We start from the raw sequence: 60,948 nt of genomic DNA on the forward strand, positions 1-60,948 counted from the left end.
GTACTTACCACCAACACCAACCTAATTAAAAGCATATCTGTTGAAGACGGTATGAGTGACCATCAGGCAGTAGTAGTAGATATAGACATCCAGACAAGACCAAATAAAAAACCACCGAGTAAAGTGTATGTATATAAGAGAGGAGAACTGGATAGCATATATCACAATTTCAGTAATGATAATATCAATACACCAGTAGATGAATGTTGGAGTTCTTTTAAAAACATCCTGACATCATTAATGGATAAGTACATCCCATCCAAAATGCTAACTACCAGATGAAATATTCCCTGGATTAACCATCAAGCAATTAATCAGGCGGAAACAAAGATGCTACAATAAAGCTAGAAAAACCAAAAAGGAAGACGACTGGGAACACTTGAGAGAACTACACAGGCAGGTGGAAGCAGAATTGGAGAAAGGACATCAAGAATATATCGGGAACCTGATGAATACATCACCAGACACGATCAACTGTGACAATAACCCGTGTGAAAGCCGGAGTCAGCAAGAGATTCTGGTCATACATCAAAAATGCAAAGAGGGATAATAGTGGAGTGTCCACACTTAAGGTAAACAACACAAGCATAGAAGGCAGCAAACAGAAAGCTGAGGCCCTGAACAACCAATTCGAATCAGTTTTCACTGTGGAAGACCTCCAATCAACACCAGACCTTGGAACATCGGTAGCACCTGTCATTGGAGATTTACACATCAGCATAGAGGGAGTGGCAAAGTTATTGCAGAGTGTCAACGTAGCAAAGGCTAGTGGACCTGACCAAATATCCTGTCGGATCCTAAAGGAAGCTGCAAAAGAGATTGCACCTTACCTGACTTTTATATTTAAGAAAACACTCCAAACAAAGAATGTACCTGATGATTGGAAGACAGCGAAGATCATAGCTTTATTTAAAAAGGGAGAAGAAAGTAAACCGGAAAACTATCGGCCCGTTTCACTGACATCGGTCCCCTGTAAAATAATGGAGCATATCATGTTTAAGCACATTATGGAACACCTTGAGAAACGTTTTATTAGGCTAAGATCCACCGGAGAACAATATAAGAACAGCTTCTTTTCCAGAACTATCAAAGATTGGAATGATCAACCACCAGATTTATTGAACATCGATAACTACGAGTCATTCAAGACCAGACTCGTAGTAAATCTGAATTAAACACCAGAGCCAAGATTGTTTTTATCCTACAAACTGTATATAGATGATTTTAAAATGCACCTCTTGTTTGACGTCAAACTTGTGTAATGGGTCGGTGACCTCTTACAAGTAAAGAAGTAGAAGAAGAACGCTGAATGACGACACCATTTTCAATAACTAACTTCCGTCGTTGAAAACAAATGTCCAGATTAGTTTGTCACCTCCGTGTTTTCCTTTCCGAGTTTCGCTATGTGTGAGACGTCCAAATGTTTCAAAATAATCCTGCAATAGGTTTGTTTAGTATTTTTACTGCTCATATACGTAGCTCGCTGCGGCCGTTGCAACCATTGTTTACAACGTTGTTTTAGATGTTGATTGTGACGTCACAATGCCGCTGCACACGCAATGACCCTCCAGTGAATACGGTCTCAAATCCAGTGAATATGTAGTGTTATGAACTGTTTGCGCTTGTATAGATTTTATAGGGAATATAAATAGACTATATAATAAAAATTAATTAAGAACCAAATAATGAACATACACATGTGTCGTAAACAGGATGCTGCTCGTAAGCTCTTTTTTCAATATTATACAAATAATCTCAAGATAATCCCAATTCCAAATCATCTACAGAAGATTCAATTTGTATATTGTCCATTTTTTACACAAAATATTCTTAATACACAGTATACCTTACTACCTAACAACTTGATTTTCAAAAATAATCCCAATTCCAAATCATCTACAGAAGATTCAATTTGTATATTGTCCATTTTTTACACAAAATATTCTTAATACACAGTATACCTTACTACCTAACAACTTGATTTTCAAAGAACCGAGCGAGCTTCGATAAACGCCCGACCTTGCGAACTGCTATTTGTACCAACAAATTACGTGGACCTAATTTCGAACACGTGACAACTACGGCCGAACATAATTATAACTTGTACATGTTGTATGTTCACATTCAATTTATATATTTTTATATCCATATCAAAATAAGTTTTTTAAGTAATAATTACCCTAAAACTTGTTAAAAATCCCAAAGAAATATTCACTGAAATATGTGGAAGCTTGAAATTCGAGTATGAAATCACCGCCATTCGAGCCGAGGCCCTTACCAAACTGATATGTTTGCTGCAGGCCTGCAGCAAGTCTGCTGCAAGCTTGCAGCAAACAAAATTGTTCGCAGGAAGAAAATTTTCTTGTTCGCAGATGATTGCCGCTATCTGCGATCTTGCCGCAAACATTGCAGCAATTGCTGCAAGCTTGCAGCAAATTCGCAGGAACCCAACATGTTTGCAGGAACGTTGCAAGAAACATACACGCCAATTTAATGTTCGCATCAAGTTCGCAGGAAACTTTTCACTATTCAAATGTTTGCAGGAAGTTCGCAAGAACAGTAAACAAATCAAATCAGCCAATGAAACGCAGATTATACTGGGTCAACACAAAACTGGCCATTTTGAAATGTTGGAATTGAAGTTGTACATGTTTCAGTATTTTGGTAGGAATATACATCGATTTGAATGATTAAAAGTGCCAAACTCTGGATGTAGGTGTTCATTCTATCAATGATATCTAATTGGTAAGAAATGATTTTGATTTATTTTGATATTTGAAAGAATATTTCTTAAAAGCATGTTTGAGTAACTAGTGTAAATGCTAGGTCAAATCTAAATCTGTTTCTTATGAATTTTAGTCCTCTTTTTGATATCACATATGTATACTTCTTAAAAGTATTAATGGACCCAAATCAGTTAAATGTTATCAAATTAATTAGTAAATGTGTAATCACAGAAATGTTCATTAAAAATTATATGTAAAGTTCTTAAAGTTCTGTTAATATAAAAAGCTATCATGCACTTTGATTTTAAAAAGGTATGAAAACTTTGTCTAGGAACGTACAGAGGGCCTATCATAACTTCATAAAACTGCATTTTTTCAGAAACATGTGGTGGATTTTCTCTAGACTTAACAGATTTAGGTCAAGACAAATGCTTTCTGTGAACTTGCTGCGTGTACAAAGGAATGTGCCAAAACCATAAGGAAATTGTTTGCTGGAAGTTAGCAGCAATGTTTGCTAAAAGCTAGCTGCAATGTTTGCGGCAGGTTTGCTGCAATGTTTGCCGCAAGCTTGCAGCAATGTTTGCGGCAGGCTTGCAGCAATGTTTGCCGCAAGCTTGCAGCAATGTTTGCGGCAGGCTTGCAGCAATGTTTGCCGCAAGCTTGCAGCAAGGTTTCCTTATTTGGAAAATCCAACGTTTGCTGCAGACTTGCAGCAAACCTCATTTGCATGGTAAAATGTTTGCAGCAAGCTTGCTACAGACTTGCCGCTAACTTGCTGCAAACACCAAGGCTTTGTATAGACTGTCATGCTTTCTTTAGCTACATTTCTGCAAATGTCTACATTTTACTGTTTACAATGTCTGCTGCAAGCTTGCAGCAATCGCCTGTGATTGGTTGATGATGCGATGTTTCTGATTGGTTATCGTATTTTACGTCATTTCGTAGTATTTCATGACGTATATATAGTAAGAACGAGAGTTGCAGACAAGCAGTAGACTAGAGACAGCAGATTACACCACTGTTTTAAGGTGTGTGTTTAATTTAGTTCTTTGGGTTAAATTATTTGATAGTATTAAGTGGTGTGGGGGAAAACTTTATTCAGAGATTGAATCATACCGGTATTTATTTACCAGTTTCTTACTGGTGTAGATTTTCATGATTACTGGTTCATTACCAGTTTAGGATTAAACTTAGGATTTTAATAGGTCTAAGAGAGTTAGACTTGCACATGAAATATTAAATTACTGGATATTAGTGGATAAGACCCCAGTTATATAGGTTTTTAAGAGTTTGTGAAACACCAGAGATTTTGTGAAATGTTGAACAGTATTGTTTTGTTTCTATGTCATGTTAAATAAATTTATAAACTTTCAATGGAGTTCTTGACTTGTTGAAGACAGTTCAGTTAGCGCATCCGCACGTTACAATTTGGGCATCCACGGCGGGATCTGTAAAATTTACAGATCCAGTGATCGAATTCTTTACCTCTAAAAAAAAAAGGGTTTTTCATGTACCTGTAAGTTAGAGGTTATTTCAAAGAGAAAAAAAACATTGTTATACAATACTGTTTACTTGCATTATCTTGGTGTTTTATGTACAGTTTACAAAGTAACTTTCTGTCATTGGTTCTAAGAGAATAGCTCGTAGTCGCGCGGCAAGAAGAAGTCGAGATATGGATTCTCCTGTAAGCAGACACGTAGAAGAGGATGTGCTGGTGGGTAGAGACTACAGTCTGACGCATCTCAATCTGTCCAGTCTGAAAAAGAAGAAAGAAAACTGATTGAAACATCTGCTAATAACACAAACATAAGCACAAGACTGACAAGTTCTACTCTACAAACAAATGTAGAGTCTGAAATGTTTGCAACTAATGCAGGTAAATTACCTGCTGCAGATCATACATGTTTAGTACATGTTACAAACAATACCCTTTTGCAACACAATTCAGGTGATATACCTGTAACATCCAAAAGCTCATTTACACCAGTAAGTTTTACTGATGTTATCCAGGTACCCAGCACACCTACTAGAGCTCCTAGCTCTTTGACAAATGTATATAAGGGTAACAACTCAGTGCAATCACTATTTTCACATGAAGTGCGAGGCCACCATTATTTTTGTCAGGTACTCAAGGTCCAGTAGCTTCACCTTTAGTGGGCTTTTGCAACACATTGCCAGATCATTTACAAAATTGCAACACTGGCTACTTGACCACACTTTTAACTGCACATTCTGTACCTCACAATCATAGTCATTCAATGACCAGCAGTACTTCCATGCATTGTCAAGAGCCACTGCACACAATGCAGTCAGGGCTTGTACCAATTAGTTCAAAACCTTATTGTAATGTTGGTACGTTTAGACAAGACAGTACAATGTCCAGTACACACAATACTGGTTATGTACCTATCATTTCTAATACTGGTCAGTTTTTACCAGTTTCCTCATCAGCAAGTACTTTACCTGCTGCTTGTACAGGTCATATTCCTGTTCCTACATCTCTAGGTAATATACCTATTATTTCAAGTATGGGTTTCCCATCTAGTTACCCATCATCTTACATGGTTCAGAACACCTCCACCACAAGCCCAACTAATTCAGGCGAAGGTGGAGAAGCAGTACAGAAACTGTCAGCCAAAATGCAGCATGCTAGGCCAGCGGCCAACAAATTTCAGTATGAAGACAATTCTGCCTCAGACCTGGAAGATGCAGAGTCCAGTGACACTAGATCTTCAGTAGTCTTTTATGAAACCAAATCCAGAGATTCCAGAGTAAAGTTAACTCCCTTTAATGGCAAAGAAGATTGGAAAATTTGGTACGCAAGATTTTAGGAGATCTCAGACAGGAAGAGATGGAATGAAAAACGAAAACTTGACGAGTTATTGCAACGTTTCCATGGGGTAGCAGCAGAATTTGTTTATGGCCAACTAATCAAATCTACTCGTAGAAGCTATAGGAAACTGACGGAGGAATTAAACAACAGATTTCGGGTTGTTGAAACTAGAAAGTCCTTTATATCCAAGTTTAGTAACCGGCAACAAAACCTAGAGGAAGAGTGGAGGATTATGCTGCTGAATTAAAACAGTTGTATGACAAAGCACACCCCAAGAGAAACTGGTCGAGCACAGAAAAACAAGCAGAAAGCTGTGAGACAAATCAAAGAACAGAAAACTGAAGCCAGAAGTGAGGCCTTTAAGAAGTTTCCAAAGGGAAATCAGACTAAAAGTACAGCAAAACAGACAGAGGAACAACAAAGAAACAATGACCTAGAAGTACAGTTGTAAAAGTTAAGCAAGAGTTAGAGTTTTACAAGCAGAAATATGGCACAAAAGAGGAGACTGAAATTTTAGCCGATAACAGGACCAACGAACTACAGCAAGTGACAAACCACATGAAAATCGAAAATGGTGACAAAAGAATACTTACTATTGTCTGTTACTGCCGTGAACAAAATGGACACTATGCACGGGAATGTCCCCTGAAAATAACGCACAACCAGACTCAACAGCCTGTTGTTAGACCCCATCCTTTAAATGGCCATTAGCCATTTCTGAGGGTTGAGGGATGGCTACAAAGATTACTACTGAGGACCGACAAACGGACAGTAGAGACTCTACAAAAGAAGAAAAACTAGATTCAACTCCAAAATTAAACAGATTACCAAATACAACAGGAATTTATCTAGAGGGAACGGTGAATGGGTATTTTGTTCATTTTACTACAGATACTGGAGCTTCCACCAGTATTCTGTCTCACAGAGTATACCAGAAATTAAAGGATGATAAAAAAAACCTTTGTTGATAGGAAATTCTCAACTCCGAGGTACAGGTGGAGCAAATATACCTGATTGCGGGTATGGATCCTTTGAAATTCAAATTGGAGAAGTAAGAATAGAGAAACAACTTCTGATAGCAGACGTAGAAGACGATGCTCTTCTGGGAATGGACATTTTAATGGACAAAGAAAGTAAAGCTAAAATTCATCTGGACAGAAAAATTATAAAATTTTATGGACATAAAATTCCATGCATTTCAAATGATGATGAATCAAAATTGACTCTTAGATCAGCTGACCAATACACTATACCACCTATGAGCGAAAGGCTGATTCAGGCATTTGTTAAACGCAATCATGAAGAAGATCAAGAAAATTTGTTCCTATTTGAATCTTCACCAGAATTTACAGCTAAATCTTCATTGCTTGTGGCACCAGCGGCGATTGATATTGTAAGGAAAGTTACAATACCCTTGAGAATCATGAATCCTCTGAAAGAAACAAAAACATTGTGCCAAGATACAGTTCTGGGAACTGCTGAGGTCTGTTTGGAAGTATCAAGATTTGGTTTACCTGTAGCTGATGAAAACAATGTCAGAGGAGTAGCTGAAAATGGAGAGGGGTTGGAAGGTCAAACTGAAGAGGAATCTTTAGCACACTATACAGATCTGTATGAGAGGTCTGTAAGCAACTTGTCCAAGGAGGAGGCAAAAACCTTGAAAACCCTGCTAAAGAATTATACAGATGTTGTTTGGCTCTTAAATGAAAAACTTGGAGAAAATGAATTTTCAAAATTTAAACAAGTTTATGTAGGACCTTGCATTGTTACAGAGGTCTACTCTGACTTGGTTTTCAAGCTCCAAATTGACGCAAGAGGAGAGAGTCAAATTGTCAACCACAACAAGTTGTTGCCTTATCGAGGCGATGAACCGCCCAAATGGATCCAGAAAATTGCTATGGAGATGAGAAGAAATCAAAATTAGACTTACCATTTTTGTTATTCTCTGTCATGCCTTTGCAGCCTACAAATAACAAATAAAATAAACTATTATGAATACAACAAGAGAGTTGTTGTTTATCATGTTCATATTTACATGATGCAAGTCTAACTATTGTTTTAAATAAATGGGGTATTCTTCTGATTAGAATTTTATAGCTATTAAGGAAGTATAGCTATTTTTGTATATATGATATTGTCATATCATTGTTAATATAAACTACATGGTAATTTCCATGTTTCTATTGCAGATAATTACCCTTGCAAGATGTCTTTGATGACTACGGCCGGCAGGAGAGGCAGAGTTTGGGGTTGCGTTGTGTGCCCGTACAGAGGAGAGAGACACACTGTAATGAAGCACGTGTACTCAAAACACTTGACCATAGACGAGTGGCCCTATCATTGTACCCTGTGCCAATACAGCCATTACAACTACACAAACTTCAGCAGTCACATTAAATGGTATGAAATTCATCGTTCCATGGCCATATCAGTAGCTTACACACTTATGGGTCCAAAGGAGATTCGGCCGGAGAGCAAAGTTGTATTCTCCATGATGCGGCAGTGGTCAACAGAGGAGTCCAGGAGATACTGGGAGAGCAAAAGAAGACCCATGGTTCCTCCACTTCCCCAGCTTCCCTGTTCATCGGTCAGCTATCCTATCATTGCACCACGTCCATCTCCGCCATTATCTGTGCCATCAGCTTCTGTCACTGTAGTAGGTCCATCTGCTGCTCCTTCATCTGCTGCTGTGCCTGTCTTATCTTCTACTGTTCCTCCTCCTTCAGTCTCCACGATCACTCTACTAAACAATGAAGAAGCATCCGTCCTTGAAGAGTTTTTATCCTGGAAGATACTAGCAAATTCGATGTGGAAAATGTGCCTCCCAAAACCACCAGGGATATTGGAGTTAATACCTCTCCATTTAAGGATGATGTAGCAGAGCTAAAAGCAATCATTGAGAGACAGGCAAGAGCCCTGAGGAACAACACCCTTGCCACCAAGAGGCTTGAAGAACTCCTAAAGAAGTCCCAGACACAGCAGGAGATGAGATCTATGCATCACGGACCAGGAGAAAGAGAACGTCCTAATATTTCATATCGGAAGTAGTCTCCGCCACCTCCCAGAATGAAATCAGTTGTTTATCAAATGCCCAGACGACCATCAGCAAGGAAATCAGAGCCATACAGAAGACCATCTCCCCTTGAGAACCTTTTCAAGCCTGAAAGAAACAGTAAAAATGGACATTAACTTTGTGCTAGGTATATTTCTCCTCAGATAAGATAACTTGTTATAATATTATTTTATTGTTAATTGGGAAGTAAGATTAGGATTGGGATGGGTGGTGGACTTTCTGTGTATTTTTCATTGTAACTTCGAGCATCTGTGGTTTATTTTGCTTGAACTTGTATTTTATCATGTTACCATATTTCATAATTGTAATGATAGTTTGATGTATGTACATTGTATATACTTGAGATTGTCTATAGTAATAAGTTGGAGTACCTTAATGTATTTTGAGCAATGACTGTAAAATCATTTTGAATGATCGAGAATTTATATTTTATTTGGTGTCTTCGTGGAATGAGTTTCATTGGAATTGGTAATTTATTTATGAATCTAATTATCTTTGAAGACAGTAAAATGAGAGATTGATCCGTGTACTTACTTTAATCATGCCCCCGTAAACGAAGTTTCGGGGGCATATAGTTTTTTTCATGTCCGTCTGTCTCTCTGTCTGTCTGTCTCTCTGTTTGTCCGCAAAAACTTTAACCTTGCCCATAACTTTTGATTTAGTGGAGCTATGACTTTCATATTTCATATGTGTATTCCTTGTGACAAGACCTTTCTTTGTGTACCACCAAATTTGAACTATTGACCTTGACCTTGGAGTATGACCCACTTTTACATGAAAATTTTTAAAATTTTACTTTGGTCATATCTTTTGAACAGTAAATACCAGGGCATTTATACTTCACAAATGTAATGTTTGTTAAAAGACCTTTTACTTAATACCAACAACCTTGACCTTTTGACCTTGACCTTGGAGATTTTTGTACCTATGAAAAAACTTTAACCTTGGCTATAACTTTTGAACAATAACTACTACGGTTTCATACTTCACATATATAATTCTGATAAAAGAACTTTTATTGGATACCAAGAACCTTGACTCTTTGACCTTGACCTTGGAGTCTGACATACTTTAAAAATACAACATTGACTATATTTTTGAAGAGTTCGGGCTAGGGCATTCATACGTCACAAATTTAATCCCTGTGACAAGACCTTTCATTTGATATCAAGAACTTTGACTCTTTGACCTTGACTTTGGAGTTTGACTCGCTTTTTACAAACTTTAACCTTGACCATAACTTTTGAACAGTAGGGGCTAGAGCTTTCATATTTCACATGTGTAATCCTTATGACAAGACCTTTCATTTGATATCAAGAATCTTGACCCTTTGACTTTGACCTTAGAGTTTGACCTACTTTTTACAAACTTTAACCTTGGTCATAACTTTTGAACGGTAAGGGCCAGCGCTTTCATACTTCCCATAATTTTTGAGACAAAACCTTTCTTTAGAACCCAACAACCTTGACCCTTTCACCTTGAAATTCAGTTTGTCCTGTATTATTAAATGTTAACCTTGGTCATAACCCTGGAACAGATGTAGCAAGCGTTTCATATTTCGCATTTCTTGTAAAAAGGCCTTAATTGGTACCAACATATTTGATCTGCATTTGAGAAAGCTTAACCTTCGCTATGTTGCCATACGGGGGCATCAGTGTTTCACAAACACATCTTGTTATTTTCATGAGAGCTTAAGATTAGTAACATGAACTGTGTCCATCGGTATCCTCTGTTCTGATTTACTCTGTGAACGAAAACAAGGAAGATTAGGATATGTTACTTGAGTTACTACTTATAGTTACGCTTATGTACATTTGTTTTAAATTATTAGCATGAGCAAAGTACATTGTTATCAATATTTTGCATTTATGTGCAGGTACAGATTCACATAATCACATGGTATATTTCCATACTTACCGTGTCATCTTTTCATGCATTGTTGTCATATTTTCATATTTGCATTGTTGTCATAGAATCATCCTTCCATATATTGTTACATCACACTTTCATCTTGATTTGAGATCATTTTTTCATTCTTGCATTGTTGACATTTGTTTTTATTGTTGTAAAATAAGTCCAAAGGGACTTGGACCATTTTAACAGGGGGCAAAATGTGACAAATGTAGTGACAGCGATATTATAATCAAGAAGTTTTAACCGTATTACTTGAATACATTTTTTTGTGCATTGTGTTTTGATACGACCCCCGATTTCTGTCAGACGATGTGTATTGCCGCATACGTTATTTTCTTTGATTTTTGAGATTTTAATGCTGTTATGATGTTAAAGGTACTTGGACACAGATTTGAAGTTAATATTTTCTCATTTTTTCTGTATAATATCACGAATTATATATTTTAATAGCATTTCACACAAAAATTAATTAAAAATCTTATTTCATTTAAAAGTTATTAAAACTTTAAATTTTTTGGCGGGTTTGATTGACACATCCTTGCACTTTCACAAATTTTAACTTTATTCTTAATCCTTAGGGAAAGTGGCAATTTTGATGTGTTTTAATGAGAAATATTAAAACTTTTATCAAGAAAAATAATTTTATTCAGAGTAGAAATGTTAGAAAGCAAAACACCTTCACAAGTATCGTCATTCCGAACTAAGAGATGCGTACAGAGTTTAGCAAATCGAGCACACTCGTGTTATGTACACAGTTTTTGTAAACAGGGCTCGAGTTCTGTTATTGTTTATATTTAGAATTCGCCGGGTGCGTTCATTTGTCACAGTCTGCTTACCACAACTGCACGGACTGACAATATATTGTGTGTTTGTTTTGCTTTCGAACGTGTCTACTCTGAATTTTTTGGATTATAGTATTAATATTTTTCATTTATACAAAACGAGATTGACACTTTTCCTAAGAATTAAGAATAAAATTTTTGTGAGAGTGCAAGGATATGTCAATCGAACCCGCCAAAAAATTTAAAATTTCAATATCTTTTAAACGAAATAAGATTTTTAATTAATTTTTGTGTGAAATGCTATTAAAATATATAAGTTGTAATATTATAGAGAAAATAATAACTTCAAATCTGTGTCCAAGTACCTTTAAATTAATTGTTATCTATAGCTTCCTATATTGTATACATGATCACACAATGAAATCGGTGTTTGTTTAGCGATTATTCGGTAAATTGTTACCTGTTATGTTTTCTCTTTCGCCGCATGGTTTGTTATTCCGGAAGTGCGGTTTCCCAGAATGCATTTTTCTTAAAATGATAAAAGTTGTAAGCGGCGATTTATATAATTTATTGTATGTCAATCTTCTTTAATTATTACGAAAGTTATTTTGTTTATAAGGTAGTCATAATATTTTACTTGTTTCTATTTATCGTGAAACATGTGTACAACTTTTTGTTATCGTGGGGATAAGGTTATCGCGTATCGCCTGTGATTGGTTGATGATCAGGTGCGCGATATTTCTGATTGGTTATCGTATTTTACGTCATTTCGTAGTATTTCATGACGTATATATAGTAAGAACGAGAGTTGCAGACAACCAGTAGATAAGAGACAGCAGATTACACCACTGTTTCATGGTGTGTGTTTGATTTAGTTCTTTGGGTTAAATTATTTGATAGTATTAAGTGGTGTGGGGGAAAACTTTATTCAGAGATTGAATAATATTTATTTACCAGTTTATTACTGGTGTAGATTTTCATGATTACTGGTTCATTACCAGTTTAGGATTAAACTTAGGATTTTAATAGGTCTAAGAGAGTTAGACTTGCACATGAAATATTAAATTACTGGATATTAGTGGATAAGACTCCAGTTATATAGGTTTTTCAGAGTTTGTGAAACACCAGAGATTTTGTGAAATGTTGAACAGTATTGTTTTGTTTCTATGTCATGTTAAATAAATTTATAAACTTTCAATGGAGTTCTTGACTTGTTGAAGACAGTCCAGTTAGCGCATCCGCACGTTACAATATATTTAATTCTATAAATAAATGTTTCTGAAATTGACTTTAAATTCAATTCATGGTTGTGATGTTTGATGTGTTGCTAGGCAACCAAATTTTAGGGATAACATCAAAAAAATATCATTTCCTGTTAGGCTTGGGTATACTCTTGGATTATTTATACAGAGAAAAATGACGCAAAACTCAATATAGAATTTATATTTATTTATTGTGGCGAGTATTGGCCGTGGCACAGTACAAAATTGTGGGACGCCATTTCAATTGGGCGAACCCACCAAATTCAAACATCAACAATGTGTGTTTCTTTTTTCTAACCGTCCCGGGTTAACCGCGGAGGGTCAGCACACATACAAATTGTTCAGATCAAATCAAATCAATCATTCAATCAATCAATAAGTCATATCTCAAATTCCAAATATCAAGCATATCAACTTATTTTATCAAATAGTGTATATCATATATCAAATATCTCAAACTTCATAGATCAAACATCTCAAACATCAAATATCAACAGTTTTCATATTTCAAACCTGTACGATGTAGTACAGCTCTGAAGTATATATCACTGTCACCAAGAGTAAGCATATTAACTTAGTTTACAGTAGCATTATCATATAAACAATTTAACAAGGTGACAGTTTAGTACAAGTTTCATAGAAACATTCATTTGATTTATCAGTTGACTTGGTGTGCGCAGACGCTTCACACTAATGACTTCTCCTTGAAAAAGTGCCACGACAGTTTCTTTTAGTTTTAAGAGTCAAAATCAGCAAGCATCGAGCATTGAATGGAAAGTCAAAATTTTATTTTTTCAAAAGCTTTTAGTATATGAAAGATTTTGTCCTACCTAATGCTAAAACACAATTAAAATTTTTTTCGAACGTATGAAGGGACTGGTATCCAAGGAAATTCATTTCCTTAGCAACGGGTTCATAAATCCTCATGAAAATCAATGATTTTTAGACATTTTTCTATGAATATGTTTTCTGAACGTGATAAGATAAGGTATTTTGGTTACTTTATTTGTTAAAAGATGGAATTACTTTATTCTCCAAAAATAGGAAAAACAAAATTTCTGTAGTCATATTGTTGCCATGACAACGGGAAAAGAACATGGCGTCAATGCTTATTATTTTTGAAAAAAAATTACATATGTTTATCACTATATACACAAAATCTACAACCACTGCTGGAAAAATTAATGATGTGATCTTGTTAGGGGTTATCTATATGTAATATCTATACAATAAAATTTGCAGGCAACTTTAATAGAAAAAAGTTACAAATGGTTAAAATGTGTGACAATCTGGCATTAAAAGCTTTTTTGAAGGGACGGGGGTAATTTGAATACATGTACAGTGTCCATTATATTGGTCATATTTGTTCTGATCAAAGCATACTCATAATTTTACTATTGTTGATAAATAAATGCATATTTAATTTCAAAAGGAATTTTACATTCCTCATAAACGAAACTTGGAAAAGGGGGGGGGGGTAGCAATCACCTTGTTCACCAATCCATATGTATGTAAAATTTTGCCTTGTCCATAACATTTTAATGAAGTTCCACTGAAAGTTCATACTTGATATTAAGATTGCTTGTGATCTAGAGATGTGTCAAAAACTTTACCCAAGGTCATTTGAACAAGTTCAAGGTCATTGGTAGAAGAATAGTGCAATCTTTGCCCATTCTGTAACATTCTAATGAAAAGACTTGAAGTTTCATCTCGGATATTATTTTTTAGCTGTAGGTTTGTCATGACCTTGAAGTTCATTTGAACATGTTTGACCTCGACTCAAGGACATAGCTTTTTCAAGGTCATTGCAGTAAAAGTGTACTATATGAGTTTGGCACATTTACATATTTATTGGAAGTTTGTGCTCAACACAACGGTTTTACTACCTACATGTATGACTTGAGTATACATGTATGTCATAGTCATTTTTAATATGTATATCTGCACTAGCAAAATTTTAAAAAGGTTTTTAATTAATATTTGGACCTTTTTTGAAATAAAAACATTTAATGCAATAGCATTTTTTTATGAGCTTGCTCACAATAATTATAGTTTATGAAAGAGAGTCACTATGACAGCTCACATAATTTTAAAGTAAAACCATATCAATCAGGCATGTAGCATCAGGTTTGGGTTGGGTAGGGGGGATGACATCCCCACCCAATTTTTTTCTCAACATAACCTGATGTTTAACCCCCCCTCTGCGAGTTTGGAGAATCCCCCCTTTTTTTCTTGCAGTTTTTTATGCCTATCCCAGACCATGCACTTTCAAAAATGATACCATGTCTGTCAAGAATGAATGACTGAAACCTTTGGTATTGAACCGATGATATATTCTCCTGCTGTCCTTATTAAGAAACAATATTGCAAGACAGTTAAGACCTCAGTATCTATACTGGTGCCTAAAACAAAAATCTTGAAGAGCTATATATATATATGAATGTCTAAACTTGAACTGACCCTAAAAGATATTCATTAATAACCCTAATGGGCATTCCTATATCTAAAAAACATTTCGAAAACAATGTAGAAATCAGAAAAGAATGACAAATATGAATATTTTACATATATATAATACCTAGAGATACAAAACATAAATTTGAGGAACGTGTCGTCTGACTTTAAACTAGTTCATCATCATTTTTATTTTACTCACACCGACATCAGTCCAACATGAGGTACCATATATAAATTAGCTCTCTTTCTTTTTTCTCACAAAAAGATTTTGTCAGTTTTAACATTAATTGATCGATCATTTAATATCGACCTTATTTTAATTATGATACTTCAAAATGCAGAATATAAAGATATGTTTAAGATTCTTCGACTATCTAATAATTATGAATCTGCATGCTAAAAATTGATACGTAGTTATCAGATTTATATCAATAAAAAATGCTAACAGACAAACAAACAATGTCACTTTTAGATTGAACATTTTATTTTATCCACTTTCGTGAATACACTGTACAATTTATGGATCTTTTTTCTGGATCCCTGAGTCTCATGTAACACTATCCACTCACTTCCAGCATCAATGGTCTGTACTGTAATAATGTATTCTCATAATCTGAAAAAAGTGATAAAACTAAAATGTAATATTAAATATTATACAGTTTTGCCGTCATACAGTATACTTAGAACCATTTCTATTTGAGCTTGAGGAATGATGATGAATGCAAAGCATGTTTATTGGAATCAATTAAATTCCAAGAAATCTCAATGGTTTATCATTTCATTTTAAAAAGTTAATGTTTTTACTAAATGTATTATTTACATGTTTTTCCTGTCCTATTCTATATCAGCTCATCCAATTCTGTTTCTGCTTCTTTCCGAGTTTGGCTTCAAAGTGCCGAATTTCATTCTAAAAACAGAAGTACTTAGTATACAACACAAAGTTGAGACCGCATTGATTTTAAATATTCTTTAAATTTAAAAACTTGCAATAAAGGTCAATTGGTTCTAGGTTTTGTCAAAACTCTAAATCTTTCCAATACCCCCCCCCCTCCCCCCGAAAAAATGAAGTATAGATATTCATTTCATAAATTTACGTGCTTTAAATCTCATGATGCTTATTATTTGAACCTAGTTCAGTGGTACCGGAGAAAATGTTAGCTGAATATGAATTTTCTTTTATAAGTAAACACTGGATGACATGAGCTAAAAAAGTTTTTTTTTAATTAATTATTTTACTTGGTATATATACAATTCAGTTACCACTAGTCCACAACAGTACATAATACACTTGTCTGTATCACAATACTTCCAAGGTAATCCCCTTTCCTAAACTAAAATATATTAAGTACAGAGTTAACCCCCTGCCCCTTTTTCTTTTTTACGGACGCCATAACAAAGGTCATTCCATTTTACAAACATTTCATAATAGTGTTGGCTTTCATAAATTCATAATTTTTCATGTGAAAAGCATGCATTATCTAAAATGGTAAATAAAGATATCTACTATTATAAACAGAATTTTTATTTACTCGACCATCAATCAAGTTATAATCATTATATAGCTGGTGAGCGACTAGTTTAATATCAGCAATATTTTTTTTGGGGGGGGGGGGGGCATACTCCCTCCTCCTGGTTCCGCAGGCCATGCATAATCTTTAATTTTTGTTTTTAGTTATAAAATAAGTAATGCTAACATATATAATCACTCAGAATAAAATTGAAATGTGCAAAAACACTTGCCAAGTGTTACATATTTTACTGCATGGATAATTTATGCTATACATTCCTCAGTAACTGTTGTAATGGTAAATTGTAAAAATTTCAATCACTCACCGTAATTAAGACTCATGAAAACGTCAAAACTGAGGCTCAGACTGCTCCAAGTTTGTAATTTTCTGCTAGTCTTTTTTACATTGTTATTGAAAACAATGTAAGCAAACTACCGTTTATTCCTCCTATGTTAGAGAGCTATACCAAAGGGAGGTAATTTGAAGCAAAATTGATAGAAGATTATGGATTTAAATCAGTTGTCATATATAAATGCTTTAGTTGCCTGCAGATTTTTTTCTTGATTCTTCTAGAACAAATACTGTTTAATAAATATTTTATGTTGATAAGCTTTAATGTGGTTGTAGATTTCTTATAGAGTACTTCAAATTTGCTGTTTTTTAAAGCAAAATAAACCTCCAAAAACTAGTTTTATTCATCAAAAGGTGAAGAGAATTTTAATAATCAACAGTTGTTAAAATAGAGTATATTCATATAAATAAAATAATAATTTAAAAAGCTTTTTTACATGACTAGTAATAAAAAAGTATTTGTTTGACCATAAATTCAAGTGTCATGATAAAGTACAAAACACGCTATTTGAAAGGCGCGTGGTTTCCATAGCAACAATGCAAAAAATTATTTTTGGCTTGCCTTTTTCTATCATACCCTTTGTTCTGAAAATTTATATATGAGTTTTAACCAAATCTGTTTCTATGCCACTTTCCACATTTTTTAACTAAATGCTCGATGCTTGCTGATTTTGACTCTTAAATATCAATCCTATGACCAACTATATGCTACCGATTTGATTTTATAAACGATAGAAAGTTTCACAATTTTGCAACACTATTCGGTACGGATAATGCACAGAGACACTAGCGCATGTTTAGCACAATCCTTGAGGCTGGCAATGGACTTGATGTGGGCATCATGTGGTAGATTCTTCACTAACTTCTCCTTGGACATCACCAGGATATTTTTTCTATGGGTATAAGGTATTCATCTCGGCAAGCAGATCAAAGCTGTTTCACTGCAAAATAAAGCAAAGAACCAAGCAGCAGAATATCATTCTTTACTTAGAGAAAATGGAACATTCTAAAAATAAGGTAGTGGGAGGGCGGGTTTTTAAAGTTACAAAACAAAATTTCATGTATTTTATTGCAAGCAATTGTTATGCGTCTTTACCTTCGAAAGGTTCAGGAGAAAGGAATGTGAAGATCAAACCCGACCTTTTATATACTACACTTGATGTGTCAACTGAACCCGACCCTTAAAAGCCAACGTTCAAATAACAAATACTTGGGACCTATAAACTAGTTTATAGGTCCCTTCAAATATACTTTTCTCGTAAAATAAAGGCATCTATTTTGTATACACAAATAGATGCTATTATTTATACAGAGAAAAATGACGCAAAACTCAATATAGAATTTATATTTATTTATTGTGGCGAGTATTGGCCGTGGCACAGTACAAAATTGTGGGACGCCATTTCAATTGGGCGAACCCACCAAATTCAAACATCAACAATGTGTGTTTCTTTTTTCTAACCGTCCCGGGTTAACCGCGGAGGGTCAGCACACATACAAATTGTTCAGATCAAATCAAATCAATCATTCAATCAATCAATAAGTCATATCTCAAATTCCAAATATCAAGCATATCAACTTATTTTATCAAATCTTGTTAGCATATATCATTAATATCTCAAACTTCATAGATCAAACATCTCAAACTTCAAATATCAACATTTTTCATATTTCAAACCTGTACGATGTAGTACAGTTCTAAAGTATATATTACTGTCACCAAGAGTAAGCTTATTAGCTTAGTTTACACTAGCATTAGCATTTCAACAAGGTGACAGTTTATTACAAGTTTCACACAAACATTCAGTTATCAGTTGACTTGGTGTGCGCAGACGCCACATGGCTGCAAGTTGGCACAGCTTGCAGTCACCCCACACATTGGGGGGAAGCAAAGCAAGTCAACTGGACCACGACCAATACTGCCAAGACCCCCCTTCCCAGCTAGATCCTTGCATACATCTTGATTCCTAGATGTGCATATCCTTCAGCAGACTTAGAGTAAAGTATTTTGAATTTCCCTCAATTTAGAAAAGGTTTTACAACACATAAGGCAATCAAATCTAACCAAATGTGATGTATCTCCCCTAGTTCCTCAATGCCTAATAAAGCTTTGTCTTGTAGAAACTTACCTGTCTATTAATTCCTTCTAAATATCTGAGCAACTTTGCAATGCTCTTTACCACCATAATTTTTTGTTTCTCCATTATTCAAGGCAAGTTAGATGTAAATGGTTGTAGTTAATCAAAATTAAAGATCTTTTTTTTTTTTTTTTTTTTTTTTTTTAAAAACCAAATAGGGGGAGTTTCACTCAAGAGAACTACCTATATCATAATTCCTGTTTAAAAATTGCTAGGAAAGCCATGTCCTGCTGTTTGAAAAAACCAAATTTTATATCTCCGAAGGCGACTCATTCACTCTCTAATTAGCCAATTGAAGCAGAGCAATTTGAAATTCTTAATCATATTCAATTACAAGAAGGTACAACACTATTTAGTGATGGTTACAAATGCCTGTAAAAGACAATACTATCATTTTGGAAGCATACTGGTCTTGTTTAATGATATTCCTACAAAAGATACATTAGCTGAAACATGTAACAAATTTACTAGTATTCCAATTTGTATATCATACTTACCAGTTAAGCTGCCAGGAAGATATTTGGCACCTTATAGATGCCATTTTCAAACTAGGATTTTTTGGCCTGCAATTTCATTACCCATGCTTGCAATACTTGTGTACTTGACTAATCTTATTTATGTGCTAATTGACTAAGTCCCTTCCCTCTTACATAGATTCTTTCAATAAATATTATTAATGCCTGTGATACATGTATGTGCATCTGAGCTCTACCGCTCTATATGACCACATTCTTCCACTGTGTAGCCCAAAATGCAAAGCAAAGTCTAAAATTCTTAAAGGTATAGATGTTTGATTATGAATTACATCAAATGGAAATATTTTATTTTATTTATTTATAATATGCAATGAGCCTGAATACACGTATTACATGTACTGCTATCAATATGTGCTTGATCCTTCTTAATAGTATTTTGATTAAAAAACATACACCAAGTGAAATTCGTTTTAAATGCAAGCCCAAGGGACAATGCACAGTCCCAAGTTTTAAAGTCCACATCATAAGAACAGTTACAAAATAAAAGCACCCTGTGAGGAACTTCAATAGCCCAAACATCTTAAAAATGAAGTCAAATGCACATTCAAGGTTGAGCAATCTGTATAAAAATCCAAAAATATATAAACTTTCTGTGAGAACTCTTTTGAAAATTAATTGATACATTGTTAGGGATTTAAGGAACTTGCTTAATTGTGTCACTTCTTGTGTGTAAATATAACCAAATAGTTTAAATAAGTTTATTTGCAACATACATTCTGTTGCATTTATTATAAGTTAACTTGGATTCTAGAAGTAATTGTAATTTAACTTGGTATTTCTAACACTGTTATCTTAAGTAACCTAAACTGATCTGGAAGGTCATGTCTACCTACATCTCAAATATCCAATATCTCTACTGAAAGCTTTTCCTAATCCCAAAGTTTAAGAAAATGAGATTTGACTATTCCTTTTTTGCTTTAATTATTAAAAACCAAAATATATTCATTTATAAATGATTACAAAACATTCTTGACATTTCTTGGATTACATATTGCAATTTCCAACCTTTCATTTTCACTTTATTGGATCAAAACAAAACTATCCTAGTAATTCCAGTCTTAGGCAATGGATGGTTTATGGTTATATATAAGTAATTTGTATTTTCCTTTTCATTCAAGAATTAATATGAATTGATACATTATGTTGTTTAACAATGAAGATGCCCCCCTTTCTCATTTTCACCTTTGTATTACTCTATTTCAATGATCATTTTGTTTCCAATTGAACAACTAGAAAATACTATCAATGACCAGAAAGCTCCAACAAATACAGACTTGAGAAAGGCATTTTCCAGAGGATCATTGCTCCCCGACCCCAAATTTAGATCTCTTTTCTTCTTGAAGTCAACTATAATGAGTAGGATGCCCAATTTCAGTGTAAATCTATAAAATTTATGAAATGCAATTGATCTTATCACTTGCCTTATAAATATCAGGGGCTTTAACAACATTAGATAGTAATATTTCATGAATACAAAGAGCTAAACTCTAGGAAAATTGGATGCATCTAAATAACTATCACAAAACTACTCTGGAAAAAGATATGTACTTCATTCTCCTTTTTATTTACATTCATCACAAACTTGAGATATATACTATGTCAGCCTGAAAAGTGAAAAATGTAGGCATTAATGCCTAATAGTTTTGAGCCATGTTGAAATGCTTAACAGTTCTGAGTCATGCTGTAAGTAATGCCTAATAATTCTGAGCCATGTTGTAAGTAATGCCTAATAATAGTTCTGAGCCAGGTTGAGCCATGTTGTACGTCATGCCTGGTAGTTTTCAGCCATATTATCATAATGCCCCATGGGGATCCGGGTTAGAATAGGTCCTCAGTACCCCCTTGCTTGTCGTAAAAGGCGACTAAATGGGGTGGTCCTTCGGATGAGACCGTATAAACCAAGGCCCCATGTCGCAGCAGGTGTGGCACGATAAAGATCCCTCCCTGCTCAATGGCCATGAGTGCCGAGCATAGGCCTAAGTTTGCAGCCCTTCACCAGCAATGGTGACGTCTCCATATCAGTGAAATCAACCACAATGCCTAATTTTTTTGAGCCATATTTTAGATAATGCCTTAAGCCAATTAGTTCTTAGCCATGCTTTATGTAATGCCTAATATTCCTTGGATTTAAAAGACTCACCAAATTCTATTCCTACAATCAAACAAAACCTTGCAACTGTTTACATTACATACCTGAATATCTATAAAAGAAAAATTGAATATAATCTCACAAACAGAAATTTAATGAAAATGTGCAATGGTTCTGAAACATTCTTCTTATGTTACATATGAAAAAATTAAGCTGCTGTATTATCTGCACCTAACATTACAAGAGCATATCAAAACAATCTATTGGGTTATTTTGACCGTAGTTTTAAACAAATTTCAGGCAACTGCCAAGTCCTATTTTGAGAGATATCAATGTAAAATTTTATGATTTGAATGTAGATCTGCAGCTATTTTTGGGAGATTATTTTATTGCAACCTAATTTTTGATTTACTGGTTGTTATATTTAATTTCATTTTGTTTGCCGCTTGATTTCTGGTACTTAGTTTTTTTCCAGTTAGCCCCCCTCTTCTCTTTTAAAATTCTTTTTCAAAGTCTTTTTTTTTTCCCTCTAATCTTGAAAGTTAACATTTCTTAAACAAATAGTTATAGAAGCAACATCAAAAGCTATGCTGGCAGACATTGCTTATAATTTGGTTTCAATCTACAGTGGAAAAGACAATTCAAGTATACATGTATACACACTCAACTAATTAATGCAATACAAAGGTGATTGATGTACCTGATATACTGGACTGTTAATCTGTGATTATACTTATTTCAATGTCTGGTTTTCCAAACGATTTGAAGATAATTTTCAATGCCTTTCTTTGACTTGTAGTCTTGTATTTGGGTCCATGTCCACGAGAAGTTCCGACCGAGTTTCCTTATTGTTGTTCACATGCATAGGGCCTATTCTATTTTGCTTTTGCCGGGTTTCGAAGCAGTATGAAACAAAAAGAGAGTTATTAATGTTAATAACCAACATTACATCACTGTAAAACAATACAAAGGTATAAGTAAACGATTTTTTAGTATAACCGCGTGCGCGTCGTCTGCTTTGTAGAGTGTTTGAATCCAATCTCATCCGTCATAATTAATGCACATCAATAGTAATAATAGCGTTAAAATGGTTGAGAACAATGTATAAATGAAAAATCAAAAAAATTTTAAAGTTACAAAACAAAATTTCATGTATTTCATTGCAAGCAATTGTTATGCGTCTTTACCTTCGAAAGGTTCAGGAGAAAGGAATGTGAAGATCAAACCCGACCTTTTATATACTACACTTGATGTGTCAACCGAACCCGACCCTTAAAAGCCAACGTTCAAATAACAAATACTTGGGACCTATAAACTAGTTTATAGGTCCCTTCAAATATACTTTTCTCGTAAAATAAAGGCATCTATTTTGTATACACAAATAGATGCTATTACATATTATATTATATTTTTTTTAAGAGATGGCCTAGATTGGCTCTTGTCCTATCTTATTCTTTAATTCTACACTATCCGAAAATTCTTCAAAATAAATACTGGTATTACTAATCATGGCTTTGCTATTCTTGAGAAGATTCTTTTTTAAAAATAATTTAATGTAAAATTTGGATCCCCCATCGTGGTCCACCCTACCCCGGGGGTTATGATTTGAACATACTAGAATCTACACTACCTTAGGATGATTCCACATACATGTAAATGTCACTAATCATGGCTTTGAAGTACTTGAGAAGACGGTTTTAAAAGATTTCCCTATCTTACGTAGAACTTTGATCAGCAATTCTACCCCCCCCTTTCCCTACCCCCAGGGATCATGATTTGAACAAACTTGAATCTACACTACCTGAAGATGATTTTACAAAAGTTTCATCTTTCCTGGCCCAGTGGTTCTTAATAAGAAGATTTTTAAAGATTTTCCCTATATATTCCTATATAAAACTTTGATCGGCCATTGTGGTCCCACCCTACCCCCAGGGGTCATGATTTGAACAAACTTTAATCTACACTATCTGAGGATGATTTCACATGAGTTTCATCTTTCCCGAACCAGTGGTTTTTTAGAAGATTTTTAAAGATTTTCCCTATATACTCCTATGTTAAACTTTGATCGGCCAATGTGGCCCCACCCTACCCCCGGGGATCATGATTTGTACAAAACTTAAATTACACTACCTGAAGATGCTTCCATCCTGGTCCAGTGGTTCTTGAGAAGAAGATTTTTAAAGAATTTTCCTATATATTTCTATGTAAAACTTTGGATGTCATTCTGGCCCCGCCCTACCCCCCGGGGGATATGATTTGAACAAACTTGAATCTACACTATCTGAAGATGCTTCCATATAAGTTTCATCTTTCCTGGCCCAGTGGTTCTTGAGAAGAAGATTTTTAACGATTTTCCCTATATTTTCCTATGTAAAACTTTGATCGGCCATTGTGGCCCCACTCTACTCCCAAGGGTCATTATTTGAACAAACTTGAATCTACACTACCTGAGGATGATTTCTTATAAGTTTCATCTTTCCTGGCACAGTGGTTCTTGAGAAGAAGATTTCTGAAAAATGCCATTAATTTTTCACTAATTCATAATTGTCTCCCCTTGGAAAAGGGCTTGGCCTTTCATTTGAACAAATTTAAATTCCTTTTACCTAAGGATACTTTGTGCCAAGTTTGCTGAAATTGGCCCAGTGGTTCTTGAGAAGAAGATGAAAATGTGAAAAGTTTACGACAATAACGACGACAGACAACGGACAAATTTTGATAAGAAAAGCTCACTTGAGCCTTCGGCTCAGGTGAGCTAAAAATAATAGGAATCGCACAATGGCAATGTGTAATAAAGATTCTGTGAAAGTATATATCATCAAATTTCATTCAGTGGTACGAGAGGAGTTGCAGATAAGAGATGGGTATCCCAAAGCGTAATAGACAGACGGACGAAGATACTGATTACTATATACCCTCACGCTTTTCTAGCGGGGGGGGGGGGTTGTGTGTGTGTGTGGGGGGGGGGTTGTTGTAAATATACATGTATGTTGAATTAAACAAAACTTTATTATACACCATAAACAACATCGTCGGAAACCCACGGGTGATCTCGTCTTTAATTACTTATCTGATAATTAAAGACGAGATCACCGGTTGGTTTCCGACGATGCATAAGCAAAAGACATTCGACAGTAAACGTTGAACTAAAACAAATAATTTTGAATAATCATTCGAATTCCGTCCTTTTTAAAAATTTCTGATTAGAACGCCAGAAAACAAGTTGTACGATCCGTGGTCGTGAAGTCTTGCTGCCACATTATTTGCATTCTGTATCCACACTCTATCTCCTTTATTGAGTAAAAGATGTAGAGTCTGTCCAGATTGAGGATGTGTCTTTGAACTTGATAACAATAAAGACATTTTTATCCCATTTCTAACAATCTTCAAATGCACAGAATTCATTGGATGACTCAGAAGGGTGCCGGATATAGTGTAGAGACCGTTATATGGGGCCGTGAATATCCCTGTAGTGGGGTTATACGCTCCGCCCCAGTTGGTCAACACTTGGTCATACTTGACAATCCCGTGGGCGGTTACTATGATATCCTTGGAAAGCTTTGCAGTAAATGCAACCACTGGCCTTTGGTGTGCTGAAAAAAGTAATACATACAATTGTATATCTTTTGAAAGTGGGGGGTGGGGGTTGAAATTCATAATAATTTTTTTTAAAAAGATGTATCCACACTAAACATCCTATTTGATGCGGGGGGGGGGGGGGCTTCCGTTCACATCCATATTTTATTTATCTACTAGTATATTTTAATAACCATATCATGTTTTAACAGGATTCAACAAAAACTTATCCGATTACAACCAAGTCTTATTCATCCATTTTTTTTAGCTCACTTGAGCCGAAGGCTCAAGTGAGCTTTTCTGATCAAAATTTGTCCGTTGTCTGTCGTTGTTGTTGTCGTCGTAGTCGTTGTCGTTGTAAACTTTTCACATTTTCATCTTCTTCTCAAGAACCACTGGGCCAATTTCAACCAAACTTGGCACAAATTATCCTTGGGTAAAGGGGATTCAAGTTTGTTCAAATAAAGGGTCACGCCTTTTTCCAAGGGGAGATAATCATGAAATTGTTAAAAATTCATGGAATTTTTAAAAAATCTTCTTCTCCAGAACCGCTGGGCATGGAAAGATGAAACTCATGTGGAAGCATCCTCAAGTAGTGTAGATTCAAGTTTGTTCAAATCATGACCCCCGTGGCAAGGGTTGGGCCAAAATGGCCGACCCAAGTTTTACATAGGAATATATAGGAAAAATCTTTAAAAATCTTCTTCTCCAGAACTACTGGGCCAGGAGAGATGAAACTCATGTGGAATCATCCTTAGGTAGTGTAGATTCAAGTTTGTTCAAATCATGACCCACGGGGCAAGGGTGGGGCCAAAATGGCAAACCCAAGTTTTACATAGGAAAATATAGGAAAAATCTTTAAAAATTTTCTTCTCCAGAACCACCAGGGCCAGGAGAGATGAAACTCATGTGGAATCATCCTTAGGTAGTGTAGATTCAAGTTTGTTCATATCATGACCCACGGGGCAAGGGTGGGGCCAAAATGGCCAACCCAGGTTTTACATAGGAATATATAGGAAAAATCTTTAAAAATCTTTTTCTCCAGAACCACAGGGCCAGGAAAGATGAAACTCATGTGGAATCATCCTTATGTAGTGTAGATTCAAGTTTGTTCAAATCATGACCCCAGGGGCAAGGATGGGGCCAAAATGGCCGACCCAAGTTTTACATAGGAATATATAAGAAAAATCTTTAAAAATCTTCTACTCCAGAACCACTGGGCCAGGAAAGATGAAACTCATGTGGAATCATCCTCAGGTAGTGTAGATTCAAGTTTGTTCAAATCATGACCCCCGCGGCAAGGATGGGGCCAAAATGGCCGACGCAAATACATCGGAATATATAGGAAAAATCTTTAAAAATCTTCTTCTCCAGAACTACTGGGCCAGGAAAGATGAAACTCATGTGGAATCATCCTTAGGTAGTGTAGATTCAAGTTTGTTCAAATCATGACCCCCCGGAGCAAGGATGGGGCCAAAATGGCCGACCCAAGTTTTACATAGGAATATATAGGAAAAATCTTTAAAAATCTTCTTCTCAAGAACCACAAGGACAGGTAAGATGAAACTCATGTGGAATTATTCTCAGGTAGTGTTGAATCAAGTTTGTTCAAATCATGACCCCTTGGGCGAGAGTGGGGCCAAAAATAATCGACCCAAGTTTTACATAGGAATATATAGGAAAAATCTTTAAAAATCTTCTACTCCAGAACCACAGGGCCAGGAAAAATTAAACTCATGTGGAATCATCCTCAGGTAGTGTAGATTCAAGTTTGTTCGAATCATGACCCCAGGGGCTAGGATGGATCCAAAATGGCCGACCGAAGTTTTACATAGGAATATATAGGAAATATCTTTAAAAATCCTTCTCAATTACCACTGGGCCAAGAAAGATGAAATTCATGTGGAATCATCCTCAGATAGTGTAGATTCAAGTTTTTTCAAATCATGACCCCCTGCCCTTGGGATATGGTGGGGCCAAAATGGCCGACCCAAGTTTTACATAGGGAAATATTGGGAAACCTTTTAAAATCTTCTTTTCAAGTACTTCAAAGCTATGATTAGTGATACCCGGGGTATTTATATGGAATCATCCTCAGGTAGTGTAGATTCTAGTTTGTTCAAATGATGAACGCCTGGAAAGGGGGAGGGGATAAAATTCAAGCCTGATGTACTTCAACTAAAAGTAGGGATGGGATTCTTAAGCAAGATGCATGGAGTTTTAAAAAACAAAATTGTTTGCCCTCTCCCTGTCTCCCGACTGACTGCCTAAAAATTACCCGCCTCAAAACTTTGTTAACCTTCATAAAACGATAATTTTCAAAATTTCTTTTTTTACGTCATTACGCCTTTTTCCTTCCTACGAAAGCCCATTCAGCTCATTTTGGTAGGTAAAAAAAAATAAATTTTTCGCGTTACAACGCGAAACTTTCACGAATATACGCGTATCTTTCGCGTTATAACGCGAAACTTTCGCGTTATTTCGCGAAATAATATGCATATATAACAATGTTACTCAGTAACCTTGATCTTGATTGACAGATTAGAACAAGAAAACAGACCGGGCCTGGGGGCCATTAAACTTAGACGAGCTCACTTTTGATCTAAGTCTCACTTTTTCTAAAGGAATATATAGTGGAAAAGTGAGATTGAGATCAAAAGTGAGCTCGTTTAAGTTTAATGGCCCCCAGGCTATAACTCTCAGCAACTTATTTATAAAATATAATTTCTTCAGAAGATGTACTGGAGAAATGATGCGAGAATAGAATAGATTAGTCATCAGAATACTTTCTTCTATTTTTAAACCTTACCAATTGATAAAATGATTTTCTTTGACATGTTTTTCAAATTTTAAATTCAAGAAATTCTTTAGACTGATTATTTTTTAAGAAAAATCTCCACTTGAAACTTTTTTCAGGCTGTTTTTAAATCAGTAACACCTTCTACATGCACAACTGTACCACTAGTAAATTAAGCAATCAATCATTTTGGACTAAAATTTCTACCCAATAGAAACATAACTTAAAAGTTAATGAACAGTGTATCACTTCATGAGCATGACGGGCCATATGATGCTATTTAAATAACACTTATAATTGTATGTTGTTAATTACAAATTTATCCGGAGGGGTTATAGAGAAATTCGTGGACTAGGGCCAAAAATTAAAACTCTTAAGATATATAGTAGAGCAGTTTGTACACTGTGAACTAATTGTCAATATTTTTTCGATATCGTATTTCTATAGTGAATCTAACGGAGACAAATGAAAATCTACTATCCAATTTTAACAATTCTGTGATCTTGTTCTTTATAAAGAATTTTATTTTGTTTTTATTCTTGCCTCTCATTGGTTGATTTCCAAAAAGGAACGCATAACATTTTGTATAATCTGGTTTGATATGGGGACACACCCCCTTGACAACCAGCTGAATCATCTGTATCCATCAATCCCCTCATTTCCAGTCCTTGGGATTCATGGAAAATTCCAGATTTAATGATTGTACCTTTAATTTCAAACAGTTGCTCGATCTTACCTCATGTAAACAAGCATCATGGCTGCTAGATCTATGTATCAGTTTTTACCTCCCCTCGCTTCCCATCACTTCTGTTACTATGGTTGTATTATTGCGCGGTAAATTTGAACTCATAAAAACAACACAATTTTACATCCCCAGTTGTTTAATTATTTTAAAATTAAATTATAAGGAATGACTCTAATTCTTGGCCAAATTATCGAGTATAATATGGTTTGGGTCAGTTACGCATTTTTATAATCCGCTTCGCGGATTATAAAGCGTAAACTGACCCAAACCATATTATACTCGATAATTTTGCCAAGAATTAGAGTCATTCCTTAAATAAAATTATTTCAAATTTTCTAGAGAGTGCATAAATAAAGACACCGGAAAGGGTGATTTTCCCCGAAATTCATTATCTTTATATTTATAATAATAGGGATTGAAGTTTAACTTTTGGAAAACTCGCATAATCTTTGAATTCTTTGAACAGCTCTGACAAAGACCATCCATGACGGTAATGATGGATTCAATAGGAAGAAAACTTAAACTTGTAGCCTGAAATAGTCCAAGTTTAAAATAGCTTTTATTTGCTTATCATTGTCATAAAAAATGATCACAAAATCAAAAGAAAGTTGAGACTTAAGCAAATGGCTTGCTTAAACTGCAAAAGTTTCGCGTTATATCGCAAAAGTTTCGCGTTATAACGCGAAAGTTACGCGTTTATTCACGTAAGATTCGCGTTATAACGCGAAAGTTACGCGTTTATTCGCGAAAGTTTTGCGTTATAACGCGAAAGGTACGCGTTATTTTGCGAAAGTTTCCCATTATAACGCGAAAGTTACTCGTTTATTCGCGAAAGTTTTGCGTTATAACGCCAAAATTTTTTTTTTATTTCTTAACCTACGAAAAGATGGCTTCAATAAAAAAATACCCCTGTGTTGCTGGAAACATCGTTGGTAATTCAAAATCAATGTTTCAGTATTTAACATTTCCGAAATCTAATTCTAAACAAGAGGCCCATGGGCCACATCGCTCACCTGAGCACTAAAGGTAGGAAAAGTAGAAAATGGCTTTTTATTGTAAAGTTTAAATCCAAAAGTAGTCCCATGACCAATCATGGATTTGCTTTTTTTTAGAAAATGATTGTTAAGAATTTTCCTATGTATATCTTTAGAAACTTTGCTCGGCCATTTTGGCACCGCCCTACCCCTGGGGGTCATGATTTGAACAAATTTGAATATACACTACTTGAACATGCTTCCATATATAAATATGATGAATTATGGCTTTGTCATTCTTGAGAAGAAGATTTTTAAAGAATTTTCCTATATATTTCTATGTAAAACTTTGGTCGGCCATTTTGGCCCCGCCCTACCCCCGGGGGTCATGATTTGAACAAACTTCAATCTACACTACCTGAGCATGCTTCCATATAAATATGATGAATTATGACTTTGTCATTCTTGAGAAGAAGATTTTTAAAGAATTTTCCTATATATTTCTATGTAAAACTTTGGTCGGCCATTTTGGCCCCGCCCTACCCCCGGGGGTCATGATTTGAACAAACTTTAATCTACACTACCTGAGCATGCTTCCATATAAATATGATGAATTATGACTTTGTCATTGTTGAGAAGAAGATTTTTAAAGACTTTTCTTATATATTTCTATGTAAAACTTTGGTCGGCCATTTTGGCCCCGTCCTTTTCCCTGGGGGTCATGATTTGAACAAACTTGAAACTACACTCCTGAGCATGCTTCTATATATATATATGATGAATTATGGCTTTGTCATTCTTGAGAAGAAGATTTTTAAAGAATTTTCCTATACATTTCTATGTAAAAGTTTGGTCGGCCATTTTGGCTACGACCTACCCCTCGGGGGTCATGATTTGAACAAATTTAAATCTAGACTACCTGAGTATGCTTCCATATAAATATGATGAATTATGGCTTTGTCATTCTTGAGAAGAATTAAGATTTTTAAAGAATTTTCCTATATATTTCTAGGTATAACTTTGATCATCCATTTTGGCCCCGCCCTACCCCCGGGGGTCATGATTTGAACAAACTTGAATCAACACTACTTGAGCATGATTCCATATAAATAAGATGAATTATGGCTTTGTTATTCTTGAGAATAAGATTTTTAAAAAAATTTCCTATATATTTCTATGTAAAACTTTGGTCGGCCATTTTGCCCCCCTCCCCCTACCCCCGGGGGGTCATTATTTGAACAAACTTGAATCTACACTACCTGAGCATGCTTCCATATAAATATGATGAATTATGACTTTGTTATTCTTGAGAAGAAGATTTTTTAAGACTTTTCTTATATATTTCTATGTTAAACTTTGGTCGGCCATTTTGGCCCCTTCCTTCCCCCGGGGGGTAATGATTTGAACAAACTTGAAACTACACTCCTGAGCATGCTTTCATATATATATATATGATGAATTATGGCTTTGTCATTCTTGAAAAGAAGATTTTTAAAGAATTTTCCTATACATTTCTATGTAAAAGTTTGGTCGGCCATTTTGGCTACGACCTACCCCCTGGGGGTCAAGATTTGAACAAATTAGAATCTAGACTACCTGAGTATGCTTCCATATAAATATGATGAATTATGGCTTTGTCATTCTTGAGAAGAATTAAGATTTTTAAAGAATTTTTCTATATATTTCTAGGTATAACTTTGATCATCCATTTTGGCCCCGCCCTACCCCCGGGGGTCATGATTTGAACAAACTTGAATCAACACTACTTGAGCATGATTCCATATAAATAAGATGAATTATGGCTTTGTTATTCTTGAGAAGAAGATTTTTTTAAAAAAATTCCTATATATTTCTAGGTAAAACTTTGGTCGGCCATTTTGCCCCCCCCCTACCCCCGGGGGGTCATTATTTGAACAAACTTGAATCTACACTACTTGAGCATGCTTCCATATAAATATGATGAATTATGACTTTGTTATTCTTAAGAAGAAGATTTTTAAAGACTTTTCTTATATATTTCTATGTAAAACTTTGGTCGGCCATTTTGGCCCCTTCCTTCCCCCGGGGGGTAATGATTTGAACAAACTTGAATCTACACTACCTGAGCATGCTTTCATATATATATATGATGAATTATGGCTTTGTCATTCTTGAAAAGAAGATTTTTAAAGAATTCTCCTATACATTTCTATGTAAAAGTTTGGTCGGCCATTTTGGCTACGACCTACCCCCCGGGGGTCATGATTTGAACAAATTAGAATCTAGACTACCTGAGTATGCTTCCATATAAATATGATGAATTATGGCTTTGTCATTCTTGAGGAGAATTAAGATTTTTAAAGAATTTTTCTATATATTTCTAGGTATAACTTTGATCATCCATTTTGGCCCCGCCCTACCCCCGGGGGTCATGATTTGAACAAACTTGAATCAACACTACTTGAGCATGATTCCATATAAATAAGATTAATTATGGCTTTGTTATTCTTGAGAAGAAGATTTTTTTTTTAAAAATTCCTATATATTTCTAGGTAAAACTTTGGTCGGCCATTTTGCCCCCCCCTACCCCCGGGGGTCATGATTTGAACAAACTTTAATCTACACTACCTGAGCATGCTTCCATATTAATATGATGCATTATGACTTTGTCATTCTGCAGAGGAATACTTTTAAAGAATTTTCCTATATATTTCTATGTAAAACTTTGGTCGGCCATTTTGGCCCCACCCTACCCCCGGGGGTCATGATTTGAACAAACTTGAATCAACGCTACTTGAACATGCTTCCATATAAATATGATGAATTATGGCTTTGTAATTCTTGAGAAGAAGAACTTTAAAGAATGTTTCTATATATTTCTATGTAAAACTTTAATAGGCTATTGTGGTCCCGCTCTACCCCGGGGGTAATGATATGAACAAACTTTAATCTACACTACCTGAGCATGCTTCCAAATAAATATGATGAATTATGGCTTTGTCATTCTTAAGAAGAAGATTTTTAAAGAATTTTCCTATATATTTCTATGTAAAACTTTGGTCGGCCATTTTGGCCCCGCCCTACCCCCGGGGGTCATGATTTGAACAAACTTTAATCTACACTCCTGAGCATGCTTTCATATATATATATATGATGAATTATGGCTTTGTCATTCTTGAAAAGAAGATTTTTAAAGAATTCTCCTATACATTTCTATGTAAAAGTTTGGTCGGCCATTTTGGCTACGACCTACCCCCCGGGGGTCATGATTTGAACAAATTAGAATCTAGACTACCTGAGTATGCTTCCATATAAATATGATGAATTATGGCTTTGTCATTCTTGAGAAGAATTAATAAGATTTTTAAAGAATTTTTCTATATATTTCTAGGTTTAACTTTGATCATCCATTTTGGCCCCGCCCTACCCCCGGGGGTCATGATTTGAACAAACTTGAATCAACACTACTTGAGCATGATTCCATATAAATAAGATTAATTATGGCTTTGTTATTCTTGAGAAGAAGATTTTTTTAAAAAAATTCCTATATATTTCTATGTAAAACTTTGGTCGGCCATTTTGCCCCCCCTACCCCCGGGGGGTCATGATTGAACAAACTTTAATCTACACTACCTGAGCATGCTTCCATATTAATATGATGCATTATGACTTTGTCATTCTGCAGAGGAATACTTTTAAAGAATTTTCCTATATATTTCTATGTAAAACTTTGATCGGCCATTTTGGCCCCGCCGTACCCCCAGGGGGTCATGATTTGAACAAACTTGAATCAACGCTACTTGAACATGCTTCCATATAAATATGATGAATTATGGCTTTGTCATTTTTGACAAGAAGATTTTTAAAGAATTTTTCTATATATTTCTATGTAAAACTTTGGTCGGCCATTTTGGCCCCGCCCTACCCCCGGGGGTCATGATTTGAACAAACTTTAATCTACACTACCTGAGCATGCTTCCAAATAAATATGATGAATTATGGCTTTGTCATTCTTAAGAAGAAGATTTTTAAAGAATTTTCCTATATATTTCTATGTAAAACTTTGGTCGGCCATTTTGGCCCCGCCCTACCCCCGGGGGTCATGATTTGAACAAACTTTAATCTACACTACCTGAGCATGCTTTCATATAAATATGATGAATTATGACTTTGTCATTCTTAAGAAGAAGATTTTTAAAGAATTTTCCTATATATTTCTTTGTAAAACTTTGGTCGGCCATTTTGGCCCCGCCCTACCCCCGGGGGTCATGATTTGAACAAAATGTGAATCTACACTACCTGAGCATGCTTCCATATAAATTTGATGAATTATGGCTTTGTTATTCTTGAGAAGAAGATTTTTAAAGAATTCTCCTATATATTTCTATATAAAATTTGGTCGGTCATTTTGGCCCGGCCCTACCCCCGGGGGTCATGATTTGAACAAACTTTAATCTACACTACCTGAGAATGTTTCCCTATAAGTTTCATCTTTCCTGGTACAGTGGTTCTTGAGAAGAAGATTTTTAAATTATGCCACCAAATTTCAAAAATTCCCAATTATCTCCCCTTGAATGAGGGCGTGGCCCTTCATTTGAACAAACTTGAATTTCCTTCACCCAAGGATACTTTGTGGAAAGTTTGGTTGAAATTGGCCCAGCGGTTCTTGAGAAGAAGTCGAAAATGTGAAAAGTTTACAGACAGACGGACAGACAGACGGACGCCGGACAAAATGTGATCAGAAAAGCTCACTTGAGCTTTCAGCTCAGGTGAGCAAAAAATATAATCTTTCGTTTGTCAGGATGTACTTGTACACAGGGAAGGTGAAAAGGAATTTTGGGCAATACCTTCTGACTTCTGATTGCCAAATAATTTTAAATGAATCTTGCAAATTGTCTTTTCTGTTTATGCACGATCACACTGTAGCAAAATACTCACTTGAAAAGCAAGCTGAACCTTCGGAGATGACCAAAATCAGGAAAAGTGCAACGTAGTTGGTGGACATTTTGTTTTCTAAATTTAAAAAAAAAATGAACGCTATGTTATCCAAGATAAAATGTTGTTTATAGATATATTTTAATGAAACTTCTGTGAATTATTTTGAAAATGTTGTTCTCAATACATACCACTTTTTCACTTATTGATATTAGTGCAACAAAAAATATTGAAAATGTTCGCTTTCTGTGGACAATCCTCGTACTTTATTTTTTTTTAGAACTTTGTTACTAATAACTTTTACAAATGTATTTCAGTTTTAAATAAACTATAGTATATAAGTGATATTAATTAATTTTAAAATCATATCTTACTGTTAGAATTAAAATACATTGTATATAATACTCACAAAATTTCTCACTTTCCAACAGAACTCCTAGATTTTGAGATACATGTACGTGCATAAATACTTTCTCTTGCTAATATACGAGTATGGTTTGTATGTATATATATATACAAGTATTAATTTTTCTACAGGTGTGTACTTCTGTCGTGTGTATCATTTTTCGTTTTAAGCATCATCATACGATTTTGATAAGTGTCAAGTTCCGCATATTGTGTAGTTCATTCTAATTTTTTTATGCCCCCGTTAACGAAGTTTCGGGGGTATATAGTTTTTGTCGTGTCCGTCTGTCTGTCTAGCTGTTTGTCTGCAAAAACTTTAACCTTGTCCAAAACTTTTGATTTAGTGGAGCTGTGACTTTCAAATTTCACCTGTGTTCGTTGTGACAAGACCTTTCTTTAGGTACCACCAAATTTATTTCTGCTTTTTTCCTAGCCAAAGTGCTCAGGTGAGCAATATGGCCCATGAGCCTCTTGTATATGCTATTCAGCTCTGTTGAATTTAGGTGTATCAGCCATCGACGAGATACAGAATGATGCGACCTAGCTAGGTGTTGTAAATTTGGAATTTCCTCCTTCATTCATCCAAAAGAAGGAAGACCATGGAAGAGGATGAAATCCTGACACTAAGGGCAGAAAGAGAAAATGTATTCAGGAAAGCAAGAAGTTTAAAGAAGAAGCTGAGTTTTATCGAGTCAAAACCATGTACTTAAAAATAAAAATAAGAGAATTGCATGCTGGAAAAGATTCTGAAATGTAATCAGGGACGTAGCCAGGGTACATTTGATGTGGACGCCTGAATAGACGGGGGTTTTGGGGGCCGCCTTAAGGCCTTAGTAGGTCCAGGGCGAAGCCTTGGTGGGGGTCCCGGGGGCGAAGCTGGTGAATTTTCGACGATTTCGATGTGCATACTTGACCCTTCTGGCACTTTTCTTTCACTTTTCAGTTTGTTACACAGCCGCGTTTGAGGTCTGTTCTTAATTCCTTGTACAAAATGCGGACAGTCACTAAAAAAATGAGAAAGGATATGTCGAATAGCGTTGTTTGATGAACCCACTTAAACAATTTTAGACTTTTTTTGCTCGAGACAAAATACGTATCATGGTTAACATACGGCAGTTGGTTAGAGTGATTGACTGGTTTATACAGATTGCATACTAGGACTTGACTGATAATCACTCAGGCTTACATTGATATTAAAAAATGTTCATATATAAAGCTGAATTATGAATTTTTGAAGTTTCAAATGAATCTGATGTTAGGTTCATTTCTTTTGTGTGTGTGTGTGTGGGGGGGGGGGGGGGGGGGGGGGTTCGTTACAGAAGTTTAGCATTACGACTGGAAGTTAATTTCTAGAAATAGAAATTGAAAGAGTTGGCATTAAAATATAGTTTGTTATTGTTTGTTTTACGGAAATTTTCAATATAGTGTTTGTTTTAAGGGAGCCGACATATTGTTTATTTTAAGGGAGCCGACTGGGGTTCTAAGAATGTAATTACACTTGGAGAAAACTCACCAATATTCGATAGTAAACCAAAATCCGGGAAAATATATCATATTTTAGTGAGGTGTATAATATCGTATTTTCCCCTAAAACTAATTATTTTAATTTTCATTTATTTTTTACCGTTAATTCAAACTTGTTTTTCAGTATCTTTTTAAATTCAAAATTATTTACCAATATTTTGAAAAATGATGAGTACGTTTAAATTTTACACCTCTCTCTCTCCTCTTCTCTCTTTCCTTCTTTTCTTTCTTTCTTGTTTTTGTTCATATAGTTTTCTTTTTTTTTTGAAAATGATGTGGACGTATGTGCGTACAAACGTACGTTTTCATTTAAAAAAAAATAGTCTTGTTTCCTGCTACCCGACCTACCCTATTTGTTTTTTGCACCTAATCCTAATTTTTTTTTTAGATTTAAAAGAATAAATCAGAATATAATCATTCTGACACTGTAACTGGTTTTGTTAACACAAAACAAGCATTTCATGAAATTCTGTTTTAAATATGGACTTTTACAAAATACATGCTATTAACTACTTGAGTTGTTCATTAAAAGACATGAAATTTAATTTTAAAAGACAAAATTGACATGTGACATGTTTAATTAGATCTTGTATTAGTTCATATCATAGAAAATGAATAATATGTCAAATTATGAGGTGAAGAAAATTTGATATGGTATAGAAAGATGATAGATCAATTTTTTTTTATCTCACAATAAAATTAGAAATATGAAGTATATACGAAATTATATTTACTCTCATGCCTATCTTGCCAAAATTTCATATACACAATACAAGTATTTTAATGTTGTCTATCAAAATATTCGCATTGAACAATTTTCAGCTTTCATTTATAATTCTTTGCACACTCTAAAAAAAGTTTTACTTGTTGTTTTTAAAATAAGATATTAGATTGAGAAAAACTAGTAATTATTAGTAATCCATTTAGTCAGAATAGCAAGTAAATGACTATCATGGTTAGTAATTGTAAACATAATTAGTAATAAGGATGAATTCATTTACTTATAAAATGTTTTACTAAATATCAATAGAGTTACTTAAATTATAGGAATTGTATTACTTTAAGTTAGTAAATGAACTACTCATTTTTGTTAAATTATTATTACTTAATTCAGAGATAATATGCTTTCTTTTTACTAAATTTTATGAATTATTACTAAGTAAATGTAATTCTGAAATTAATTAAAATCTAGAATATTATTACTTAAAAGAATACTAAGTAAATGAAATACTTATCATATTTACTAAAATCGACATTATTTACTAGAAACACTGCAAGGTACCCACCCTCTGACATGTGAGTACTACTACTCACAGATTTCTTTATCAGAGTTCCCTAATTGGGCCCTCTGAATGGTGAAATAGAAGAAATCTACTTATGATGGAAACAATTATACTTTCCATTTCTTTTGCCAATTTCTTTGTAACTGTTTTATTATATATAACAATAAAACATTTGATTCCAACTTCGAAAGCCTAAAAATTGAATAAGTTGTATTTTTTTAAGGACCATTTTAAAAATGGTTAAACATTTCAAGTACTTAATATCGCACTTTTATTAGTGTGACTTTTTTTTCACATGAAGGTATATTTAGATGAAAGATATCTCCTCCTCACAGACAATTAGTGATAAGACTACCATATTTAAGTAATTACTGATCTGAATTCTCCTTGATTTAGTAAATAAATTTTTGTTTTAAGTAAATCAATTAAATACAATTCAAACATGCAAGATGTGTTTGTGAAACACCTATGCCACTGTATGGCAACATAGCAAAGGTTAAACTTTTCTTAAATGCAAATTTAATTATTGGGATTTCTTGATATCTCCAAGGTCAAAAGGTCAAGGTTATTGGTATCTAATGAAAGGTCTTGCTACAAAAAAATACATATGTGAAATATGGAAACACTTGCCTCAACCCTTCAGAAGTTATGGTCAAGGTTACCAATTTTGAAATGTAGGTCAAACTCCAAGGTCAAGGACAAAGGGACAGAGTTGGTGGTACCCAAAGAAAGGTCTTGTCACAAGGATGAACTATGTTAAGTATGAATGCACTAACCCTAATCCTTTTAAAGTTACAGTCAAGGTTTGCTTTTTAAAAGTGGGTCAAACTCCAAGGTCAAGGTCAAAGTTCTTGGTATCCTATAAATGGTCTTCTTAAAATGATTACATATATGTAAGTATGAAAGCACATTTCCTTACCGTTAAAAAGTAATGGCCAAGGTTAAAGTTTTTTCCCAAGGATGGAAATCTCCAGGGTCAAGGTCAAAATTTCATAGTTGTTGGTATTCAATGAAAGTTCTTTCAACAAAAAATATACATGTGAAGTATAAATGTCCTGGTATTTACTGTTTAAAAGATTTGGATAAAGAATAAGTTTGAATTTTTTGTGTATAAGGTCTTGTCACAAGGAATACACGTACGAAATATGAAAGTTATAGCTCCACTAAATCAAAAGTTATGGGCAAGGTTAAAGTTTCTGCGGATAAACAGAGAATCAGAGAGACAGCTAGACAGACAGACGGAAACGACAAAAACTATATACATGTACCCCCGAAACTTCGTTTACGGGGGCATTAAAATATTAATTATATAGTAAATAGTGGTAAAATGTAAGTATTAAAGACCAAGTAAAGTTATTACTTATATACACAAATTTAAGTAAATATAAATTACTAAGTAAAACTTTTTAGTGTGTAAGTAAAACAATTTTTTAAAATACAAAAATCAAGTAAAACATTTGAATCTAGTAATTGACATATATTTCAGTAATTGATTTTAAATTTTAAGTAAATGCTTAGTAATTATCTATTACTTATCTTTGTATTTTCAAGTAAAAATTGACTACTAAGTAAAACTTTTTTAAGAGTGCATGAATAATATGCAAGTTATATATGGTCATGTTTTGCAGGTCAAGGTCATTTACATATGACACTTATCCCTTTTTTTATTTGTCCACCTGAACCTTAATAATTTGAAATGATTTAATACCCAATACATGTAGGTCATTTCAAGGTTTATTTATTGTACATTTAATTCTAAATGCAAGTGAACAAATACCTGACTTTAAATTTTTATTGCTGCTGAGTGATAATTTAATTAATGGTACAATTTGCCAAGAATTACTGGATACATGTGTATTTCTAATAAATCTATGTCAATCATGGCCTTTAATCAAATTTCAGATATTAATTAATGCAGCATATTTTAAATCTGACATCTGGATTTGCTGTGATAGGTATGTAACACCTCATGTAAATCAAAGGTGAATTATTTAATTGAAATATGCACTAATACATGTATCAGTGCTTTGTTTGAAGACTAGAATTTTCATGTATATGTTATTTATAAATTTAAAAGATATTGTTGTACCAAACATTTGAGAAATTTAATGAAATTTCAAATATTTTCTGAAATAAGAATGAATAAAAAATTGTTGCTATTAAAACCCGGTGCATTTATTAATTCATTTGTATGACATTCATTTGTGGAAAAAATGACAATATAAACTATTGAGGACTGAAGTTATTTTGAAATAATGACAATGAAAGCATATTAGAGGCGTAGTCACAAACTTAAAAGTTGGGGGGGGGGGCTCAAGTCCAGAAATTCTTTGACAAGCAAAAAAAAAAAAAAAAAAAAAAAAAAAAAAAAAAAAATTAAATTAAAGTTTCCCAAACTCGGGGGGGGGGGGGGGGGGTGTTAGTGGCCAACTTTTTTTTTCAAAGGCAAGTTACTTTCAATTTCAGTTTTTCTACACAATTTTATTATACAACTATGTATTAATATTATTTCAAAATAGCTCTGATTTTCTTCTTCATTAAAAAGTGGGGTGGCACAGACATACTCTTGCCCCCCCCCCCCAGATCTGAAAGTGGGGGGGGGGGGGGGTGGCTAGTGCCCCCCCCCCCCCCCTGTGACTACGACTATGCATATCATTTCAAACAAATATTGTTTTATTAATTAAAGTTATCATTAATGCCTGTATGTAAATCCAAACCACTGTATGTACTAGTCAATATTTTGAACCCACATTTTAACCAAATTAATACATCTATTCATTAACAATTCCTACTCTTTTTTCATATGCAATACAAACAGACATTTTTTTCCTGAGATATTAAAGTCAAAAGAATTCTTTAATACGCAGGCACGTAGCATCGTTTTTGAAAGTGGGGGGGCCAACCTGAGAAAATTTTTTTTTCTTACCTAAAAAAAGTTGACAAGCAAAAAAAAAAAAAAAAAAAAAAGGAAATTTACCCAAACTCTCGAAAATCCTATTTCGTGTGTGTGTGTGTGTGTGTGTGTGTGTGGGGGGGGGGGGGGGGGTAGTGGCCAACTTTTTTCAAGGCAAACTTCCTTTCACTTCCAATTTTTTCCTATATTTCCTTGCTATGTATATACTGTGGTAAAAAGTGAGGGGGCCAACCACCTTTTCAATAGACATTTTCTATAGTAAAGGTAATGTTGGGGAAAAAAGTGGGGGGGCCAGGCCCCCCCCTGGCCCCCCGGATACTACGTGCCTGATACGTACATGTACGTAATATGATATTTCATTACATCAAAGTGAAAGTTCTGTGACTAACGTTCTCAGCTTTCATGTGGATTTTTGTAAAATTATTTTACACATTACAATGATTTTAAGGAAGGCCTGAACACTTATAATGTTTTTAAACTTAAAAAAACACACCAAAAAACAGTAAAATGTATTATTAAAGGTGTACATATCGAGTTCATTTCATGTATTATTGCATTCCTTTATTTCCTTAACATGAGGAAAATATTCAAGAACAATTTTTATTACAGGAGTGTTTGATTATTTAATGCATATACACAGTTTATGTAACACACATACAAAGCATAAGAAATCACGGGTTTGACGAGACTTGCGCAGTGCCAAGTTCCGAGACACTGTCGACAAACAGTTTACACACGAGGTCCAGCTGCTCCTCCTCACACGTCTTATTTCGACTTCCGGTACAGCCTGGCGTTTGTTCTACAATTAATAACCTCTTCTGTAACTTTGCAGAGGAACTCTTTTTGGGTTTACTTTGATGGCGGATGAGGAAGCTCTCCTTGGTTGTGACACTATATGTTCTATTTATCATCACCCTTAGACAGGAACAACAAGGACACCACATATAAAACAAGGTCAAAAGGTCAGCCTGTAAGATTAAAGGGATGTATTAAAACAGGGTTAAAAGATCAGCAATGTATTAAAACAAGGTTAAAAGGTCAACCTGTAAAAGATGCTTGTAATGAAGAACACATTTTTAACAGTTCAATTGACTGTATGTTGTATTATGTCCCATTCAAGAATTTTTCACTCGTAGAGAGGTCACTATAAACCGGTGAAGGGCTTCAAATTTTACCTTTACTCGGCACTCAGAGCCATTGAGCAGTGAGGGATTTTATCTTGTCAACGCCTGCCGTGACACGAGACCTGAGTTTTTAATGCCTCATCCAAAGGACCCACGTACAATTTTCACTACAAGTGCCGAGCGCATTGTCGTCAGATTTTCTCATTATTTCCCGATCGTGACAAGGATCACACAGCAGATGTGACAACTTGGTAGGGGATGCTCACTCCTCCATGGCACCTGATCCAACCTCAGATGTTTTTGAGGTCCATCTTTGCCTGCTCTGCTTCTATTTTGTATTGTGTAATGGACTTTGAGCTTGAGTACTGTTCGTTATCTTCATATATTTCGTTCTTGCAGCGTGAAATTTCAGTTTTTATGTTCATAGATCTATTTTTACAGTTTAGACATTTGATTTATACATAAAAACATAATTATCTTCTCCGTTAATATGTACGTGTTATTGTCAGAAGCTTACTCTAAAACTGTCGTTTGTAAAGCTGTAGATAATGGGATTGGCAAAACTGTTGGACATGGCCAGCCAATGAACTCCCAGGTATAATCCCAGTTCTAGCCTGTCGTGGTAGGTGGAGGGATGAAAGTCACGGACCAATGTAAACACATGAAGAGGGAGCCAGCACACCCCGAATATCGTCACCACGATCACCAGCATCTTTACCACCTGTCACAGAACACCATAGAGCGATTAAAAATCACAGTTATACCATTGGTAAGTGTAAGTTAAAGTACGATCAAGTGAGAGGTTACATTTACTAACAAGGTCATTTTATCGACCATATAATTACAAAAGGCTGGTGTTAAACAATGTTGTTGAAATTCTTGTATTGTCAACTTATATTTCAGTAGTCTGCCCCGCTTTCAAAATTTATCATACTCAGAGCATGCTTTTAAAAGTATCAAATAAGTTGGAAGATGTAAACTCTGCATGTATATCCAGGTAATAGCGGAGAATCGCTGAAGAAAACAGGAAAATTGACGACGGTAAAGATTATGTCCATCTTGTTTGTCATACAATGTAGTTGTAAATTGGCTTTTATCACAGATGTTTATTGTCAACATCCAAATAGAGGACAAATGTGTCAAACTTTGTGATGACTTTTATTTTGAGTTTACTGTCTGGGATATGGAATCGACATAGAAATAACTTGGCAATATGTCTGAGTGTCGAGTTGAAGACCACAATAAATGTTTTCTTCTCATGTATGAGTTCTTGCATAAATTCTGCTTCATATATATATTCTGTTTCTAAAGAAGCAGTGTTATTGCCCATCGAAATTCTAAAGATTTTCAGAAAATATTGACTCAAGACTTCATAAATGTTGTCAATGAGAAGCTCTAGCATCCTTTAACTATTTACTTATGAACACCTGTTCTTGTGTGTAAAATTAGAGTGATTTTAACAAATAAAATTAAAATTTGTTGAACACCAACTACAACCTTTTTTTATTGAAGAAATAGTTCCTAAATTCCTAACTTTGAATTTGTCACAATGCTCTACCACAATTTTCTCAAGACCTCGCGATTAATAAAAGTTACAAAAACAGAGACTAAAACCAAAATATCAAGTTTCTAATTGAATTTATGGAATAAAAATTATCTTTAGGACAATGGCCGTTAACAGCTACATGTGGATTTGGTAATGTCCTTCGCAGATTGATAGCATTGTCGAGTTAAATTAATGTTCATTGATTATTTCTTTTATTACATGTTTCAAACTTTTACTTTTCAGAACGTTTATAGCAGATTATCAATAATGCATCTTTACATTTTATGCTTTCTAGTACATTTCAATTTTCAAAGAACATTAATTAATTTTTTTGTCAGCTATCAGTATTATCAATTACTGAGCGTAAAGCGATGGATTTACATGTGGTGCATATTGATTCCCGTAAAAGAGTTGTCGGCTTTTAAGCGTGTCACATAAAATCCCAATGATGGACAGAAGCTATGCATTCTCTGTGATTTATGGGTACAAACTGGATACTTTGTCCGATTTTTTTTCTGAATTATTACAAAATGTGATTGGGAGTCTTTCGACTGGACTCAATTTGTTACAAAATTAGAAGTTACACATATTGTTTTATTCTAAATAAAAGAGGAATCCGTGTTAATCATTATTAAAATGTGATTTTTTAAAATACATTTTCCAGTTCAGGCATTTTAATAGTTTTTTTCTTCAAAGACATGATTTAGAACATGAGAAGTGATCCCTTCATAAATCATGGTCTCTAAATTTTTTTTTTATTCATGTCTTTGATTGAAAGTTCTCAATAGTATGTATCTTTTAACCAGAGAACTCAAGAATTATTCTAAACCAAAGGTAGAATAGTGATATTTTTTGCACATGGTTTGTAGAATGATTGGTTGAATATATCACACCGAGCATCAAGTGCAAAAGGAAGCGATGACACGTTATGTATAGAATGTTTTACTCTAAATCAAATCAGCAACTCTTCTTTTTCTCAGGAACCTGTTGAATTACTCTACTGAGGATAACAGAAAAGCAGTGTTCTGAACATGTAACAACCACTCAGAAAGTCCATTTGCTCGGTTACTTCTAAATAAACAGATAATAATTTCTGAAATACATATTTGTAGTATAAGAGAGGAGGAGAGTGGTCTTCGTTCCATGCCTTTTGTTTAATGTTACAGCCTACTTCCTGTACTATGCTAAACCATCTTCCACTGTAGACCCTTTTACTGTGGAAAAAAAAATGTAGAATCTGATCCTAACATGCGGATTTTAATATATATCTAATATTTTATCCATTTTATTAAAAAAAGAAAATGATAAGTCCTTTACAAAAACAAACAAAAAAAAAAAAAAAAGATTTTGAATGAAATTTGGCTTTTACTTTTTCATGTTATTAATTTAAGACAGTATTAATTAGATATTCTTGTTATCTTATTAATCACCAGATTTAATCATAAAAGAGCTAGCGTTACCGTTTTGTAAAAAAAAAAAATAACAGAATCCTGTAAAAGTCGATTTTCAACATTTATCCAGTTTCTGGTTTTATCTGCTAGTAAGTTGGAAGTGATGACATAAGCAAATGTAGGTCGAAGCTAAACGAAGGTCTGGATTATCGATGAAGTACTACTTTGTCAGCCAATTACATCGGTTAAGGAACTTCTTAATCAATAAATGACCCATAATGCCAATAAAAGGGGCATAAAATTATATTACCATTATTTTCACATAGAAACGACTACGGATTTTTCACACGATGGAAGCCACCGGTTTGCAGGGGATGTTTACTTCTCCTTGACTCGTAGTCCCTTCTGTGCCAGAGATTCGTGTGTTTGCCCACAATTTGTATTGTCTAATGCATTTTTTAGGATGATTATTGTTCGTTAACGTTTCATCCAGAGGGACTCATTATTATGTTCCCCAAACGGAGTTTGGGAACATATTGTTTTTACTCGGTTTCTTATTATTATTATTATTATTATTATTCTTTTTTTTCTTATTTGTTCTCCGGTAATTTTTTGTCCGGAAGTGTTCTCAGAAACTGTTCACCCAACTGACCTAAAACCTTTTTAGGGTTAATGGGTGTGTAGGGTAGTTGTGCGGAACGAAGGTCATATTGCACGCATACGCATGCACGTGCGTGCGCGTGCAACACGTGAAATGACTTATATACTTAATATAGCTATAACTTTTACATTTTTTAATGAAATGATTTGAAACTCATTATATAAAGACATATTTATAGTGTACATAATGTGACACTGTCAAATTAGCACGAACTCACGCGCATGCACGTTTTTTCGCTCTGATTGGCTAAAACAAAAATCTCAGTATCTTCTCTGTTTTTTGACGAAATGCTTTGAAATTTAAAAAAGTCATACATTAGGATATCCTACAATATGATATATAGTAATTTTAATCAAGTCACGCGCATGCACGTGCGCTGCAATCTGATTGGCTGATACTTTAAATTACTATATCGCCTTTGATTTTTGACGAAATGCTTTGAAATCAAAAACATAGTCATACATTAGGAAGTCCTGCAATATGATATACAAAAAATTTCAAGAAATTACGCGCATAAAAACACGTGTGCTGCGATCTTAATGTAAACTTTAAATGACTATATCTCCGTTGTTTTTTGACGAAATGCTTTGAAATTTAAAACATAATCATTCATTAGGATATCCTACAATGCGATATAGAAAAAAAAAATCATGAAATCACGTGCATGCAAGTGTGCTGCAAAAATCTGATGTGGCTGAAAGAGAAATGGCTATAACTCCCTTGTTTTTCAACCAAACAGGATGGGATTATATGAACAAAGATAAATATAAGGGACTCCTACAAGAATATAGTCATCATGCATGTGCACGCACGTGCGTGCATTTGGAACGAATGAAATTAGAAATACACTTGAATGAGTGATTTTTAACACTTTTGGACTGAATGCTTTCACATATAATATATTACAGGGAATATGGCAGTAAAAGGAAGTTACAGCATATGACACAATTTTAACGGTTCCCGTTACAATTAGCCCTAGTTATTGATTAATTTTACTTTTAAAAAATTCTTTTGACTAAATTTAAAATACCGAGAAGCAGAATAATAAATATAAACTTTATAACTGCTTTCATCATTCATGATAACTATATTATCTTTTTTTATGATGATATACATGTACTCACTAGGGATATAAAGCAAAAGCTAAAAACATCTCAAATGAACCAGCATAAAAACATAACGTCTTCCTTTAATGTAAAGAATGAATATCCATTTTGATGTTTTTATTAACACTATAAAAAATTATCAATGATTTTGAAAATTATCCCAAAAATTATATCAAAACGAGAATTGATAATTATTTTGTATTACACGTCAAAAATCTACATGTATTATGTTCTACTGAGAAATATTTAGTGACGTAAGGATTTTCTCCTCAAGGAAGCTAGCTCTTTAAATGAACACTGCATTAAGGGTCACGAGATATAATTTATGACACTGTATTATATATTGACAAAATTTGTGCTCATCCCCCCTCCCCAGTTTCTATGACCATTGTATTTTTTCTCTGGACACATATATTGAATATAAAAAACTGATGAAAAATCACAAAGTAAAATTGATATGTACACCTTCATATGACACAATTTTTCAACGTCTCAAAGAAATGTCATTAGTGTTTGGAGCTTCCTTAATGAAAAAAGGACGATTCATAGATTAATGTATTATGACTGAGAGTAATATCTCGAACTGAACCGTGCTTAAAGAGAGAAATTGTCCAGTAATGCATATTTGTAGATATTAGGTTCAATAAAAATAGACTTAATATTGACAATAGCTTTTTGTTCATTCGCCATAAAGCTACGAATGATCAAATTTGCACATAAAGTGTATTAAGCTTTGATGACCTGTTTACACGCACTCCGCCGATTCCTTTGATCAAAGATATTCATATCGTGTTGATTTCCATATTGCAGAGTTTGATAAATTTCAGTCACAAGGGAACGGGTGAAAGGCGAACCGTTGTCAGTGAATCGAGGGTTGTTGTCATTAGTGTACCGAGGGTTGTTTTCATAAGTGGACCGACGATTGTTGTCACCATGCAGTGGACCGATGGTTGTTGGCATTATGCATTGGACATAGGCTTTTTGTCATCAGTGGACCGAGGTTTGTTGTCATTAGTGGACCGAGGGTTGTTGTTATTAGTGTATTGAGGGTTGTTGTCATCAGTGGACCAAAGGTTGTTGTCATTATGCAGTTGACCGAGGGTTGTTGTCATGAGTAGATCGAAGGTTGTTTTCATTAGTGGACCGAGGTTTGTTGTCATCAGGAGACCGAGGGCTGTTGTCATCAGTGTATCGAGGGTTGTTATCATTAGTGGACCAGTTGACCGAGAGTTGTTGTCATTAGTAGACCGAGGTTTGTTGTCATTAGTGGACCAAGTGTTGTTGTCATCAGTGTACCGTGTTTTGTTGTTATTTGTGGACCGAGGGTTGTTGTCATCAGTGGACCCCAGGGTTGTTGTCATCGGTGGACATAGTGTTGTTGTCACCAGTGTACCGAGTGATGTTTTCATCAGTGGACCGAGGGTTGTTGTCATTAGTGTACCGAGGGTTGTTGTCATTAATGGATCGGGGAGTGTTGCCATCAGTGGACCGAGGGTTGTTGTCATAGGTGGTCCGAGGGTTGTTGCCATAAGTGGACCAGGGAGTGTCATACGTGGTCCGAGGGCTGTTGCCATAAGTGGTCCGAGGGTTGTTGTCACCAGTTGACCGAGGGTTGGACCTTCCAACGATTTTGTCCATGAAGACACAATATTTCAAAATCAGTCAACCAATATAAGCGTTCGTTTCTTCTTTCATATATGGATATTTTAACTAGAAAATGACGTTAATGGTAACTTACATAACAAATAAACTTTATGATAAACGTGAGAACTACTACTTTCCTACCGTCGACAACCTGAATTTATGTACAGCAATAAACCCTTATCATTTTCACGTGGAGTATTTGTCTCTCAGTTGAATCGATAAGCAGGAGCATGCTCTACTTAAAAAAAAATTCTGAAATAAGGCAAGCTAATGACAAACAAGATGATGAAACAATGGTATATACAGGTTCGCTTAAAGTAAGCATATCGCAAGATCAATGGTCGATAAAATGATCTCGTCAGCAAATATAGTCTTTAAGACAAAACACACTGAACTGTCGATGCATGGATGTTTTCGTTTTCCGTTATTTCTCGATTACGACAAGGAGCATACGCGGGTCTGACTGATCGGCCTGGGACGCTGACTCCTTCATGGTTCCTGATTCTATCTCTGAAAGAAGTCTGTGTTTGCTCTACTCCAGAGTTGTATTGTTGCAGTGGACCTAGAGCTTGACTCTCAAAATAATTCTAAATCTTCGAAAAAGAAGATTCTGTTTGAGCCTATTTATTGCAAGACAGAAAACTAAGTTCAAAATTGATTGAAAGCTTACAGGATGAGGCGATACATTTATTCTTTAATTAACAGAAAGTGGGTTTTTCCCAATCTTCAATCTCTTGTAACGCGTCTCTCTACATTGACAGTGGTATCACCAGTCTTGCGTTATTGAAATGAACTTCATTAAGCGATACACGGTGGACCCAAAACCTGGGAGCAACAATTGCTATCTTGATCTAAACGTGCTCTATTTACGGCACCTAGACTTGATTTTAGAAAGATTCCTTAGAATCTAATAGTCTACATTAATTTATGTCATGTCTTCAATTCACTCTATTTTAGATGTATGGAACCTCTTCTTCCCAGAATTTCTTTATGGTTAAAGTAAAGATACGATGTTGGCAGTTCCATACCTCCGGAGAGTTCACAGACATTATTACTTACAAAAAACATGACATCCTGGAAAGGTGATTTTGTAGATCCTTACGGTTTCTTATTGATGGCGGGGAGCCCGGTCGATAATACTGTCTGTGCGGAGGAAAACCGTTCTTGTGGTATGGTTTTTTTTTTTTTACGATAAAGCAGTTTGTAAACCAATTTTTTTTCGAAATTCTTTACTAATATTTTAATAAATATATAGCAAACACGGGCCTAGAGACTCTAAAAGCATTACAGATGCGTTCAGGTGCCATGAAGGACTAAGTATCCTTTGTCGACTAGTCATATCTGTCGTGTTATCATTTTCAAAGTCAGACAAACGGAAAAGTCAGTAGACATGTTAGTGTCAAAAATTTGTATATTTTGTTTCAATTTGTATAAAAAATGTCAGTTTTCGACTTAAATTTAGATTGCTGATGAGATCATTGATCGAATCGATCATATAATTTGAGAAATGTTGATTTTAAACTGATTTTAAATGAGACTGTTGGTATCATTCTTTAAAACAATTTGCAAGTAAATAGCTTGCCTCGGTTCAGAAATTGTTCATATGTAGAGCATGCTGTTTTGTATTGAACCAATTGGGAGTAATATATAAACTCTATATGCAGGAGAATGGTATATTGCTACACAAATGATGGGGGCCCAATAATGACTTTTTCCTTGAATGCAGCTTCTTGTTTAACCATTTATCTGTCTGTCTGTTTGTCTACAAAAATTTCACCTTGCCAATAACATTTGAATGGTTGATGTAAAGATTTTCACAATCTATTCATGATTTCCTTGTGAAAAACCTTTCCTTAGGTAATTTTTTTCCTAAATACTGATCTTGAAGTATCATGACTTTTTGAAAAAACTTGAAGCTTGGTCTTGAGCTGCCAGTGCTTCACAAACACATCATGTTTTTGCTCCTTCCAACCGCTCCACCTGTGGCCTCATTTTAATGCAAGAAGTCATGATTTTAAAAAAAAAATTGAATTTATACTTTTAGTATAAAAATATTTATCTGCTTGTGACTCCACTGCAATTTTTTCTCCATTCGAATGAATCAATTAAATAACGATTCTTAGATATTGTCGCAATTTGAAAACAAACTAAAAGGTTTCACTTTCTTGGCAACCTTTCCTTTAGATATATTGTTTGGAAATTCAGTTTTTTAACGAGTGGATTAATTGGAAAGAAGACCCCAGTACCATGGTTCTGGGCAAGTATAAATATGGAGATATAATACGATATGAAAATAAACCAAATATACATATACTCTAATTGATTTTAGAGTCAGATAAATTTAAGATTGTAATTTTTGTCATGAATATTTAACATATTGAGAGAAAAGTGCCAGCTAGTAACCTGGAGATTGCTATTATAGCTCAAACAAAACGACATAATTATATTAACGAACGCTCAACTGAAAATTGTTCAGATGGAAAATTAGATTTGCGATTGAGATTCGAACAGGTCTTTTCATTCTGGAGAAATTCAATAAAATTACATTTGTGTATTCAAAAATAATCAAGCGCGTTGCAGTTTGTCGAAAGCTGAACGAAATTAAGATCTTCGAGAGCCAAAGTATCCCTGATGCCTATATATGGCACGCCGATTGGTTCAAAATTATTTTCTGCACAACGATCATGATTTTATACACGAGCTAGAAGAAAAATATACACGAGTAAAATAAAAATGCACGTATCGGTAAAAATTGCACATAGTTTAAAAGATTTTTACACAAACATAACGAAAAATACACGAAATTTTTTACACGATTAAAGGGTTTAATATGCACAATTGCACGAGCAGAGGAAACTAAAATTTACACAAACAATGTTACTGCGCATACGTACAGCTGCGCGTATCATTATTATGCACATAGAATATTCATTGTGTTCTTGGTTTTCTGTACTCTTTATCTCTTCATGTATGCTAAGCTAAATGTTATCGAGAATGGAAGTTGCTTTTTTACAATCCGATTTCGAATGAAGTGTTTCCATCTGATCTATGCGAGAGTATTTAAAAGCTTTTTGAAAATACTATGTTTTTCTTATATTGACCGAGATCAAGGATGTATTATATGATGCCAGACAAAAAATGTAACAAGAATGAATCCATCGGTACGTTAGTGCTACAATGCGGGATAAAAAAAAAAGTATCATTGCGTATGATGCACTCGACTCCGAACTAAAAGTACCTAACGATGAACGTACAGTACGGCTGACAAGGATCTTGATTTTAAAAAATCATTTGAGGAGATTTTTTCCCCATTTCGGAATAGGAAATTAAATTTTCAGTTGACTGGATATATACAAATATGTACATTTTTAATTTTAAAAAGTGAGGATTACCTTAGATGTACACAACGTAATTTTAATGTCAAACATAAAAATATTTTATTTCTATTTACATATATATCCAAACTTATAAAATATCCGATATCAATTTTGGTTGGATATCTGTAGTGTACTTTTTGTCATGATTTTTTCCATGATATTTTATATTTTCAGTTATAAACTTCGAAATAAAAACAAGATATTTCTTGTAAGCGTTGCCGTAATTCGTAATGGCGATTACTTGATAAATATGTTTTCATTTTTAATAAAAAAAAAAGGACCAGATAAACGGAGAATATACTTATATACTTTATGTACATGCGCTTTTGTGTTTTGTTAATTAAATTTGTCCAAATGAAATAACAAAACTCTACTCAAATAATCCTGGCTATGGAAAAACAAAGGATCAGTGGCGGACCTGGCTCGTGGATCGATTGGAGTCCCAAAATAAATTTATTTAAGTTTCAAATCGTTGGACCATAGTGACACATCAAGACTTTTAAAACATTGTGAATTACAAATACATCTAAATACAATGTTACATATAAATAAAATGAGAATGGATACTGCAGTTTGATAATAAATGGAAAGAATATAGAATTTGTTTTATCATTCTTGAAAAATGCAAATAAATCATGTTCCAAATAGAGCACAATTTTTGCAAATATTTTCAAAGACAACAAATTCTCTTTACATTTAGAATTCGTATTCACAACATTTTAATAATTTATTATTTCCCAAACACTAAATTTAAGTATTTTGTAATAACACTTTTCAATCCAAATCTATGGCCTATGGCCCAAATCTATAACAAGAACATGACTGTATAATCATAAAATGAAATTAATGGGCAAACGGGCCTGTAGAAGTCCCTCCTCCTCCCTACTTTTTTCTGAGTATTATAGACTTTGCAACAGTAAATTTTCCTTATATGCTGGTTGACCCCCTAACCTTCAATTTTTAAATGTTGTTAGGTCGAGCGCAAATTCCAGGATATGGAGGGTTAATTACAATATTTATCGTTATAGTTTTAGGTTGAATTGCAATCCTGATTTCGATCCAATACTTCACGTACGCTTAAATTCAAAGATAAATATTTCAGCCAATAGCATCAGGAGGGGCATGTCCCTCCCCCTTTACGTTTTCTTTTCTTTGGCATACGTAACCTTTTTCTATCGTAAATATCCACTGAAAAGCCTCATCCCCTTTTTTGTTTGGTAGTTTAAATCTAAGTAATATATGCTTATGTGTTTCGAAAAGATGGTGTAATTTTGAAGGTGCCTCACTACCTCAACGAAATAGGATTTTCGAGTTTGGACACTCCCCCCCCCCTTTTTTTTCACTTGTCATGCAATTAGGCTTTTCAGGTAATTTGTCAAAAAAAAAATTCTAACCCCCTCCCCACTATCAAAAGCGATGCTTTACCGATATTATATGTGTCTGTATATTACAATTTTTAATTGTTTTAACTCCTTTATATGCATTTTACCTATTCAAAGCAAACTCGATAAAAACATAATATATTAAGCTTAAATTCACATAACTAAAACGACTACAATTTACATACAATTTTCTACATTTACATGAATATTTATGAAATCACTACACATTGTTCAAAATTAAAGACTGCATGTTCTACTTTGTCACATACATAGTTATATAAAAAAATTAATATTTATATTCGATCGTTTCAATATAAAACTTAAAGTTGCGCAATTATTTGCCTTATTTTTATTTTTTACTGTTTATTTCCAAAAAGTTTTCTGTCAAATTCCACAACCCAGATGATCGCAACAATGCTTCAAAATCTCTGTATGAATTGCTAGTAATCCTTAATCAAAAGGTATTATTGATGTGTCAAATAACTATAAATCGATTAGCGTGCAGGTGTCTTTCATTCCATCACCAGCAGGGAGGGTTCTCTCTATATGAAAAGGTCACGCATCCACATCCTTAATTATTACAGACGTACTCACAGTGGGTGGTGGAGGAGAAGAGTTTGATTTGTTGTTAACTGTCTTGTATTACATCACATGCTGTTTTTATTAATTTTTATGAAGACCTTTACTGTATCAATATTTTACACTTTCAAAAGAAATTGCTATATAGACAATGATAGAGGAATGACACAATTTAAAAATCTAACAATTAAACACACAACTGGTAATGTGCATCCCTTTTACGTTATTTATACATGTGTAGAATGTTTTTTGATCGGGGTGTTCATATTCCATACTTAAGATTGTGTGTAATTTTATACATGTATAAATTATTAAAACACATTGTACATATTCTTGAGAGTCGGAATTCCAAAAGACTGAATCCTTTTTAAAAAGATTAAATAAATATTACTAACACGTTACTTTTCCTTTAGAATGAATTTATAGGTACACATGTTTCAAGCATCCAAGCCACCCTAAGCTGTTCTCTAATGAATATTAATGAAATGTGCGCAATGAGGATGCGTCGTATATTATGTCGATGTTGTATTCTCACTCGTGCAGTTTTCGTTTTTACGTTTGTGTAATTTTCTCACTATATCGTGTAAATATTTTGTTGATTGTGTAGTTTTTCTGTAGTTTGTGTAAATTTCAATAACTTTGTGTATACTTTTCTCACTTTGTGCAAGTTTTTACTGACTCGTGTAATTTTTGTTTAAGGTCGTGCAGAAAATAATTTTGAACCAATCGGCGTGCCATACCTATACATAGAATATATATTTGTTCTTTGTGAATATTTCTATATTCGTTAATTAATGAAATGACAAAGCTCTTACATTTGTATTGAACGGGATTCTAAGAAAAGATGTGAAAGATCTAAAATTAGAATATCCTAAGAAATGGTGTGAGACCTTGTATAGACAGATCCTAGAGTCTTTTCGACAGGGGGACTTGATTGGTTGTATGGTGTTTTACGTCAGATTCTGGAGTCTTTTGGACAGGGGGACTTGATTGGTTGTATGGTGTTTTACGTCAGATTCTGGAGTCTTTTGGACAGGGGGACTTGATTGGTTGTATGGTGTTTTACGTCCAGTTCCAGAATTTTTCACTCATGTAGTATGGCAAGTCCTTTTGCTATTTATTCGGAAAATAAATTAAATTTATCTTAAAATTACAGAGATATCTCTAATTTTAGAGAGGTATCTCTTAAAAAATAGAGATATCTCCAAACTTAAAGAGATATTCTCATATTTAAGAGATATCTCTATGAAAAAGAGATATCCCTTAAACTTAGAGAGATATCTCTTTCATTTAGTGAGACATCTCTTTTTGAAAGACATATATCTCTTCCACTTAAACAGATATCTCTTTCCCCTTGAGAGGTATCTCTTTCGTTTAAAGAGATATCTCTGAACGTTTAAGAGATATTTCTTTTACTTAGGGAGACATCTTACAAAGTTAAAGAGATATCTCTTTTAATTTAGCTTAAGAGATATCTCTCAAAGCGAAAGAGATATCTTTCAAAAGTGTTCAAAAGAGATATCTCTCAAGCATAAAGAGATATCTTTTTATTGCAAAGAGATATCTCTTTTCATTATTTTTATTTAAATTGCGTGTGTAATGACTTTTCCCTTCACCGGAAGTAAGTTTTTTATTCACGGAAGTACATTATTTTTTATTCACGGAAGTACATTAAAGTATTTTGAAAATTCGACATATTTATGATATTCTAAATTATAGCTTTACTTAACATGACAAGTAATTCAGTGTTGTCTAGATTTCAAATTAGTAGTAATAGTTGATTATTTCATAAGCTGTGAAAATTCGGTCCATTGCATTTGAGATTTTATGCTTACTTTCTTTTTCCTGAATATTAAATTTTTAGCATGTTTATCAACGAAGTTGCCATTATTATTTGTTGTTTCAAACAAGGGATTTATTATTAATAGCATTTTTGTCTACATAGTGCATATATTATTCTGGGTATGACATGCTCAATCTTTTTTCTCATAACAGCGAAATTATTCGATCCAGAGACTTTACTTCCTGTTTCGCTTTCGTTTGAAAGGGGAGAACTATTTCATTTTGAAGATCACTGGAAAAGAGATATCTCTTTCATTAAAAGAGATATCTTTTTAGCTTAGAAAGATACCTCTTTTTGAAAATCTGAAGAGATATCTCTCTAACTAAGAAAGATATCTCTTTTAACCTTGTTGAAGAGATATCTCTCTAACTTTAAGAGATATCTCTCTCGCTTATAAAGAGATATCTCTCCCACTTAATGAGACATCTCTCTAGGTTATAAAGATTATATTGAGGGCCCATTCATTTTCTAAATAGCCCATCAAAAATGTTGATAGTTGCGCGTAGTTCCATTGACCATTTTGGCCTTCCCAATCACTGAATTTAGTAAAAGACATATCTCTCTTACAAAAATCTCTCTAAAGTATAAAGATATCTCTTTAAGCTAAATATCTCTCTATGCTAAAAAATATCTCTCTTATTGAAAGATTTTTTTTATTTCACGAATAAATAGTAAAAGGGCTTGCCATACTTGTAGAGACATTATTATAAACCGACGAAGGGCTTCAAATTTAGACCTCACTCGGCACCCATGGCCTTTGAGCAGTGAGGGTTCTTTATCGTGCCAACTTCTTCTTCTTCTTCTTCTTCCTTTAAACCACAAACCACCTTCTGGTGTATTGTCGTGATTGGTACTATGTACACTTGCCCATGGGGAAACAACGATCTATTTACAAATTCATAAAAACCATTCTGGTGATATTTACAATTAAAACTGTCGGAGCTAGGTCATTCTGATTGCCCCAATGCTGTCCTTAAAACTCTCCAGGCTAGAGGCGCTGACAGCAGTAGATGGTAGGTTGTTCCATAGTGTTATTGCTGATGGAAAGAAGGACTGCTGATGACCCTGAATTCTGGAGTAAGGGAGCAAGAACCTGATGTTATGGCCCCGTGTTGTTAAGTTAGCTCCCCTTGGTACAAGGTAGTTTTGCGTTGGTATTGCAATAAGATGGCGAACGATGCGATAAAGCATGATGACCTTTGCCTTATGTCTGCGCTCCTGTAGTGTTGGCCATTAGAGGACACGCCTAGAGGTGTACCATGACACGGGGGATAAGTTTTTAAAAGGTCTCATCCGAAGGACCCTCAACCTTCATTTCAACGCACCGAGCACTTGGCGAAGGATCATTGCTATTTTATCGACTTTGGTCGATTGATTGATTCGAACACATGGCCTCCCTATCACGAAGCGAGCGCTCTACCAACTGAGCTACCGTGGGGTCTAGGGATAATTAATTACAGCAGAATTTCAAAAAATGCTATTATATTTGTAGTTAATAATTATTGTTCTACTTCTATAAATTTTTGCACATTTTTTTGCAAGCTAATTAAACTTCTATTTTATTTTTAGCCGAAGAGGTCTGGAAGAGATACGGTTATCAGAACACGTGAATTTCGTTTTTTCTTTACTTTATATTAATTATCTCGGTTATGTAAACCATCGCTTTGATTCTGCATCTCTGATGAGGCCTTATTTCAGACCGCTTCCCTCATATCTCCCATAATTTGTTTACACCTCTAACAAAATTTACTCTACGCTTTGTAAAAAGCCATAAAAACTTTACCAAGACAATTAATAGCTTAATACCTTCCAAATTGCCCCCATGATGAAGAGCTGCAAATGACAGATGATGTATAAGATAATTAAAGGATTTAAAAAATCTGTGTTATATCTCCCAGATTATATTGATCGAAGATAAAACGTATATTCGCCTGCTCTCTCACAAATGAGATTTTTGAAAAATGTTTTCGATGAATCCCAATGACAAACTGATTGATTTCTTCTTGACTTTTTAAAATTCTTTAAGTTTCCATATATGATTCTTTAGATTTATAATTTATCATTTTAAACCAAAGCTTTTACTGATTATTTTTTCAAACAAACAATAAAATCGATGTCCTAATCTCTCTACTGTTTTAACCAAGTAAATAAAAAGAAGCTATCAAAATGACCTAGAGGAAGAGAAAAATTGTGTTTACACTCAGTAAAGACAGGGAGTAAAAAGTCTTGGATGTTAAGAACTTCATGATATGAGGAAAACACTTGCTGCAGGCTTCGATTCAACATTCAAATACATTTACGGACGATGTTTAATCAATTAACAATATTTTTTTTTCCCATTAATATGTGTTGACTCGATCTACTCCACTAAAAGCGGAATAAAAAATACCACAGTCCTCCACATCTGTTAGATGTTTCACTGACTATAGACGATTAAGGCAACCTACCAACTAAATTGTATGACAAACGAGATCACTTCAGCTTTTCTTATTTATGTAGAAATAGTCTCTTGTCACCTGCTTATGGTGTTTTAAAATGTTTCCAAAATTAGCGAATCAAGAGCTTACTCTTAGTACGATCAATATTTTAAGTGAGGCAGGCTACTCACTGATAAGTTGATCTTACAGGGATTTCGAGAAACTCGTTTAAAGTCGAGATTTCTTAAATTGTATGGTCGCTATAATGACCTTGTTAGCATTTAAACCTATCAATGAGTCGTATTTTAGGTGACTTCATACCAATTGTTTGGCCTTTTTTATTTCATTGTCTATAGAAAGTTTCAGTTGCTTGATTAATACATAGAGTTCACGGCGGATTTAAGCGGTCAACAGGGCATGTTTACTCCTCCTTGGCACCTGATCCCACCTCTGGACTTCCCAGTGGTCAATGTTTATGTCATCTTCACATATTTGCACTATTTATAGATTTTGATCACTGTTCGTTATCTTAATTATGTAAGCTTTATTGTGCAAAATAGTTTTGCTTTTAATAATGTTTATTTGTGAAAAAAAGGTACTGGATATTTAAGGAATAACTGTTCAATCGCGCCTATTGATGAACCAGAACGTTCATGTAGAAATCAAGTACATTAGCTATTTGTAATTTTATCTCGGACAAAGACATTGGAAATGAAAATATAAATAATTATTGTGTAGCTTTTTTGGACTAATAAAAAAATATCATTTTGGGAGAGATTTAAAAAGATATTTTACAAAAGGGAAAAAAATTCCTGTGCCAGTGATATATATATATACTAAAGGTATTTTTTCCAGATATGGGTCAAAATATTTTATTTTCAGACGTCATTAACTTGTAGCTACAAATCTCAATGTACCGGTCATTGAGAATGATTCGCCATAATTATCATAAGAAAGTCTCCTTTTGTACATGGCTTTAAAATTCTAAAGAAAGTTGTAGTGTTAACAAGTTAAAGATTTGAGAGGGGAAGAACGAAGACTCATGATCAGAAATCGGCCTTAGTAATTTCTTGTAAGTCTTTTCAAGTTAACGCAGCTACATGTTCTTTATATTTAAAATGTCATAATACTGCAATATTAAATGTGGGTCTGTTAAAAATATTACTTAATCTATATTTATTGGATACATGCAAAGGATAAAAACCTACATGTACACTTTTACCTTAATTTTAGATCTCCACTGTAGAAAATCCCGGAAGTGGTCTCTATTTCCGGGTGGTGTCCTTTTCCACAATAAGAATCCCACCACTACATAGGCTACTGTAATTATCACTAAAGGTATTATATAGGTACTCAATAAAACCGTGATGGTATAAATCTTTCTGGATCTTTTGGAGGGCCATATTTCGTCACACACAAGGTGTCCGCTACCCTCATCAACATGTGCCCTCCCTACAAAGAACTGGACACAAGACAAAGCTGTGGCAGCTGTCCATATCACAAAAATTATGTATTTCGAACGCTCCTGTGTAAAACGATGTTTTAGTGGATGTGTGACCACAAGAAAACGGTCTACAGCTATTGCCATATTTGTAAAGACACTTGCAGCGACTGAAATGATTTGTATTGAAAGAACAATGGGGCAAACGGGCTTTGAAAAAATCCACATATTGTATATTGCATCTGCAAAGGTGAATGGCATGCAAAATAATCCCATTAATAAATCTGCAATGGCCAAATTTATTAAAAAGTGGCGCAAATCCGTCCGTGATCTTTTTCCTCTTATGAACACCACGACTACCAAAAGGTTTCCAACAATGGCCAAAATTGTGGTAAAGGCATATAGAATTGTAAGACCTATCAATGCATCTGAAGACAAGTTAAAATGATCCACATCATACTTATTCGAAATATTATCAAGACTATAATTCCAATTTTCGTAAAAATGATTGTGATTTCCAGCCATAATGAAACTCCAGGAATATTTAAACAGCTCAGTTTTTTCTCAACATGTTGCAACACTTCAAACTTTGTTAAATACCATAAAAGCAATCATTGAGGTGATTGCCTTCAATGGGTTTGCTTTAAGAGGACTGTTAAACTAGTCAATTACTCCGAGATTTCCATCAATAGAAATGAACCTCTGTATCGTCGCCATCACCAGTATCATCATAAAGCGGCCGTTTTCTGGGAAACAACGGTGACAGTAACTTTCCTGATTTCCGCACTCTCTGCAGATGAAAAACCTTCCACAGTTATTTTTTTCCTCCTCATCAAATAGCGCGGAATCGTCGATATATAAACAAAGCCTCTAATAATTTTTTTTAATCCTGCATGGTTAATGCAAGTTGTATGTGGTTTGTTTTAACCAGAAATTATAGAATACTACATATTTTATTAGAATTTTTGTTTAACGAATCGCAGACTTAAATACATGACTTGATGGGTGGCGACAGAGAGTGTGTATAATTTGATGGTGACCCAGTGAGTACAACTTTTCAGCTGCCGACTGAGGGTTAATTAAAATATTATCCCAGGAGAACCGTACGTTATGACAGGATACACTGATAAGATTGAACGGATCCTCTTTGATTTACTACAGCATCTTTGTACTTCGTATCGTATCTGACCGTCAGGAGAGTTCACTGAGCAAAAACAAAATGTTTTATATCCTCCGGTTCTGATGATAGGCTATCAATACCATTATATACATAATCAACGTAAAATGAGCGATTCTTTGGCGACATGAGACAGGCAAATGATATGTGCTCGTTTATATTTAATTACAGTTGTAGGAGAAAAAATAACATCACCGTGTGCTGGAATCTAGACATTTTTCTTCTATATGAGATTAATATTCAAATATGTACCCAGAACTTGTAGTTTCAATTCATTTTTTAAAAATGTTACATTCGATTTATGCATTAGACAAAGAATTGCATTCCTTTAAATAGATGCATCATACGTTTAAATTTGATCTAGGGGAAAGTCGATTTTATAGTATTATGAATGCTTAACTTACAGAGAAGTTAAACGTAAAATGTAGGTCGGAATCAGGATCCTAAGCATTTCAGACTAGC

The 60,948-nt window shown here is 34.3% G+C and overlaps 2 protein-coding genes across 2 annotated transcripts; both read right to left on the reverse strand.

Annotated features, from left to right (window-relative positions):
- Positions 1 to 24,855: 24,855 nt before the first annotated feature.
- On the reverse strand, positions 24,856 to 34,751 carry LOC134269742 (EMILIN-1-like). The gene is made up of 2 exons (XM_062751946.1): positions 34,676 to 34,751; positions 24,856 to 25,259 (listed from the first exon to the last, which is right to left on the reverse strand). The coding sequence occupies exons 1-2, from the start codon at positions 34,740 to 34,742 to the stop codon at positions 24,856 to 24,858; spliced, it is 471 nt and encodes a 156-aa protein (XP_062607930.1). The 5' UTR covers positions 34,743 to 34,751.
- Positions 34,752 to 41,322: 6,571 nt separating this feature from the next.
- On the reverse strand, positions 41,323 to 59,835 carry LOC134269718 (substance-K receptor-like). The gene is made up of 3 exons (XM_062751924.1): positions 59,091 to 59,835; positions 42,440 to 42,643; positions 41,323 to 41,766 (listed from the first exon to the last, which is right to left on the reverse strand). Exons 1-3 carry the CDS (start codon positions 59,832 to 59,834, stop codon positions 41,470 to 41,472), a joined length of 1,245 nt encoding a protein of 414 aa, XP_062607908.1. The 5' UTR covers position 59,835; the 3' UTR covers positions 41,323 to 41,469.
- Between the last annotated feature and the right edge of the window lie 1,113 nt (positions 59,836 to 60,948).

The sequence above is a fragment of the Saccostrea cucullata genome, unplaced genomic scaffold (genome assembly GCF_032062105.1).
Source record: "Saccostrea cucullata isolate Sc308-1 unplaced genomic scaffold, CSIRO_AGI_Scuc_v1 ctg382, whole genome shotgun sequence".
NCBI lineage: Eukaryota > Metazoa > Mollusca > Bivalvia > Ostreida > Ostreidae > Saccostrea > Saccostrea cuccullata.

Bases quoted from the DNA above. Each gene is read 5' to 3' on its own strand.
- LOC134269742 (XM_062751946.1), bottom strand. From the start codon at position 34,742: ATGTCCACCAACTACGTTGCACTTTTCCTGATTTTGGTCATCTCCGAA. The intron at 25,260-34,675 runs GTGAGTATTTTG...TACTTTTTTCAG, and splicing joins AGGTTCAGCTTGCTTTTCAA to CACACCAAAGGCCAGTGGTT.
- LOC134269718 (XM_062751924.1), bottom strand. From the start codon at position 59,834: ATGGCTGGAAATCACAATCATTTTTACGAAAATTGGAATTATAGTCTT. The intron at 42,644-59,090 runs GTAAAAGTGTAC...GTTCTGTGACAG, and splicing joins AGTGGAGATCTAAAATTAAG to GTGGTAAAGATGCTGGTGAT. The intron at 41,767-42,439 runs GTAAGCTTCTGA...TTAATCTTACAG, and splicing joins TTACAAACGACAGTTTTAGA to GCTGACCTTTTGACCTTGTT.